Consider the following 57855-nt stretch of genomic DNA (forward strand, 5'->3'; position numbering starts at 1 on the left):
GGACCCAGATTTCCTGTCTCTCACTCTCAGGCTCAATCTGCTACTGTGCAGCAGCCGCCTTATTTATCCTACCTCATGCTTCGTTAGAAGTATGAGTAGATGAATTTCCTCTTCAGGGTGTTAATATGCTGCAGCCTTCTCGCATGTTTCCTCTTGCTGTTTCAGGCAAATATATATGCTTGCCACTGAATATTTAAGAAACATCATGAGGAGGTCACATGAAAGTTGTATCTAATCCTCTCTTCTGCACTGACAGTGCTTGGCAGTGGAGGGCTAAAGGAGGACAATAGAGCCCAGAATATTGAAGAAGTCCCCAGAAGTACCAAGAGCTGCTCAGCCTGACCTGTTAGAGTGAGGTGAGCTCAGTCATCGGCCACTCTGCCACACAGACCAGGCCAAAACTGGTGTCTAGTGTGAGGAGATGTGCCACCTTCCTCTTTAAGTCTGTCTTCTTTAGTCTTTCCCTCATGCAGTGTCTTGGTCAGCGGTACATGGTTAGCTGGCTATAGGCTATCTAAAACAGGAGAGAACAGGAGAGGATAATTTCCAAGAGTGTGGACAATCTCTTTGGACAGGCTTTGTAGCCTGCGTCCTGTACAGCAGAACTGCAGTGCTTGTGAAGAATTGGCAGCCTGAGTATCCCCTTGGGAAGCAGAGTTCAGCCCTGGTGATTTGTTTCTAGGTTTACACAGACGGCTTTCCTTGTACCCATCACCTGGGTGTGGACATGTATCAGCAGATGAATGCAGTTTTGAGCAGTGCATCCCTGGATAAATCGAAAGCTACCTACTTTGTCTGTTCTTTTGGGGGAGGCTGGGAGTTGCAGTAGGTTTTCCAAATAGAATTGCTGTGTTACTTGTCCATGTGCTAGAGGAGGTTTAGTGAACTGCCATCGGTATCAAATGTCACTTGTCATTCTGACTCTGAGAAGTCAAGCAGTTAAGTTGTTTGTGTTTTGTTGGGTTTTTTTTTAATTTGGAAGGTATAAAAATAAAGATCCTGAACAGCTAATTCCTCTGGATAAGCGCTGATTATCCTACACCACAGCACAGAGGATATTCTAGAAGAATTTGTGCGATGGCAGGGCATCAAGCAAAACCTAAGCACATATGCATTTGCTTTACAGCCTTTTCTCAAAGCTGCCTCCCTTCTCTCTTATCACTTTCCAGATTCAATTGCACTGTACCTTCTGCTCTGCCTTATCAATAAAGAACTGTCATCACACATCGCTGTCAAAGCAGAAGAGCAAACTGTTGTCAGCAGATATGCATACAGCAGCCCACTTAGCTAAAATGACATTCCCAGTCAGTCCTTGGTAACCAATCCTTAGAGAAAGTTGCAGGAATCAGTTATGAAACACTTGATAGATAAATAGGAATATATAGGTAAACAATGAATTAATAAAGCACTGTTAAAAAAATTCCTGTAGCTGTTTCAGTATCTCTATTCTGTGGGAGAGAGTGACGAGTAAGCCTTTTATTTTTTAATGAGAATTTATTTTTTCTACTTAACAAACTATAGTTGGTGATTAGATGCAGTGATTACACTGTCTTACATGGAATTTTCCTTTAAGTGGTTGCTCAAAATAACAGACAGCTGCAAGAAACTTCAGGTTTGTACTGGTGAAACTGTCCAATTGCCACAGAACTTCTTTCTCTGTGATCTGTGCAGTTGGATTTATTTTTTTTTTTTTAATCCAAATGACTGAGCTGGATTTTTCTTTTATTGCTGTTTATAGGAAATGTGCTATTTGTCCCATTTTAACATATTCCAATAGCTACCCTGCACATTGAATTCCTGACCACAAATCAACACAGTAGCCATCTAATTACACTTTTTATCTTTCACTATTTAGTAAAATTTTTAAAACCGTCAGCAACTGAAAATTATCCCCTTAAAAATTTCCATTCCTGTCTTTGATTGACACATTCACCTTGAGCTAAACGTGTTTGACTGTAGCCAAATCAATCCATTCATCATGTGGCAGTGTACTGCCCCCAATACTGTTCCCCATTCATCCAATAAGGGAAAATTAAGATGGTGTATATATATACATTTTGAAGCAGCTACAAATACTGATGTTATCTAAGGATTTAGTCTGCTATCATGGAGGTCACTGAGACCTTTGCTACTGCTTGCCGTAACGGCAGGATCAAATCTTAGTCTCAATCCTACAAGCCTATAGAGACCAATTTTTTCCCTTGAGCATGGTCTGCAGGCATTAACTCCTATGAAGATTTTTGTTTATTTGCAATAAAGATCTGTGGCTTATTATGTTCTGAAATGACATAATTCACATACAACATGTATGTGCATGCACATGCATGTATGTGTGTAGTACCTGATGGATGCATAATAGAATAATCTTTCTAATAGATATTGCAGTTTATACTGTATTTGCATTTTTTAAACATAAGAATATTGAAAACCTCTCATCACATTTCAGGAAATGATATTTGGTCCTGTATGCCAACAAGGCTATCCTGTACATTCTGTTGTTAGTAAATAAAATAAAAGCACAGCACTATTTTACAAAAAGAAAGATTAAAGTGCGTAAGTACATAGATAGGTGCAGATCCTGCTGTGAGCTCCTTTGAAGCAGACATACTCTGTCCAAGATCAGGGAGAGCTGGTTTAAACAGCAACAATTCTAGTGCAAATTACCACTTCTGCTGGCAACACTTGGCCTTCCCATATGTACCTGGCCTAATCCCACAGACCTCCATGTACAATGTTGCTCTTAACATTGCACATGGTTTACAACTTTATGAGCCTGCAGAATTAGGCCCAAATTAACCAAGGTACCTTTGGAAGCAAAAATTTTCTTGACTGCCAGCTAATAAATGTATTCAAAACAAAATACATCCATTTTACATGCATCTATTTTCAGAGCTATGTTAAAAATGGACCTTGAGCAGACTTTTCAACAAAGAAACCAAAGGATAGGGAATCCACATTGTAGGGCAAAGTGATGTCACCATAGTGCGATGAGCTGCTAAGCAGGTTCCTTGGATGCATTGTTTGCCATTCTAATGTGCAATAACGATTATCTAGGTTTGTTCTTAATATATTTTTCTTTGTATAGCTGCGTATATAGAGAGAGATATAGCTTGCACGGGATGAAGATTCTTCAGAAATGGCTATTTCATCTAGTTCAGGGCTGTCAGATTAGCCGCAGCTCATTTCAGTCCTTTGAGTTTGAATTTATTTACAATATTTTGTGCTTTTGAACTTTTCCTTTTTGAATAATGTCCGAGAGAATTCCCCTACTGATTTACAGCCATGATCTTTTGGAAAATGTGATCATTTTGAGATGAGTAATAAAAGAGTTCTCTGTTTCCTAATACAATTTAATCAATTTGTGGATATTTTCTATTACGGCTCTAGATTAAAAGCTCTTAACAGAATGTCTAGATCACCCACATTGGCAGCTTGAAATAGTTCTGGCTGGTCCATCATAGACAGAGCAATTCGAAGTGCTGCCCAGATATTGCCTGATAGAGCAGGATGGGGAACCTGTTGTTGATTCCTGCTCTTTCTTTGCAAACTGAGAGCAGTGAGAAAATTGCTGACAGCCTCTCTGTAGGGGAGAAGAAAAAAGAAACAAGCAATATAATTTGCTTCTCAACAAGAGTAAAACTTTCTAAAGTTCTATGTGAGACTCAAGTATATTATTTTACAATGCAGTTCATCAGTCTCTTTGTGTTATTCTTGCTTGATTTTCTTTAAACAAGTGGACGTGGCTTGTAGTAATGCAGAGCCCAGTCTATTCATACATCTGGGGATATTGTCTTCCTTGCTGTGTAGCTCCCCTTCATCTTAACTGTCTTAAGCTGACAGTTGGGACCCTGGAATATCACCCTTGATTCCTGAAGGTTGTACCAAAAGTGTTTTTGATGGCATTAGCTACTTGAAGCAGTTTAACTGAAGTTCCCCTTATAAAGACAGGCTCTTATATTTTCTTTTAGAAAAGCTTTTAAGCACAGGACTAAGTTTAAGTGTGAGAACAATCCCACTGATTATAATAAGAGTACTTGCACTTAGCGCTAAAAAATGCTTAAGCGGCTAGCTGAATGAGCGATTTATTTTCTTTTGATAGACATTCAGCAGTTCTGTTACATAGAATTTGTGGAACAAGAAAAGTATCATTGCTTTTTTAGTACTTTGTAAAAAATAATTACAAAATTTTACAATAGCTGAGATTATTTAGCTATATTCTGATTTTTTTATTATTATTTTTGTAGATAGCTCCAGCTAGAAAACTGAATTTTCACTTGGTAGTTATTATCCCTGACTTTTTTGTTTACACATTTTTGTAACTTACCTGTATGCCCCTAGGTTTATGCAGCTTATCCCTAAATTGTATCTGGACCTAATGAAGCCAGGTTGTATTTCTAAAGCACGTGTGTAGGCCTCGACAGCTTCTTCGCTTCGATCCCCATTTGCTAAGGTTGCTCCAAGACGGTTCCATAATGTATAGTCCTGGTGAGAAAATGAGTTTTCTATTGTAGGTGTCAAAAAGGGACATAATAGCTTATTTTTGCTTGCAAAATAAGGAGGACTGCAGAAAATAACAGTATTGTATCATCTCTTAATTGACATGGAATGTGAGGTTCTGAGTCATGATTATAGGCAACTTTATATAACTAGTCCAATTAATCAGCATACAGCTAGAAATTGGACATGGACAAATCCGCTTCTAAATGGAACTATCTTGTAATTAACATTTCTATTTCAGGTATTAAAACTTTAATGGCTGAAGTGACATCTCATTAATAATAGCCTGATCAAGAGGGGAGAAAGAAAATGGCCTGTAAAGCTAAATTCTTAAAAATGTAAAAGCATAAAATGTACCTCTGGCCGAACAGTTAAAGCAGCACTAAATGCATCTATTGCTCTGTTAAATTCTCCATTCAGGTGGAAAAGAACTCCAAGTCCCGTCTGCAAGTCAGGGTCTATCATATCACCATTCTGGTGAGCGGCCTCCAGGTACAAATCCTTTACTTCTTCAAGTAATGAGCTAGACAAGAGTGAAAAATAACTTAAAGTTTCATCTTATAGTTCTTTACAAATATTGCAATATTGATTGCATAGCTAGAAATTAAAATCCTTGTAATGGATGTATCAGAAGTGATATAGTCCTAAAATTTGAAAATAAGCTTCTTCAACTTCATCATGGCAAAGATTTACTTTCAGGTGCTGTTGTAAACTCGTGTCTGGAATAAAAAAGTTCACCTATATAATGAAGAGAACAAGTCCTAAGAGGAGCAGCTGAGGGAACTGGGGTTGTTTAGCCTGGAGAGAAGGAGGCTGAGGGGAGACCTTATCGCTCTTTACAACTACCTGAAAGGAGGTTGTAGTGAGGTGAGTGCCAGCCTCTCTTCCCAAGTAGCAAGTGATAGGACAAGAGGAAACGGCCTCAAGTTGCACCAGGGGACGTTCAGATTGGACACTAGGAAATATTTCTTCACTGAAAAGCTTATCAAGCACTGGAACAGGCTGCTCAGGGAAGTGGTTGAGTTACTGTCCCTGGAGGTATTTAGAAGACATGTAGATGTGGCACTTAGGGACATGGTTTAGTGGTGGACTTGGTAGTGCTAGGTTAACAGTTGAATTTGATGATCTTAAAGGTCTTTTCCAACATAAACGATTCCATGATTCTTTGAAGTCTATGAACCCAAGTGAGATAACATGAAGGCTTATTAAAACTATTAAAATTGCATGAGTTTCTCAGACATAAAACAGTTCTTTCCTGGCAAAAATAGTAGTTATTCTTAAGAGGAACAGATCAAGTGACTAGCCAAGGCCCCTGAAGAAAGATGCCAAAATTTAAGACTTCTGTACCCACTGTAGGCTTCATAAAAATTTTGCAGTGACAACACCAGATGTCAGCGGGATGAGGCCAGAGTAGAATAACACGCTTAGCAACTAAGCAGAACTTGCATATTTTATTTTTGCTTATACTAAATTATCTTGTCAACCCAGGGCTTGTTAGTGATAAGGGTAAAACATAAGGCCTGGCTTCAAAATGACAAGCAGTGAGATAGCCCTAGAGTTTTAGTTCTATAAATCATGTTTATGCCTTTAATGACTTTATCATGCATCTTGAAATTCAGAGATACTTATTTATCGACCCCATGAAATCATGACAAAGGGCTGTCAACTCATGAATTTTTTTGTTATTTAAAATGGCTGCCAGCTCCCATTACAGTACGCTAGGCTGAAGGCAGATGAAATGACTATGCTGTCTCTGGTTAGAACCAGAACGGCTTTTAAACAAGCAGATGCTACTTCCCAATGTTTTCAGTTAAGTGAAGCTATGTCCCACTGTAAAATGGCTATAATTCATGGATTCGAGTGGCTTAGTTGGGGTATAGGAAATACGACAAATAGTAGGAAGAACAAACACATGTAGAGCCGGATATAGGCCTGGTATGGATTTGGAATGAATTTAAGAATGAGCATGCGGCATGTGGGAATACAGAGGCAGCAGACAGGGTCAGAGAAAAGTGAGGGGAGTTGAGAGGAAGCGTCTCTTTTTAGCTGGTTTGTTTTGGGTTTGTTTATTTTTTTTTACTTCCAGAGATGCCATAAGATATAGCCTTCTGTCGCTAAACCAAATGTCCTGTGTTAGCTTCCCACTCCTGACACTAGAGATATTGAGTCCTCCATCATAGGGAACAGGCTGGACTTCTACAGAGTAAGGGGGCACAGCATGCACCATCATTTCTAGTGATGTCATTAAAATTTCCACCATCAAGATTTACACTGCATTTACCTTTCATCTGATGTCTTGGACATTCTTCTGGTAAGTGCCGGGGACCCTTTTTTGCTTTTTACTATATACTTGTATTTTGGATTTTGCTTTATCCAGTTTCTTAGAGCTTGATAGGCTTCTTGTTGATGGCCAGTGTTAGTATAACTTACAGCCAGCGCCATCAGTGCTTTTAGGTTGTTTGGCTGTAGTTCCAAGCACCTAGGCAGAAAATAAGAATATATTGAGGGTTTTTTTAGCCAAACACAATTCTTGAATTCTTCCAAAAAAATTTTTGTAAAAAAAAAAAAAAAAAAAAATCATTTACACAAGTAAGATCTACCCAACAATACTTTTAAAGAAGGGACTTTGTCTTATTTTTCTGTGATAAGTGCATTATGCATACGTATACACACACATATGCATGCACATTGCTGTGCATACACACTTATGTACATAAACATATGCATAAAAGTTTTGTTTTCATCCTTCTGATTATGAGTAAATGTAGGTAGATTCACTTTTATAATATCTGTCTAGGAAACAAAGAACAGCTTTATGTAAATTCAAGTGAACAGCTCAATCTCGTTTGCAGCTATACAAGAAAGTATTTTGAAGACAAAATTTCTTCCATCCTTATGAATCTTCTCAGTCATTCTGAATTCTCAGGTTTTCTTTGATAACGCTGGAGCCAATGAACTCAAGTAGTCTTCCTATGGTTGTATACCATTAACTGGAAACAGAATCTAGTCTGTTTTATGAACATCACTGTTGCTTGTTTCAAAACTGCAGGGATGAGCAAACCCTAAATCAGGCAACCCCTTGGATTTCTATCCAGGTAAGATAAGAAGTTGCACATAAGTAAGTTAGAGTATCCTTAGGTGAAATGACTTGATGAGAGGGTGCTTGGTTCAAATGGAAACATGAAAACCCACTACAGACAGATAATAATAATGCTGATATTTTGGAACTGACATTTTACATACAAGCATACCGTGATCTTCACATCTCTATCGACCTAAAAATATTGTCAGTTTAGTATTCAGCAGCTGAATAAGAAAACCTCTTCATTAAAGGACAGACTACAGAAAATATGCCAAGTGGCCAGAATATCAACAAGGCACTTTATTTGCATTATGCCTAATTCATGTTTATCAGGCCATGTAACTTTTCTGTTGTGCAACTACTTAAATTACTAGATTAAATATTGCACTATTTAATAAAACAGAAATATTAATCACTAGTCATCCCTCTGAAGTCAGTGCTTTACTTAGTTAAATGAATGCTTCATGTTACAAGATAAGATTGACGTTAAATATACCTAAGCCTGCATTACCCAATACTCATCAGACCCCTCATTTAGCAATTATCTTCATCTACCTTTGGAGGGCGACAATGGCTGCTTGCTCATTTTCATTCTCTGCCTGTGTTATACCCAGGAACTGCCAGGCCTGCAAAAATAATCATCGTTATTTTTGTGTTATTTTGTTATATATACCCAACTGCAAGCAGAGTTACAACTAATATCAAAGTTAAGCAGAGAGGTGAGTGAAAACAGCAGATCTGTCTGGTACTAACTACAGATTTTTCTATGGTGTGCATACCAACAGTACAAATCAATGCAGTTTTGAATATCTTTGGGCCCAATAATATTTGTAATCAATGAATGCAAAGGTATTCTGTCAGTGTATGATCACATGCTGATTTCTTAAATTTGAGTTACTGTACATTTTAAATGTTGCTAGAATTTTATGGAAAATGGCGAAGAATAATTACTAAGTTGTATAGGTTTAAAGGATTCTAGAGGGTCTGGGGATTCTCTTTGCTTTTCGAAATACTGCTGCTTAATTTAATGTAGCAATAGACTCAAAGAGACCTAGATACTTACACTGCAAATATTTTTCATGTTTCACAGAAAACAGGCGTTAAATATATACTAATTGAAAACATCAATATTTCAGAAATTGATATAACTTTTAAAAATTTGTCAACATTCTTGTTAAATCAAAAATGTTCATCTTTTCAATAGCAGTGTTTAAAAGATAGTTTGAAAACATCAGGAAAAGAAGGAAAGGTTTGAAATATTGTCTCTTTTGAATGCTTTTAAATGACAACTTGGAAATACTATAATTTCAAAAGTAGATTCTCATCTTATGAAGAGCTCACCTTTATCTATTTCAATGCATACGCTATCCCAAAACCACTGTTAGCATTCAATCTATTTCAGTCTGTCATGACTAGCAAGGTTTGGGCCCCAAAATCATTCCATCATTGCATGCTAAAGGGAGTCCCCTTTTCCTTTATCAGTAAAAGGCACATGAGTGAATACCTCTGCATCATTGGGTTCTTGTAGAATAGCAGCCTCCAGGTATAAGATTGTAACTGGCAGGTCACCTTCTTTCATTTTTTTCAGTCCTTCCTCAAAAGCACCAGGCCAGTCTTTGAAGGGATTCTCAGTATGGAAATAATAACCCTGGAAAAGAGAGATAATGGACCCAAGATGAAGCACTGTAGCAAGGAATGGCAACTCTATAGAATTAAATGACTCACTATTTTCCAGCTGGAGGTAAACATCCTTTGTTCTGTGAAAATGCTGTGAGAACCCCCATGAAATTTCAATGAGAAAAAGTGTAAAAAGTCAGCGTCATTGGACCTTTATGTTTCTGCTCTCTCTTTTTTTTACTTTGGCTCTGAAGTTGTACTTACTGGTACTCATGTTGGGCTCTCCTGCTCCCATCAAAGATAATGGCAACAACTCACGCTGCCTGCAATAGCAGCAGAACTGAACCTAGCAGGAGCCCAGTACATCCAATTTGATGGTAAAGAGCACACATCAAGCAGCTGACTCCCTGCAGTGCTTGTAACCTGATGTCTCTTCAGTTAATACCCTGAAATCTTCAATTAACCTTCAAGATACAGAACAGCATTGCAAACACCTGAGTTTATTTTAGTATTTGTTTGAATGTTGCCTTTTTCTCTTCTTGCCACTGCAGTGTAAAGGGTGTATGCTAATACCAGTTACATAATATAAATCAAATTAAAACATACAATGGAGGGAATGAAGGAGAGAGACAGAATCTCTATCATTTCTATCCTCAACAGTGTTTAAATGTGCCAGCCCAGATTTTTTTATTTGGTGCTCTTCCTTAAGTGCCCATCTTCAAAAGTGCCCATAATCCAGCAGTTTGTGATCCTTTCAGCTGAATTCAGGCAGTGTGCAAGTCTAGATGTCTTCTCACTATGATAAGGTCTTTTAAATCTACCCTGCTTACAGGTACTTAAAGAGGATGAGCTTTTGGGGGTAAAATTAGCTTCCATGCTCAAAGAGTTTTCTTGGGTTCCCTTGAATAACTGAGGCTCATCTCAAAGTTTCACAGGAAGGATGTATTGTATTAAAAAACTTTGTGTTACCTTCTCAATGGTTGAGATGGTGACTTGCCCTGGTGCTTCCTGGTTCTCTGAAATCCAGTTTCTGCGAGCCATTTCTTCCCATTCTGCTTGCATTTTATCCCAAAACTCTGTGTCTGACTAGAAGAAAAAGAGGGGGAAAGGGGAGAAAATGAACAACAAAACTTTAAAATAAAATGGTAAGCTTTTAATTTCTTTCTAAGAGTGTTCTGCGTCTGGCAATTTTGCTGAGCAGTATTAATTCTAGTAATAATCATACCGACTGAAATACTACAGCTTATATTTGGAATTCCATATAATTAAATTTCATCTCTCATATTGGAATGCATTTCGTCAACAGAAAACTCTTTATCTCAGAGGCAACGTACGTTCTATTTGAAGCAGGATTTGCAGCAGCTTACACTGCATCTTATGGATGCTAACAGCAAATTGTTACATAAAATTTGAAGGAAGTGAATGCTGCTAGTCCCTGGCCAAAAAAAGAAAGAAAGAAAGAAAGAAAAAATCGACTAAGCATACATGCTAAAGAATAACAATAGATAAAACAGTTTAAAAGAGAACAAGGATCCCACTTTGGTATATTCAGCAGCATTTTCAACTATGTAAAAGAGTAATGGCAAAGCTTAGACAGAGGGTGTTTGCACAAGAGAATTAATACAAATGGGGCTTTTTGACATGGTGGAGAAATCTAAATATTGCATCATATACTGTGCTGGTGAGAGGAATCTATAAGAGATTATAAAATTGTACAGTAAGATTGACATTCAGCTCAGAGACAAGACGGGAAAATGCATATACAAGAGAAACAGAAATGATGAAACAAGAATGAGATTTAGGACGTGTAATGACTGGAATGAGGGAACCACTGTGGCTACTAGAAAATGATGCCAAGAAACAGAAATAGCATTAAAAAAAGAAAAAGGGGAGAATCCAAGTTAAGGTGCTATTTTTTCAGCCTCCACACATTAGTCATAAGCCCCGAAAAGCAGTTCCATAGCAGAATATATGCTCAACGAACAAGCCTTTGCAAGTTCTCCAGTTCCTACAAGGTCATGGCCAGAACTTCAGTGAACTGGCACTACTGAGGGCACAGTTTCTTAGCTTATTTATGTCAAAGACAACAGCACAAATAATTCTATTAAGGTTTAGACAGAACTATTTGAGAGTGAGGTGCTAATCAAAATTAACTGAAGATATTATAAACTGATCCAGATAGTTTTCTCTGAATCTTCATTACAAGACTGACTGCTTTGCTGCTGCTCCACAGCCAGGCATGATCTGCAAAAATAGAGCTTAGTCTGTGATTGCGTGACTTGCTACGACCCTCCTTAGGTACTTGGAAAAAGGAAAGCACAGACCATATCTAGAATGAGTCAGCAATGAGAACATTTGAGACTAGGTGTGAAGGATTAGGAGGACTTGCACTGGCTAACATTAGGTGTGGCTGCTGTAAATCATAAGGCTCTTTAAAAATGGCAAGGTGCATTCCCTCTCTAGAAATCTAACAGGCATTTCCCTTTGGCTCTTACTGTAGTATGTGCCTCCTGACATCCAGCCCTTTCTTCCAGGAGACTCAGAATTGTCTGACTTACACAATTACTGGATCTGTGAAGGTATCTGCTACCTTCCTCTGTGAACTAGGAAATGAACATGAATCATTCACTCATGGAGAGGAGATTTCACTCTTTGTAATAGAAGCATCAGAACTTGACAACTCTGTTACACAACAACTTCCAAGGTTTCAAAATTTGCTTTCATTCCAAATTTGAAGGAAATACAGTCTTTTAAATAGTTGTGAGATTGTGCTGAAATGTCCATTTAAGGTTTGAAAAGGCTAGGATAATGAATCAGATCGTACCCTCTTTTATCAGCCATGACCAGAGGCACTTGAATCCCTTAAACTATCCTGTTCAACAGATGTCTCTATCAACTATTTTGCATTCAGTGCAAATCTGCACTGCATTGAAGAAAAAATTACTTGACCATGTTTTTACTAGCAGTAATTTTGAGATTCAGGATGAGGTAAAGGAGTGGCAATTTCCCTTTCCTACAGATTAATATTAATAAAACTACTGAAAATTAATTAGCAATGCCTTTTAAAACAGATTAACTTATATAACTAATTATATAGAGGTACATATATATATATGATGTTTATATTAGAATTTTTGCTTGTATTTTTCCCCACAAAAATCCCTTAGGAATTAATGGTTTGGAAACAAATCACATTTCTGCAGATCGTAAGCAAGCATATAAGTGGGTTTAGGTCTTAAGTTCAAATTCTGCTGCTTAATTACATATTTATAATTCACACAGGAGTTCACTGTGTGCATACTCCACTTCAAAACCTAACAAATTACTATGCATTCAAGTAGCTGTGCTTAATATCTATCTATAGTGAGTCAAAGGTGGAGGAATAAGGCAATGGGGAGAAGACCTGCTTTGCTATATCTTCTTTCAACTCATCGTATGCTACCTGGACACAGGCCAGGACCCAACTGTTATTTTGCAACTATAAGCCAAGATTTGCTTGTTTGGGCCAAATGGGCTTGAGTCCCAGCTACAGCTTTCTAAGTACATGCAGCATGTGGGGTTTCTGAAACTGGTATGGCAAAGCTGCACTGAGCAACTGGATCATGCACAATAATGGCATCTGATAAAATGCTATAATACTGCTGTGACAAATAACAATGTCAGCAGCAGAGCAGTTTACTGTCCTTGAGGAAGAGGACTGTAAATATTACACAGTCTTTGTTAAAGGCCTAAATCTATTTCAGCTGTTGTTAGTAGCAATTTTTTCATTGACTTCAGTGGCAGGAGGGTTAAATTAATATTGAGTGTTTCTGAAAATCTGGCTTTGGATCAAGACTCCTAGAGCTAATTTTAACTCTATTTGCTATGCGACTGGTGCTAAGTACCTCAAAATATGTTTGCTACCTTAATGCTGGCGAATTACTTTGGATGTACCAAAAGTTTTCAGACCAGTTGAACACATTTAGCACGTTTTCAGATCATCTGCAGCAGTTAAGTGGAATGACAACCAGGAAAAATGTTCGTACCATCTGACTACTTCCAAGCAGAATATTCTGCATTTTGTCAAAGAGGCTATTTTTACTCTTAGTATTTAAAAATATGCTGAAGCAGTTAAACAAATAGGAGGCAAAATATTTTCAGGCTCTTTACTTCCTATGATACAGTGAAAGGGGGTGGGGCGGGGGGTGTACTTTCTGAATATTGCTGGCTAATTTCTAAACTTACCTATTTTCATAGCTTTTAGCATAGAATTTTGCCTGTCCTGTACTGCCAAAAATGAATTTGCAGTGTTCCTTCTTGACCAATGCATAACAAAGATAGGTTCTGTGGTTGTTTTCTTTGAATTACGGCATCGACATACTCTTCAATGTGAAGGACACAGTAAGTTAAACTTATGTGCTAACTATGTAAGATTTCCTTAGCTGATATATTCTCAAAACAAAATTTGAAATATGCCTTTTGAGTAAAGTTTAGAGATAAAAAATGTATATCAAGGCAAAGATTCCCATTGTGATTTGAGAGAGTACCAAATAAAATGCATCTGAATGACTCAGGCTCCTAGATCCCAATTTAAAATGTGGTTTAGGCAGCCTTAGGCACATCCTAAAGGGATGTTGAAACAGTGAGACAAAAATATCATAGGTACAGAACTAATACTAACCAGTATTCATGGGAACCACAAAGCTGATGGTTCTGAACTATGTTCTCCTAGGCTTGAATAAATTAATCCCATCTTTTTCCTACTATTGTAACATAATTTAGCTGTAATAGGTTCTGATGCTTCATAACAGTATATTATATGGCAGATGGCTCATGTGACATGGTGGTGTAAATAAAATGATGCTGAGAAGGACAGCTCAAAATTTCTTTTGCGTAAGCTCACAAAACAGCGTGGCATCTGCAGTTTAATCTCTACATCAGAGAAATGTGGAATAAGAAAATACCAAAATCGCTTTTTTCCATCTCTGAAACATTTCTCAGAAGTTTTTGTGTTCTTGGTTTCATTTTTATTTACTCTAACTCATTACCAAGAAGATGGTGGATGATGAAACAATCATTTTAACAGAATATAGGTACAGGATGGATCTGAATCCCCATGCTGGCATTCTTAAAAAAATCAAAAGTACCAATTTTTGGTAAAACACAGCTGATTATTAGAAAGATTACATTAAAACATACTTGGTATGGCACTTGGAAATCATGAAGACTTTAGGCTATTTGTGCTTCCCACACGTGTATAGCAAAGGGCTGAGTCAAAAATCAAGTCCAATTTCCAGAATGACAGAAAAGGTAGCGAAGTCTGCAAGCACCCAATCACTGCAAGTGAACCTGAACCCTCTCTCATGAAAAAGCTAATTTACTTACCTCTTTATTCTTAAAAGATTCCCCAATGGCATAGACATCTTTAAACCTTCTTAAGAAAGAATTACCTTGCAGATCTTCATTAATCTCAAAGTTTGAAATCTCAAAACCATTCCCAAAGCTCTAAAGTGAATACTGGGTGGAGGATAAAGTTTGGTGTCTTCATTTACTGAACTGTTAATTAATTCCTTTCGAACTAGGCCACAAAGAACCTGAGATTTGCTTCCCTTTCTTGATCAGTTTTCTGGCTAATCTTACCACTTGGAGCTTTCCCAGTTGAAGGATATTACAGAAACATCCAAAGCCTAAAAAATGAATGTTTTGAACTGTATCTATTCTCCGCTTAAGAAAGCACTAATCTTTCTGAGATGGGCTGCAATTTATTTCAATCACTCTAGCTTTCTTACCACTTCATTTTAGCTAGGATGAAAATTCAATTCTTTTCATATGCAAATGGAAATAACTGCTCTGTAAGGTCTTGAAGAATCCTTTCCTTTACATTTTAAGTACCTGGTCCAAGGTTCTATTTTAAGCAGAAAGAATAACTTAAGACTGCCAGCTACACAGTTAGGGAAACATTTAATTAGACTCTTTTTAATAGCTGTTTTTGAGACTACATTAAAACATTTTAACAACCTGTCTTTGTTGCCTCAGAATGACCTTTTAATGTGCAGGGGTTTTTTTACAATATATTCTCCTCCTTACTTTACTCTGTAAAGTAATTCAGTAATGTCTTGTAATCTGTTGTTGGCCTCAACTCATTTTTCTTTCTGCTGAATGTCTGGGAACTCCCCATCACACATGGTGTCTGGCAATTGCAAGAGTACTGACGTCATTTGCTTAACCGCTAACTGTAAGGCAGAGATGTTCATCATCAGATTCCCTGTGTCGCAATCACAGATTACAGCACAACATGTCCCACTTTAAGGATCAGTCTGCAGTGCAATTAGGAACATCTAGAGCATTTTAAGCAGTGGCAATTTGAAAGCAAGTCTCATCTTCCCTGCCTGGAGCAAATGTGTATGATATGTGACATCAAAAAGCCTACTGTGCGTCACCAGCAGTTGTTTATAAAGAATCTATTTGATTGGGAAAAAACAATGCACTCAGAAAATACAAGAAAAATGCATTCAGTGTATAGTTTATAAAACAGCTAATTTACTGATTGTGTCCATTTTAGCCTTGTACACTGAGACAAGAATTTTTTTGTGTACAATAAGAGAGAAGAAAGCATGCAGTCTTACCTTAGCATATCAGGAAAAAAACTTACAAATCAAATTAATTTCTTAAATTCTGTTTCTAGCTAGAAGCCAGCATATGATTTAGGCCTAGTTTTGTTTGTAATCAACCAATATTAATCTAGAATAGTTCAACTGCTAACACTGGAATTACAATGGTATAAAACTTGAGTTAGAGGAGTCTTAAAATACAGACAGTAAAATTTAAATCTAAACCCAAATATCCCTGAAGTGTACTAGATGTTTGGAGACTAATGAGACTGCAGTTCCTGCCAAAAATAATCAGTTTTGAGGAATCAGTTTCATAGCTTCATCCTTTCCACTCTAAAAACTCATTTCAGTGGCTGTTACATAATTCAGCCTGAACTTTTGCCCTCGGTGGGATGCAGCTGTCTTGGCTCTTTGTGGTGATGGGATTTTGAAGGGTTACCGACTGAACCCCTGAGAAGATGTGATGCTCAAGATCATTGCTTATATCTAATTTTTTATTGGATTCGGTTAAAAAACCCTGTATGCCACCTTGCCTCTGGACAGGATCAGGACAGGACTAGTGGTATAGGACAACACTCAAGGCATTTTTCATGTTGGAAAAGCAGTAGTTGGTGAAAAAAACAGAAGTGCAATAGGAGAACTATCCAAGTACATGCACCTTTTCAAACTAAAACGATTTGTAAGGAAATGAGAGTACTCCGGTGTTTAACATTCTGCTACTAATTATAAAAATGTATTGGTGCATGGTTACTGGTATACGTGCAGTTATCCATTACAGCAGGTAATCATTCTGTTTAACAATGATTCCGAATTCCAGTTTCACTGTGGAGAACTGGTTTGTGTCTGAGCTTAAATAACTGATTGCACACATTCAGTTGCTGGGGAAAAATGTGTTTCACTCTTATACTTTAAGTTTGGAAGTACTTACATTTATGGGGAATTTTTCTTGACCTGCTTGCTATAGCAATAAAAATTGAGCTTGAAAACTTGGTTCTGTCTAATCTTCATTTATAGCCAAGGTTATTTATTTTTTTTTAAGGGAGAAACTGCTATTTTAAATGAGTAACTCCAGGAAATGTATCTTTACTTTGCTTTAAATAATCCAGTTCCAACTTTCTGCTATACTTGTGCTGCAAGATGAATAAGAAACCTGTAGAACATTAGCTGAAAATGAAAACAGTAAATGAAGTAATACCTCAACAGCTGCCTTTGCTCTTTCAAATTCCTCCTCCAAGGAGTGATTTCTGGAGAGAAGAGGCCCTCCCCAACGCTGCTCCTTAGTTGATCGTGCCTAAAAAATAAAAGAATAAATCAGAAAGGGATGATATACTCTCTGCCACATTTCTGAGTTATTTCCTTAATTGCCTAGAGCCCCAAATGGCCTTTTTCTTGGGCAAAACTTGTTGTGTCCCTGCATGAATTCCTCTGAATTCTCTTACACTGTAGCAGAGACCATTCCTCATGGGAAGCAGAGTAATTTATCTTTTCTAGACTTTTCACTCAAGATGTGTGAAAGATAAAGAGACATCTAAGAAAAGACAATGCAAGAGTTGGGCTACAAAGGGAAGAGCTGACTATTTCGTACAAGACTTCTACCTTAATTGTTCCTTCTCCTGCATTATGACTGTGACAATGCATTCCTCTCACTATGCTCCAGGAAGAAAACATCTCATTTTCCCTGTACATTTTGTGTTTTTCTTTCAGGTTCTGCTTTGGGATCACATTGGAGAGCCAAGTCTGCTATGGATTTCACTGGAAGGACAAATCCTTTTTACAGTCAGCAGCTCTCTCTTCTGTGCCTTACTGTCAGTTCTGTCAGTTGATTCCAGTGGAAGTACATAACAAGTTTCTCCCTGTTCTTTTATTAAAAACATTTTTTTTTCTTTTTTTGCACAAAAGGCACAGTACAAAAACCAAACAGTATTCAATGGTGGCATAGAAAAGCACAAAGTGGCCTAATCTTGCTAAACAGAGCTCTGACTGCTAATCCCTTCCCATGTTTGTCAGAGGTTAAACTCATTAGCCATTTGCCTGACCATGGTCCCAATTGCATTAATTTACGTGATTATATTTCTGATGTCTGTACTTGTAATACTTAATTTCAATGAGCCGCATTGCTAAAAGACTAATTTTGCTCACTTTAGACTCATTGGACTGTATCTGCAAGTGTTGGAATGTGCACTGCTGGGATGAAAATATCCAATACATTCCTGAGTTTCATATAAGTAATATGCAATGCTTGGTCAAACACGTATGTCTGTGTGTGTACACACATGTTGTTTTGCCTAGAACGATGACATTTGTTTGTCAATCTAGCCCTAAGGTTTCTGGTTTGTTCCTGAGTCTTTGGTCTCTCAGGTAGAGATTGATGAGTGAAATGTATATTAGGTTGATGATATATGGTTAGAAAAGAATGATACAGCAAAATTTCTGTGAGAAGCACGTGGTGGTGAGGGGTGCTGTGTGTGTTCTGTGTTGGCTTCTGGACTTTGCTGCAAGTGACAGGAAGCACAGAGTGTGAGGGAAGGTCTACACTGAGGATCTACTGTTTCTGCTTTCACATCTACTACCTCTGGTCCACGTTGTTTGGAAAATACTGTTTTTCTTTGGTGAGGCCAGGAAGAGATTTCAGATTGTCATTGAAAACATACCAAACCCCAATCCTATACACAAAACGGTTGTTTTATTGATTAATAGAATCTAGGGCAGAAGAGGTAACTGGTTCGAGTCATCCATTTGTCTATATATCACATGATGGTATTTGTCACTCAACATCTGCAGGATGAAACTGATGTTCCACAGAGAAGAAATTGAGGTTGTCTGGAATATATGTCTTTGAGGAAGGTGCTTGGATTTAATTTAAAGTTATCAGGAGACCTTAATCTTATCACATTTTTTGCAAATTTATTTAATTGTCCTCCTTGTTTCTCTTGTTAATTTCAGTTTCCAACTATCCCTTCTTATTCTTCTTTTTCTAGTAGTTTAAAGCACTTTTTAGTACATCTTATTTTCTCTGTGGAAAGATGACTGATGACTTTAAACAGGTTTTAATTGTCTTTTAAATTATATAAAGAGATTGAGATCTTAAATTATCTCATTATGAGGCATTCGGATTTCAACCTTTTTTGTGTCTCTTTTACTCTCCCTCTTTATTTTTTTATAGCTTTATTTTTTTATAGCCATACAGACAACCAAAGTGAATCTTATATTCCAGTACCTGTCTTGCCTTTTCTCTGTACAGAAATCAGGTGGTCTCCTATCTCCTGCTAATTATGCCTGCCTCTACATGCTCTTCCTGCCACAGTACTGCACAGGGAGCACTCATGTTGACATCCTTGTACACTCTGAGCCATAGATTCTTTTCAAATTGTCTTCCAGCACAATGTTGTAAGTAGAGCCTGCATTCTTGTTCTGAAATGTATGATTTTTCAAGTGACTGTATTGGAATATGTATTTATACAGATGTCTTGGTCACCAGCTCATTTTTATGACTCCCTTATTTACATTATTTTAATTCCACTGTTGTATCATATGCAAATTTTGTCAGGAATGGCTTGCATATTTATTTTCAGATCAATGATATTGACAATCATCGTTTCTCTTTGGAATCACAGAAGAACACCCATGTGATTACAATTCCTAGCAAATAACTACTGTTCTTGAGATCTTAGGTTAGCCAGTTTTAATCTGTTTAATAGCTGCTTTATTCATATTGTATGGTGCTAATTTTAAAATCAGAATATGGTATGTTAATTCAAACATCTTGCAGAATATCAGACAGCAACATTTATCAACCTGACCTGTAATCTGATCAAAGAATTAAATTTGGTTTTCCTGACACAAAACTCTGTTGATAGACATTAGTTATGTCCTAGCCTTTTCATTATTTACGAGTTGGCTCGCAAAATGTTTGATTCCACTTTTTAATCTTTTGTTTCCAGTGACTGCAATTTCCTTAGGTCAAGGACAATACTGTAAATCATGATGTTCAGACTGAGTAGTACTGCAGAAGGGGAGAGTGAGCTTGTTGGGGTAGTAGAGAGGCAAGAAGGAAGAGGACAAGAAGCACTGAAGTCCTGTCCTCTGCCACACGTCAGAGTATACGTATTGTCCCTGCATAATCCCCCCAGAAATATACTTTCTCCTCCATTAAATGCACAGCCAAAGGGGAAAAAAGTAATTAACAAAACCCACATAAGCTGCATTTGCATATAGACAATACAGACTCATATTCTGAGTTGTGATACCCAGAAATGAAAGACCCCACATATAACAAACATGCTGCCTTTCACTAGTGCAGGAAGAGAGGGGGGCTGAGAATGGAGTGCCAGCACTGGAGAACTTAACATCTCCAGCTAGTGATGGGGTGGGACTCTGCAGCTGTGTCGTGGTTTAACCCCAGTCAGCAACTACACACCGTGCAGCCACCTGCTCGCTATCCCCCACCCAGTGGGATGGGGGAGAGAATCCGGAAAAAAGTAAAACTCGTAGGTTGAGATAAAGACAGTTTAATAGGACAGAAGGGAAGAAAATAATAATAATAACAAGAAGAATACAATAATAATAATAATAATAATAATAATAAAAGAATTGGAATATACAAAACAAGTGATGCACAATGCAATTGCTCACCACTTGCCAACCGATGCCCAGTTAGTTCCCGAGCAGTCATCTGTCACCCCCCAGCCAACTCTCCCCAGTTTATATGCTGGGCATGATGTCACATGGTATGGAATACCCCTTTGGCCAGTTTGGGTCAGCTGCCCTGGCTGTGTCCCCTCCCAGCTTCTTGTGCCCCTCCAGCCTTCTCGCTGGCTGGGCATGAGAAGCTGAAAAATCCTTGACTTCAGACTAACATTACTTAGCAACAACTGAAAACATCAGTGTGTTATCAACATTCTTCTCATACTGAACCCAAGACAGCACTATACCAGCTACTGGAAAGAAAATTAACTCTATCCCAGCTGAAACCAGGACAAACTGCTTCCCTTAAGGGGAGCCCAAGGTGGGATATGGGTCAGGGTGGAATGGGTATGTCTGAGGCATGGACATTCTGCATACACCGTGGTTTGATGTGCTCACCACTCTACAATGGAGGTGCTGTAGCTGACCACCAGCTGCTGTCTTCAGGGACAAAATCCTCCATTCCAATGCATTTGCACACACTTTCCTGCACTTGTAGTCTGCTTATGTGCTGTTGGACCTTAACTGTTAGTGAGAGGCTTAAATAACAGTCTTAACTTTGAGCTGGTCTTCAAATAATGAGCTTAATCTGTTCCTTGTAAATCTTCATTTCATTAGAGTAACCTGCATCTGAGGAGAGCTAGGGCCATTAGTCTTACTGTAGCTATTTGGGAGAAGTGGGAAATAAATTTTGCGTTCTAAATATTGTTGCCCCAAACTGCAGATTTCTAAGGTTTACTGGCTTTGCACTATATCTTTGTCTAAGAGTGCTGACATATTAGAATTAGGTACAGTTTTTTAGCATGTCAGGGTTTTTGTGCATGCATTCTGGGTGAGCAATAAAATATCTGAAATGCTCAGGGAGGCATTTAGAAAGTTAAAACATGAGCAGACTTTATGCATATACAATTGAACATATCTCCCTCTGCAGTCTGTAATTATAAGAGAAAAAAAAAACCTTCAAAAAACACCCAGACACTGTAGGATTTCTTAGTACTAATAAAAGCATAACAAGGAACTTTCCCGAATGGCAGATAAAAGAAAGAACAAATATACTTTGGGCCAATGCAGTTTAAGAGTTAATAATACGTAAAATATGATGTGAGTAGAATACTGAGAAGCAAGACAGCCATTTCCAATGACAGCCACCATGCTATTGCCTGTTCCAGCCTTCAAACACATTTCTTCCTTATTAATTCAAAGCTTACCTTTGTGATTTTGTATTGGCATAAGTGCTGGTAAACACAGGATTTTCTTAAGAAGATTGCGTAATGATGAAAATGAAAACATGACCTAGTTACTTAATATTTCACTTTGAGGAACTAAATCTAACATGTCAAAGATGAGTGATGAAGGTGATTGTCTGAGAAACTGCTGATGAAAAACTGCAGCAAGTTTGACAAGATGAAATCTTTAGGATATGGCAGAATCTGTTGCATATGCAAAGGTTACCCTTAAATGAGATACACAAAATCTATAGAGGACAAAGTATGGAAAACATATGCTTTGATAAAAGCTCTAACGTGATTTCTTTTACAAACAGATTAAGAACACAATCAAGACAGATGAGCCTGTTTGTTGGGAAATGACAACTTTGACAGTCAAAGTATAAGCAGGATGAAGCAGGCAGTGAATGAAAACACTACATTTCTAAGTAAACTACCTAGAATAAGAATGCAATCTCACTTCAGGTCAGTTCTCTGCACTACTAATTACCAGTTAACAACATTTCATGACTTGAATGGATCACGTTTGAAAAAAAGCAGCTTATGATAAAACAAAAGAAAACATGAAATATACCAGAACAACAGATGAGGATTTTATACTCTGCTTCTTTTTCAAGTAGGCTGATTCAACTTCACATTATTTTGTTTTGAAATACCAGTCATTTTACAAAATAGTATGGAGCCTCAACTTATACTGAATTAAAAATGTGGATTTTTTGCTTCTGCAGTTATTCTAGTGGAAGATAAACAGGAAATAGACCATATAAAGTAGAGATGTTATATTCTAAATTTGTAGCTGCTTTTATAGAAAGCCACAGCACTTAAATTCTGTGACTGTCTACTTGATTTCCACACATCTCCGTTGAGCACAAACTTCCTGACATGTAGATCTATTAGGCTGAGGAACAGCCTCCTACAAAGGGGTTAGAGGTACTTAAAGACAAGCTGGACAAAGCATGTGAAAACACACTGTCCACATCAAGTGGATGATATTATGCAATAGATCTTTTCCATTACAAAGATGTATAAATCTATTGTGCAGAAGGGAACGATATCACGCATTACAACTAGTTGTAGGCTTTCTAAAGGGAAAAAAAAAATCTGTTTGTAATGTAGAGATGGCAGGGAACTAAAGGAGACTTTTTTTCCCAACCAAAACACAGGAATGGATCCTGATAACTGGGTTCTATTTCTATTTTCTGAAAAAAACGATGTATAGTCTCAGGAAAGACATTTGGCATTTTAGTGTCTCATTTTTCCATTTTCAAATGAGGCCATTATTTTCTATTAATTTCCAGATATTCCATCTGACAGAAAGCTTTTAAAGACCAGACCTAAAAATAGCTGTGGAAGAGGAGAAAATTATTTTCGACTAAAAGTTAATCCACCAAACAACTCTCTCTTCCCCCTGCCAGTGGCATTGGCTGAACTTGAAACCTGTCAGTTAAAAAATAAGAAACAGGAAAGAAGGTATATAAGCAACCTGATCTATGTGAATGCATATATAAATGTATGTTTCTACATATATATGCATACATACATCTCTAAAACTACACAACTCTAACTAATCATTTCCGCAAGGTCCTGTCCAATATACGATATGACAGTGGAATTGGGCAAATCTACAAACCTTCAGCCCAGAGCCCTCTTTATTAGAGTTTCTTTTCCAGCAGGAAAAAGTCCTTTCACCACACTTCTCTCTCACCTGTGGAGATAAACTGCTAATGAACGTTGGTGTAATGATTCCTTCCTGTATTCCTTAGCCATTTCCCAATTTTGGGTATTCCTGGTTGACCAAGAGGCCTTGAGAATAGATATATTGCAGGGAGAGGGAACCATTAGAAGTTTGCATTTCAGAACCGGAGGAAGGGATGGCGTAAATTGTAGTTTGAAGTCTTTCTCTCTGTACAGGAAGGTCACAATTCATTTTACTATTAAACTCTGAATATTTGAGATGCTGATCTAGGTAAGTCACTTTCATAACACGTTAATTTGGAAGCTGTGTGAAGAACCAGTTTATGAATCTTTTAACTGTTGATCCTGAAAATACCCCTTAAATAGTTCTTCCAGAATGTGAATGGTTAGCCAGTAGGACAATTCCTACTTGCCTTTTTATTGTTAATAAATCTACCAAATCATCTTACCTGTGTTGCAGGTGCAAGTTCTAATTCTGACGTTGAATCAGAGTCCAAGGCACTCTTGACGTTAGTCAGCTCAGACTGTGATCTGTTTTCTGTAGACCTGGAAAGAATGCATTTACATACTCATCACTGCACACTAAAACACGCTGCCTTATGTCTTTCAGGTTCATAAGCATATACTGATTAATTAGGTTATTTCTTTTAACTGAATTGTTTAACTTGCAGTTATCAAAAGTGCCTGGACCCTTCTCTGTGTTTGCACTCTTACGCTTTTCAATCACATGCAGACAATAGTTAATACAACAGAACAGAGTCAGGTCTGATTCACCAGTAGAGCCCTGTGTATATATTGGCACGAAAGTAGTATAATGGAATAAAGACTTTGCCTCTACCACTATGCTTCTGTTTCATAGCTAGGCAAAATGAGGTTAGGCAATGACACAAGACTGTACCTGCAGTCAGTGTCTAAGAATCAACCACCACATCGCAGGACTTCACCTTGGCACATGTGCATTTTTGTGCTACAATATCCTAATATTCTTTCTTCCTAGAAAAAGAAACCCTGTAGACCAAAATCAAATTAACTGAGCAAAACCTGTGTAAAGCTCTAAGTTAATGAAACACCCAGATAAAGGGCAGGTTAAGATACAGGATAAGCACCATTTGGTCAGAAAACTGCTTCTAGTGTATGAAAATGCTAATTATGGTCATGCATAATGTAGTGAATGAGTGTTGCTTACATATCAGGAAGGCAGCAGAATTAATCTATATGAACTGTTCCCAATAGCAAAGTCCAATTCTTCCCCCATTTACATCCCCTGCAATTTTAGTTGAACTGCGTGAAAGAGGTAGTACTTGGCTTGGATATTTTATCTTGCCTTTTCCAGTTATACACAGAAATTCTGCCCTCTTGGTAGCAAAACCAAAATACACTGGATATCCAGGGACTGTCAAATCACTGCCAAGTATCCTTTTTTACTCATTTTACTCACATCTTTGTAGTTGGTTTTGGATCACTGCGTGGCTCTGTAGAATTCTCACCACCATTTATTTAGTAATTGCACCTGCTACTTTTCACAACATTAAAAATTGCTGGCAAAATGTCATTTTATAGTGTACTTGCTTATAACACATTGTCCAAAATGTCTGCTTGAACACATATAATGTAATCATAACAGATTTAATAATATGACTTGTCATCAAGCGAGCATTTCTGTGAATTAAGGAAGCTGGACTGGAAATATTTTTGTAAGGAAAGCAAAGAGTTGTACCATAAAAGCTCTTTTGAAGGAGCTCTGGATGATGATGATGGTCGCTCTGCAGAAGGGTGGACCTTGCTACTCCTGTCTCCATGAAAATTGACATCATCCCATTTCTCTAGCTGTGTCTGAATATCAACTGAAAAATAAGAAAAGAAAACAGGAATCTTTTAAAGAAACTACTGCAGAAAAGTTTACATGCTCCGTTAAATGTAGGTTATAGAGAAAATGGTGCCACCAAAGACTGTATTTTAGTTAAGGTCCAATATACAGAAATGTTGTGCACCTTTCTAGCTAATACTCTGTGAAAATATTTGGTAATTCACAACATTTTTCTAAATCTATTAGCATTCATGGTCAGAATGTCAATGGAACTCTTGGTTTACAATCAGTGATTTGTATGTAATTTAGATCTGTTGATAAAATTATACTAACTATTTGATAGTTTGGGATATTTTTAATTTCCTAATTGTAGCCAAATTGTAAAAATAAAACTTCTTTTAGTGACTACCATTTAAAAATGACTGTGTAGGCAACTGATATTATTCAATCATATGTTGGACTTGCTTTACAAAAATTAGATGATCAGCTCCTGTTTGAAGATAAAGTTCTCTAAAAGAATTTCTGTGTTGATGAATGGAAGATTTGCTACCTTGGTATAAATTACATTTACCTTGCAAATTTCTCAGTTGCAGTGCAAGTAATTTAGTTTGGATGGAACTAAATTAGATTCACCTTTTCCAAAGCTCATCTATAGATCATGCTTGGCAGGATATTGAGTTGTGTTTGGGATTTTTTTTCAATCTGTATAAATATAGCTCTTTTGTCAAGAATGGATTTTTTTTTTCTCTTGTATGCATAGATAAAGCAGTATTTATAAATATAATGTGTTTTTCTGACATCTGCGGTTCTGAAAAGGACATCCAGTATGGGCTTCCTCTGATTTATGTCCTTTACCAATTTCTCATGATACCCCTACAGATTTTTCTACCGTTTTACTCACCCTGACTAAATTCTTTATTGAAAGAATCCTTTCAAAACTTTATTTGCACATTTAGTGACAACTTAATTGGTATAATGGCAAAGGCAAAAATGTGTTCACAGTGTTTCAAGATTAAAGTGTTTCAAGTAGTTTATAATGTGGGACAAAGGTTACACTCCCTGCTAAAATGCAGTGCAACAAAAATTCTGGTGTTGCTCCTTATTTTGTGATAGTAGCAAGGAGAAACTTGTGCTAAGCAAGGCTATGTAGCACTGATAAAATAGCTACACTCTTACCTAAATCTAGTGAAGACTTGTCTGAAACTCTGACAGTCTGGACTTTCTGCTCAGTATCCACACTGATAAGGTCAGAATTGTCTGTCTTCTTTCTGTGGGTTGAAGCTTTTAAGCCTTCACTTCTTGATGGATTCTCTGATTTCTTTGCTTTGTTTGGGGTTTGTAAGACAGGTTCACTAAGATCCAAGAGATCCAGACCTGTTGATAATACTTAGAGACAAAATGTTAGGATTCAATGTTGTTTTAATTCAAATAGCTCACTTCTTAAAATTTGTTCTAATTGGAAAAAAAATTACTGATGTGTTTGCATTTGAGTAGAGTAGATGTATATTTCCTGGCTAAAGATGATGACCAGCATATTCAAATATGACTAGGGATTTCAGGTGCTTAACTGGATGCAGTTTAAAAAAGCTTGATTTGCATAAAAGGCTTTTCCTCTGAAAATCTTAAAGACATCTTAGGTCTTAAGGATGTGGCCTTACTCTACAGATTTTATGTTGTAAGCGTTCCCTGTACAATTGAGCTTTTAGATAAGATTTGGTTTACTGTTATGGTTTATCAAGTACTGGTAACAGCTGCTTAGGGCACTACTGTTATGCCACAGGCCATTACAGAAAAAGCTGAAGAGTAGACAGCTTCTTGGGTGGACTTCTTGGGTCATAAAGGAATAATGGTGTGTTTAGTAATGGTTTCTGCTGTTGTCGCTGTTTGTCTTTCAAGGGAAAAATATTGAATATAATTATAAATTCTACTGTTATTTCTATTAAGGACTATAACAGTGTGTTCAGTCTCAGTTCTTCATTTAAAAGTTGCTTGAAGAGTAACACTTAAAATTCTTTAGCACATAAAAGATAGAAAAACTCCCTTTTTATCATCGTTTTATAGGGCAGGTGTTTGTGATAGATAAATTTGTATTATTGCTTGCAGTGCTTTATCTATGTTCTTGGTAAATACTGAATGTCATCAGTCTTCATGGAATAAGAAATTTTTGTTATTAAATCAGTCTAGCCCCCCCCCCCAGTCTGATAGATATTCAAGGCAGATATACGATCTACAGATACTTACTTTTTTACAACAAACACCACTCTTAAACAACCTGAAATATTTCTATTCATCCCTGTAATATCTTTAGCTATATATAAAAAGAAAAAATATTATTTACAATTGTTATTTAATTCAGTGTTCCAGTTTTTGTTATTAGAACTTGCATATTGCTTTAGACACATATTAATTAGATGTGATGATAATCACCCAGCTGTCAATTATTCATTCAATAATTTGCATGTATATAGATTTTAATTAAATGGCTTCTAACAAGCCAAGTCATTTTATGAGATAGCAATAGAACATAGTAGTGCTATGCCGATTTTATTGTATCTCAGCTGATCTGCTCAACCACTTTGATTACCTTTGCACAAATACAGAATAGAGGAGGCCAGTTTCTAAAAACACTTCCAAAGGACAATATACTTCAAATATAATTCAATATAATTCAAAAGGCTTTCAGGATTCACCCTTGCTTTTTATTATCTGCTCTACTATCTCATCACAACACAAAGGAGCTAAGAAATGTGTTAGATTAATAAAGTGACCAAACAGCCTGGATAAACTGTTTTGACATCTCTTCCCTTTTGTCTGACATCCCATCCAAGTTTTTACTGAAGAAAATCTTTCTAAAGTAAGGAATGGGTTTGGTTAAAACCACACTAAATGTGGCTTTCCCATAGGTTAAAATTCTGCAAAAAGAAAAAAGATTGGGAATTGGTCAAACTGATACGTACTTCCTGTTGAACTTAAGTTCACTTTAATTCAACTCCAGAGATCTGCTAGAATACATGTGGTTTGGATCACATCAGATTTGCCCTCAAATGTAGTGAACAAGGTTTTTTCTATTAATAGATCAGGCAATTATAATTTAATACTAGCTTGTAATTTTGTACAAATAGTAACAAATCAAGAAATCACTTCACAAAAATGTACTGTAATTAAGATAAAACTAAAATTATTCCTCTCTAGTGAGGGATGGTAAAGAATTTTGTTTACCTGCAGTGTTTGATGTTACAGGCCTTGCAACAGCTTCTGGTTTAGTTTCACAGAGAAAGTCATCAATGGAGGGGCTCAGAAGGGGTCTGCTTTCTTGTTGCTCGTTCACCAGCTAGCAACAAAAAAAACCAGGGTCACAGACTGTTGTTGCGATGCAGAATTTTAAAAAACATATTATCACAATATCATGCGCTTTATTTTTGATTGTGAGAGAGTAAGATATTGCAATTAGAAGATGTACAAATAGCTCTGGGTTAAAATAAAAAACTTTAGTCACTCTTTTGGGGCAAAATTATATTCCAATTTTATAAATTGCACAAAAATAAAGCAGCAAGGTGATTTTTCCATAGCAATTATTGCATACTATTGCTTATAGGGCTAAAGTATACAAGGCCTGATGTAACTCCCTTCAAATCAATGGGTGAAGTTGGCCTTCTCTATCACCAGGAGACTAAGCAGGGCTTTTTTAGTATTTGGAAATGGTCTTTTTTTCACAAGTAACATGCCTCCCCACAGAACTTCCACGATACCATTTCATCTACGAAATATGCATTAGCCCATTAAACAATAACCTGCTGAGACAGAAAACACTTCTCTGCAATACAAAGACATATGAATGACAGTGGATGGAGCCTGGTGAATGTATGAGCTTCCTGCATGAGTTTTGACTGTGTGAAGACTGATAATACAGTTTTTATTTATGAGCAGTTTTCCCTGTTTATTGTAATGGCATGAATGCATTGGTTTTCTGCTACCTAAAGGAAATCTCTGTATTACAGGCTATTTCATGTATTAGGGATTAAAAAGGCAAAACACAAAACAGTCTCAGAAATAAAAGTCTCCTCTCTGCAACCTGTCTCTGACTGGAGGATCAAGACCTATGCTGAGCTGGATGGATGTCTGATGGTGTGCCCTGTATTTACTTTATCTTTAATAATGTGAAAACATGTTTTCCCTCTGTCTGTTGCTTTCATCTGGAGCTATTTCAGCTTTACTTTTATCCTCTCTGCTCTCCCTCTCTCCATTCTGTTCTCACTCTTTTTCCATTGTTGAATTTTCAAAATTTTCTCTCAGATATATTTGAACTTTTAAATTTAGGATGCTGATATGGACTAGAACTGGCAAAAAAAAAAAAAAGGTATTTACTCATCCTTATTTTATATTTGTTAATTACTGGCATTTAGCTATTCCAGTAGCAGGATTGCCTCTGAAGTTATTACAGCAAAACAGCTTAGAATCACTGTTGCTCAGTACTTGATTTCTGTATTACAAAGTTGCAAGAAAATACCAGAGCTATTGAAATAAAAAGCCCATTACTTTGATGGATCAAACATTTAAGCTGGTACCTAATGCTGACTGACTGTATAATATGTGCACTTATTCATTTGCCCAGGACCTTACAGTTTTTCACTGAAATACCAATTTACATGAGTAATGTGGAAGACAGATGAGTGATTGCCTGCCCAACTGTGTGTAGCAGAACGTGCAAATGTGGGCACTTAATTTAGAAATCTGGCAATGATAACTGTCCCAAACTCTAGTTCTGCACATGCCAAACCCAGACTGCAGACACGCCTTACAGGTGACTTAATCATGTGCTTTTTTTAACTCTCCAAATTCATTGTCCAGGTTGCTGTCTCATTCAAAGCACAGAAGTTACTTGCTTAATTAAATCTCAACACTTGATTAGAAATTGCATTTATACCTACTGCACACCTTTGATTTCCATTAAAGGTGTCTCTACAGTACCCACATTATCTCTAGGTCTATACTTTTACCTAATAACTGATATTTAAGAAGACTTCATTTTTCTGTTTATGATTTGATGACAGTCCTGACTCATTTCTATTGGTGAAAAAATGAAGGTGGATGCCTAGTTGATTCTTGTCCAAATTACTTTTAATATTTTAAAAGTTTTTTTACGATCAAATCCAGATAGCAGCAAAAATTGCTTGAATACTTTTTCCTTTTTGCATTTACACACCCCATTCTAGGAACTAGCATTAGTAACAGCTGCTGCACTTCTGCAGGAAGTTGCGTATTCGGGTGAACATAGTATCTAGCAGAAAGACTGACAAAGCTTCTGGATCAGCTGGATCTTCAATGATCTATTCTGCGATACACTAACACCATAAAGAAAAGTCCTACACCATTTGGAGGAGGAAAGGAGGGAAGAAAGGAGAGGTTCTATAGGAGTCACTGTAGATGTAAAAACTTCATAGGAAATATTCTTATCTATAAGAGTGTATCAATAGGGTACATTATCACATAAGATTTGGATGCTTATCAAGTTTCCCATTACATTCCATGGAAATTTTCTTTGATAGGAAAGAACAGGGGAAGGAGGGAATGAAGAAGGATTGAGAACCAAGGCAGCCAAGATCACTCACTGGAGACAGTGAAGAATAGAAAATCTGAAGACCAATTGGAAAGGCGATTTATTGCCCAAACGTGTTGCGGGGGTAAGAGGATAAACTCTGGAAAGACCAGCAATAATGCTAAGAATCAGAGTTGTGGAAGGGAAGGAGACTAGAATCAACAAAGATCTGAATTTCTCCAAAGTTCAACTGAATTGTGAAGTAGCAGATGTCTGGCAGGTATTTTTTCTTTTCAAAGCTGCTTATTGCATCCCTGGACATTTCTTTATTATGTTGTTTATAGAAAGAAGACCTGCTCAGCAATAGGCCTTCATTATTTTGATACCAGCAGTGTATTGTTCAAAGTCCCTTGATAAAATTCTACCATCAAACTGAAAGAAGATTGATGGTAATTTCTACTTCATCAGTTTTGCCAGCAAACACCAAGATTTAATTTTTACTAAGTTGTGCCTTCTTTCTGCTGCATTTGCAGCATTTTTGTTTAATTAGAAAACAAATAGGTTCCTCTCCTCTGACACTCCTACTTTGTGAACATACGCACTAAATTCATCAGAGATGGGCCACCCAAATGAGCAGAGGAATAAAGAACACATTTTACAGGGAGACTAAAAGAGTTTGACTTCCTTAGGCTAACAAAATGAAGATTGAGTAGGAATATAATTATTCTTCATGTATACATAAAGGGAGAGTGGTTAGATGACATTAGAGGAGGAAAGTTGTTTCAGCTATAGAGAAAAGTTGGCACGACAAAAAAGAGATCTAAACTGGCCATGAATAGATCTGGTCTGGGAATTAAAATAATATTTCTAACTATCACAGCAGTGAAGTGTATGAACAGTATTTTTTTTTAGAGTAGGTGGACAAAAAGCTGACCTATTTAAAATGGCTTTTGTCAAGTTTTCTACATGGCTGTTTATTATGTGATTGCTTTTGAGAAGTGAACTGCGACCCAGAGGATCCTTCCTAGTCCTGTGTCCTATGCTCCCATAACTAAGGACTGGAAGCTGTAGGAGTGTCTTATTAAAAGGATTGTTGCTGTGAAAAATAATCTCCTTTCAACTGAAATATTTGGGTCAAAACAGGTAGCAAATACATGACCAAGCCTACTAATTCTCAATAAATACAAACTACATACGTATAGCAATAGAACATATTAGAAAAATATGATTTTGATGTGAAGCAGACATTTAATGATTAATCAAACCTTAACAGGTTAAAGAGTGCCGTGAGTTGATATTTTTGCTGTAGAAAAGCGGGCAGTGGGGTAGGTTTCTGACATTACTGTGTATGCAATGCCACTTGGTAAGCCCTAGGTCTCACACTTTGAATTTCATTTTGCTGCCTCATGTATTGTACCAAATTTATCTCTAGTTTAACTCTGCTCAAGTTATTAGAATTATATCAGGCACGAATTTGGAGTAGTGCTATAAAACATTCATGAGATGAAAACTATTATCTATATTAAAGTCATAATTTATGGTTCTCAAGCACCTTTCAGGGTGAATATCACAGAATGCTTTAAAACATTCATGAATCAAGCCTGGCACCACTGCAGAACTGAGAAGTATTATCTCTATGTTGCAGACGAGAGAAGCAAAGTGAAATTAAGCAAGCTACCCAACATCACCCGGCACTGGAGGAAGCGGCACTGGGAGCAGGAGCCAGGCGGCTGGCGCTGCACTGCCGCACAGTATTTATGCCTGCAATATTTGCACACACGCCAAGCGGTATAGACTCAGCCTGTGAAACTGTTGATTTCTGAGTACTAATTTAGCCAGTGAGTGCCATAAATTCTCATAATATCTCTAAGAACTTAATTTTTCTTTATAAAATTCATTTTAATTAAAGAAAAAGCCCACACACTTCTTTAACTGAAGGATATTTAAAATCTATGGAGGGTGATATTCCCTACTACCAATACATCTGAAGAGACTCATCCATAGTATAAAAAACTCCTTCTAAATTCAAATGAATTTTCTGCGACTGACTTCTGCTGTTCGACAGCACAACGGAAAAAGGTGCTTTTTCCTCACCCCAGTACTGCTATTGGATTTTTTTCTTCCAAAAAGCGTATATGTGGGGGGTTTTGGTGCTTTGGGAGAGATACTGGGAGAGTCAAAAGTGTCACCTGATGGCTGATATCAGCCCCACTGCTTGAATACACTCAAAGCAAGAATTATTTAGCAGAGATCTGAGACAAGGCACAGAGGCAGGATCAGTTGCTGTGCTGGAGGCCACGTCTGCCATATTTCCCCTCAGCACAGGCTGGGCGGCCCTGCAGACCAGGGCACTGAGGGGAATCACCTGGTCGCCATTTTCTGTGCCCTGTCACCTGCCCCATCCCCAGCTGTATCCATTTATTCAGCTGATTTAGTTTATTACCTGCAGCTGCCTTTGCTGTGGAATTTTCCTTTCCCCAGTGCTCTGGTTTAGCTAGTGGTGTCTGTGCTGCCCTTAGGGCTGCTGTGAGAGGAGGAGGCAACAGCAGCTTATGGTGATTCCCTCTCTGGATGATCCTCAGGCCTGAAGGGTAGGTGGGTGCCCGATGAATGGTGGTGGTTTGGGGTCAAAAATATTAAAGGCTGGGTGTGGGTGTGCTGGGGCAGGAGGGGAGACATTGCTGTGAGAGAGGCATGGCGCTGGCCCCCTGAAAGGGAGAGGTGGCCATGAGAGGGATTTCTTCCTTCTAGCCGATATCCTGCCTGGTCTTAGCTTCCCTCAGATGCTCAGCTGGCACCTCTTCCTCTGCCCTGCAGTCACCCCTAAATCCTCCCAGGCCTTATTTTCTCCTCTTGCCCCCACAGAAGCTCCCTGCCTGGTAAAACACCTTCCTGGAGCCTCGGGCCCAGGGCCTCTCCTCATGCCCGGCACTGCCCTAGGGAGTCTGCTCGGGGCACAGCAAGCACCCAGCTGCCACCATGGTGGCAGCTCTACTGTCCCAGAAAAATTTGTTTTCTGCTCACCTTCAGGGCCTTTGGCTTATGGTTTTAATGCAGGTGCCTCTTGCGATGCTGGTGTCAGGGGTGGTGTGTTTTACTTATGTGAGAGACCATGTGAGATTATGTATGTATACAGCAACTGCTATGGCTTTGATTTTGCTTTACTCCCAGCCTACATCTTACATTGTAGTAAGAGAGTTATGAAATACCTAGGGAGTAGCCTGATTTAAAATAAAAAAAAAGGGGGGGGGAGGGGTGGTAGTTCACAGGGCTCTGTTGTGAAAAGTTTCCACAGAGCAGCTTCGTTTGGCCTTAAGGCAGAGGGAGCTGGAGCACACCTGGTGCTCAGGGGAATGGCTAAGAGGACCAACTTCTTACCTAGTGTTACATTTACAGTTGATAATGTTCACCTGCACAACCTTCCCTGCTCGTGGCTACAAGTGCTTTGTTTTCTCTTCCTAGAGTGCTGGGCTTATGCTGTGGGAGTGCTGGAGTGCACTGAGGCTGCCAGTAAGGTATGATCCTGACATCCCGTTTCGTACACTCTCTTACTGCATTTCCGATCTTGATCTGTTTGCAGTGTGCAATGCATGCAGTTTTCTTCTTTTTTTTAATGTTAGTAGGGCATAACATTATGCTAGTCTTTAAGATAAATTATTTGGAATTTAAATTGGGGGGTTCCAGTCAGGCATAGGCAGCTAATTAGCACCTATGTTTTGAGCACATAGTGAACTAGTTCTCTTAAATTAAGTGCCTAAATTCCCTCCATGTTCAATAGGGAGAGATAACGCCTAGAAAAGCAACTCCAGAAGGAGATCCTGCCTGCCTAATTTAGGCTGTCCCTCAGGAGGCTCTCAAAGGCACCTAGCTTTCTCACTGGATATATACGGGACTTATTTTAGAAGGAATGGTATAAGAGGCACCTAAAATTTAGATGTAATTAGCTACCCAAGTTAGTTGGATTGGATTTTACCCATTTTGTCACTGGAGGCTGATTGAATTACTCAAGGCACTAATTTAGGAAGCCCCAAACTACTAATGGGTAATCCCCTGTGCAGTTCAGCAGCAAAGCTGCTCCTGGGCGCTTTACACCTTTTGCTGTACTGCCCACTCAGTGTGCTGGTGAGGGTGTGGTTGGGCTGCTGACTGCATCAGTGAAATGATCTGACCTAGAAGGCTCAGGCTGTGGTAATGAACACATGGTAATGAGCATGGGATAAAGCAGGAACCTTTTAACTCAGATTTTCTATTGGGGAAATTGTATTTTTGAACTTTACTCTGAGCAACTTGTCTGCTGCTTGGGTGAGACTGGACAAATAGGTGAGTTGATTAGATTAATTTGAGTAGTTTGTAAATGTTATACTGTTTTAACTTAACCAGAAGCATCTACGAAGGCATCAACCAACTTCAATCGCTAATTATTTGTATGATACATAACAATGGTTTCTTGATAGACAGACTCTGCGCACATCTGGCACATCGTGATCTTTGGTGGCGCTCACTAGGACAGGAGGAAAAAAGTGAATTAATTTCCACTAACTAGTTATTTCTAAAAACTGATAAATGGGAACCACAACTAGAAATTGAGGTTATTGGTCTCTAGAGCATAACTGGAAGTACTGGCCTGACAGTAGTGTCTGTGGATCATTATCTTGGCAGGGTGAGAACTGGAAGACCTCCTTTTCTGCTTGCTGAGGGAGGTTTGGAAAGGAAAATCCTGACAAAATCACTAGTCTCATGCTAAAAGTTCAAATTGCCTGAGTTATGTTTTTCTTCACCCACTTTTCTAGCATGTTTATAAATATTTCACAATCAAAATTACCACCTCACACACTTTCTTTACTATTGTATAGTAAGTGTGATCACTACTTCACTTTTTGTATCATCCTGTTCCTGGGTGATACTAATTTTTTCACTGTCACTCTAGTGTGAATTTATGTCCCAACAAAAACTGACATGCCAGCCAAATCTTTGGTTTTCACAAGAATAGAGAATCCATTCACAGGGCACGCAGTATAACTAACTTCCACTTAACATGAATTGCGGGAAGCTCTAAAACTGAGACAAACTCATCCCACCCTCCTGCAAAGAGCACTTTGGTGTTGCTGCCTCTCTGAAGACTAGTCTTGCTCAGCAGGTGATAACTGGTACTCTGTTGCTAAGTAGTAGGAAGTGTGCGGAGTGGCCTGTGAATCAGAGGTGACTGTCTTACCTGAAATCACACAAACTAAGTTATCCCTTGGGGCTTAATGCAAACAACTGACAGAGAGCTTGTGTGAAGTCAGAGAAGCTGTGGGAGGATTACTGTAGATGCTGTAGATGCTGTATTGGATATTTACATTCACATGCTAGCTGTGCTGTTTAAAACCTATGCTTGATGTCTAAATCTGTAAACAATAACATGCTTATGTTGTGTCTTCATAAACAGCAGTTGCATTGCTCGGTGATAACTTGCTGCGATCGCTGTGTCACTAGCATCCTGTGTTTGTAAGGGCTGACCTATACAAGTTATGGTGTATTTTTGCAAGGTAGAACTAAATATCTCACAGTTCACCATCTCCTTCCCTCTGTTCCTCTTGGTCTGGCTAAAGGAAACTAAATATGGGAATTGTAGTTGTATCTGGCTCCTGCATTTTGGCCTTGTTCCAGCAAAGCACTTAAGTGTGTCCTGCAAAACTCAAGGTTAAGCATGTGCTTAACAGTCTTGCTAGATCAGAGCTGTGGGGGAAGGGGAGGAAAGTTGCTCTTGTCATATTTCCATTGTGACTGACACTTTGGCCTCTACTGCTCATATAAATGTAATTTACTGTAAAGCTGTCTGTTGCATTCATATCTGCATGCTCTATGCACTTTTTTAAGTAAAGGAAGCTGTTTACTAAAATGGAGTGACTCCCTTTCCTGGGTGTCAGAAGATTTTATTTATTTTTTTCCCCTCACTTGGCTATGCGTTGTCTTTGTGGTGTGACACTGCAATTTGTGTTTTAGCCTCTCCCCTTCCCCGTATCGCTATCTGAACTGGAGAACTGCTCTACAACAGTGATCAAAGACAAAAGTCATCATAGATGCTTAGAGATCCTTGAAGTAATATAGTCACTAAGAAATTACAAAATGTTCCTTTAAAGAAATGATTTCTGTAATGTTAGTTTATGGAAGTACCTAGCCTGTACTCCTCAAATGGCCTGCTAGTTAATTGAGGGATTAACAAATTTGACATGTAAGCTGAGTCAATGTAGGTTGGGAAAGTCTTGTAGAACAGGGAGGCTACAGAATCCAGCTATCTGTTGAGAAAGCCCTGAAGAAACCTATACTGTGGGAGGAGGCACAAGTGTCATGACAGTACCTACAGGGAACTACATGGTGCTAGATTCTAGTTTCTGTATCATTCATTGGTTTGTGTGGCAACTCCAGCTGAAGAGGAGGTCTGACTTTGAGAACCACAGTTCTCAAATGCTTTTAAATAAGGTGCAGAGGACAGAAACTACAGGACTCCTGCTTCACTCGTTTTGCAGGGATTACATTTGTACTCTTGCAGCATCTCTGGGGGCAACTATGATGATTGCTTACAAAGTATTGGGAAATTATTTAATGTTTTTATTAGCTGAAAGTAAAGATGACTGCCAGCACAGGGAACTAAGCTACATATGCAAATTATTTGTGAACCACCAGCGATCCACAGGTAAGTTCAAGAGTTTCGGCAGTGTTGGATTGTACAGAGCCTCATGCACTACTCTGAGTATGGTACATAATCAAATGTTAATTTAGATGAAAGATGCACAACTGCTGCTTTTTTAAGACCAAATCTTCATGCTGTAGCAGCATGAAGACTGTAAAAATGAAGATGAGAGAATAAACAATATCAAATATATCATCTCCTATCACAGAATTTAATTTTTGTAAAGCTTATGTAAAGATCATTCCTAATGATCTTCAGCTGTGTGGAAAATGCTGTTTGTTCATTTCCCATGCCACAAAATTCATCTTTCACTGTATTCTTGCTGTATCTTTGCATATAGGATGTAATTACTTTGAAATCACACAGATTTTTCATGTCCTGTCTGTGGATTTTTCTTTTAAAACAGTTCTGTAGCATATCTAGAATAAGGCTGTAGTTTTGGATATATTACTGTGGGCAGTCATAGTAACCAAGTCATAATTTCTTGTTAAGTCACACAGTCTTTCTCCGTAGGGATCTGTCATGGTGTGTGTGTGTTTGCTTTGAAATGTATTTGCAGATTGAAAAGCTTGAAACTCAAAAGCTGTTTGTGAATTTTTCTGGACTTGCAATTCAGCAGAACAGTTTCACTGTACAACCAGCAATTGAATATAGAACAACTGTAGCACATGGCTTGCAACTCTAGCAGGATAGTATATTTTTACTTAAGAGTATTCATGAATGAAGAACCAACAAATTTCTGAAAATTAATTTCTATTCATAAATAATTAATATTTAAAAAAGTCCAGGGTTAAACTGGCATAATATATTACTTGCAAAAAAAGGTTTGTCCAAATCTTTCTGTGCTAATGGAATGGTAAGGCATTTTAAAATGTATGAAACAGTATAGTTAATTTTTTATTTTATTAAAAAAATTACACCATCAATTCCCATGGTAATTTCAAATTAAAACTGTTATTTCATGGAAAAATGTATTTAATTTATGTGACAGAGAAATCTGCATAACTTCAGGCAAGCAGCCAATTTATGACTTTTAAACATATTGTCAGGGCAACTTTATTATACTCATGAGACTATTTCTGCTGAAATTATGCATAGTGCCCTAAAAGCAATAATAGTGTTAAGCAATATTTAATTTAGAGGTAAAGAACCAATTAATATTTGTACTGCTAAGCATGCATTTATGCATTTTGTGTTTTCTTTTTTACTCTTCTTGTATTTACCCTGTGTTTATAGCAGATGAAAAAGAGTTATCAGTAGGACTTAAGAAGTAACCCCTGTTAAACTACTCAAAACTTTTATAATAAATCAAATGAGACAGATTTGAGATGTATGGAAAATAATGCTAATGAATTTATTGTGAATCCTTTAAAAAGAATATAAAAATCTGGTCTTGGGTCTAGTCCTCCTGGTTAGTGAGGATATTGCCACTGTTCTCAGAGGGCTGATTGGAATGTACAGTGAATTATTGTAGTCCAAACTTAATTATTGTCATTATCTAAAACTGGCATGATTCTTGCCTTTTTTTACATGAATGTATATCAATTAGTTAAAATGGAGTTAATTCTGGTTTAGATTGGTATAAAAGAGAACAGAATCTAATTACATTCACTTTAACGTTCCACCATTATGTTATAATGTTATTTAATAAATGTTTATGGACTGGGCTGTAAATCAATGCAAGTTTAATGCTAAGAAACTTAGAATTGAGAACATGATTGAGTCAAATGGGACTATTAACCTTTATAAGGAAAACTGTGATTATGCAATCAAATTTATGTAGTGAGTCCTTGATAGACACATCAGAAAATCTACTAACATTGGGAGCTGAATATTAGCTATCTTTACTCTGTTTCCTTTATAAAATTGAACAGAAGCATTTGAAAGATCCCCTAACAGAGTTTAAAACCAACCCCCCAAAACAAAACAAAAACCCCAACCAACCAAGCAAAAAACCCCAAAACAACAACAAAAAAACCAAACACCAAACCAGTGGAACTTAGGCACTGGAAATGTTTGAGTATTTTACTCATAAGCCCTTGAGCAAGTATAAATGTGCTTGGACCAACCAACGGCATGCAAAAAACTAACACAGAGAGACTACATATAAAAAAAAAAAAGTCTTAACCATCTGGTGGAGTTAATTGGGGTGTAGTCATGAAAGGTTTGGGGTTTTTGGGGGTTGGTTTTTTTGTGGTTTTTTTGGTTTTTTTTTTTTTTTTTACAACTTGTGTGCAGTAGCCTGCATTTTGCATGGGATAGGATGAGTTTTAGTACATTTCTTATAATGTAATTTCAACTTTTAAAATTTCTTCTTTCCATTTCAAATTCTAAAACTAAGTGTTCTGTAGGTTAACTTTTTAAATTACAAGCAGTCAATAACAAAATTGTACTGTGAGCAATGTCTGTGTAGTTCCTGTAAATTCTAAGTAGACAGCTCCCATATTCTTGAGTTACAAACAGAAGCGGGGATAGCTTTCAATATATACTTTGTGTTTCTTTTTCCTATTGGTGAATTTTTCATGGACTCCCATTTCTGTTCCATATAATACCAGAGTATATTTGTCACAGGATCATCTTGGACATGAATCACCTCTTCCAGGTCTTATTTCTTTCTATTATCTTTATAGGGATCCTACCATCACTAGCTTTCCAATTTATGTACTCTAATGAAGAATCTAAATTATGTGTGATGAATCTGGGACAGATAACTCCTGTGACGCTGTGAGATTTGTTTGTTTAAAATCAGGCTGACAAGGCATTTAAGCATGCACTTTTTTTACTGCTCAATAAAGCAGTTAATCATATTTTAAAGTATAAGTGTGGATCGAAGTACTTTATTGAATCAGATCCTTTGAAGTTCACTGACCTGTAGTAAATTGGGAATTTCATAGCTGACTGTACAATTAAACTTTGACTCCAGGGGATATTTAGGTTTAAATTTCTCATTGGAAAGTAGTTTTGAAGTGAGCTTTTTTTCCTCCTGACAAATGCAAAGAAGCTGTGAAGAGGTTAAACAAAAATTTTATTCTGGAATTCAAATTGAACTTGTACGCACTATTTTTCTCATTTATTTCTCTGCTTCAGTTAGAAGTATATTGGTTCATAGCGGAACTTACAGTTAATCTTTGAACCTTCAGCGAACTTTCTTTCACTTCTAGGTTCTATTCATATAAAAAAATACTTTGTTTCATTTGTTCCAGTCTCTTCTGAATTATCTTTAAAAAGATAAAGGGAGACAGCAACATCGTATAGAGATATGTTCTACAAAATCCCATTAGTACTGAAAGCTCACTCTGTTGATGCCTGAAGTATTAAATTTGGCAACTATGGAATGCTTTCTCACACCAATAAAGTGACTTTCATTGAAAGTAACTGAGACAGAATCACAAAAAATAGATACTGAAAGGCCTATTCAATTACCAAGAATACCCCTCTGCTTATTGTACTATACTCATTACTGCTGGAATGATGGTCAAGATTCCCAGTTGCCATATACTGGCACAGCCCCACTGGAGTCGCAGTGCTTTTTTGCTTCATGTTATTTGAAGATTTGCCTCCAAATCTGATGATATAAAATAATCTGTGAATTGGAAACTTCCTTAAAATTTAATTCACAGTATTATGTCAACAAATAAGTGTCATATTTTACAAGCAGGGCTTTGCTAGGAGCATAATAATAAAATGTGGGTATTTAACCGACTTGTTCTGTGTTGGATGTGTTTTTAACACTTTCCAGAGGAAGAAAGCAAAGAGGCATCTCTTAATATATAAATTCAGGGGCCTCCATACATTATCACTAACTAGTTCTCCCAAAATGACGATTTAGAGTCTCTTCTTTGTGTATCAGATTCCACTTATGCTTCCTGTGGAGTCTGCTTCCACAGTCAGATGTGATTAATCCTCCATTCATCAAAGATTTTTGGAAATGGGAGATTTCACTTCTTTTCTTTTGCTTTTCTAAAAGCCAGTACTCCTCTATCTGGGCTTGACCCTTGCATTTTACTTGCAGGTTTCTTGCTTAGTTAGTTGTAGGAATGGAGCAACATAGATACCTAATGTAAATAATTACTTCCTAAGATATATACAAGCTCGTACTGGGTTCAGTGGTGGTGATAACTTTGGAAAGACCAAGCCTTATTCTCATGACCCAATTTAATCTGGCTTGGGAAATTTGCAGCTAATTTGGAATTTGTGTATTTCACCCTGTGAGCAGCAACCACATCCATCTGTTTCATCATGTAAAGGGTGGAGACAGACACTTTGATGGTGATGGCTAAATGTATATAGTGGTGCGTTATTCTGAATGAATGGTCTGAACGAGAGGTCTACACGGACACACTAAAGAGACAGCATCTCAAAACAACATTACAGCCAGACAGTTGGGATACAAATGATCTATGCAATATGGTCATACAACTGCACATCACACATACATGATGCAGAGATGGCTATGGAAAATACTCACTTTTTCACTTGATTCTGCTTCCTTTTGGCTTCTGCACCCCTTTGGTGCATAGCAGGGAAGTAGGTATTTGTATTTAGTGGAAGAAATTACACCAACTAACAGACACAAGCATTTTACTCATAAATTTATCATAGACTATTGCTGAGTAGACTGACAGACAAGCACTACAAATGGTGCATTAAACATTTAATGAACCCAGGCTGAACTCCTGCTCCTACTGAAGCCAATGGAAGTTATGCACTTTTTTCTTGTGGGGTGGGGTGGGTACAGGGGGCAGCATTTTATGTTGGTTTCTAATTGTTTGTTAATCACTTAGTAGAAAATTAGAAATGATGCCTTGAAGGGAGCATCCTTTTCCTTTGTGCAATTACTTCATAGACATTAGAGTTCGCCACAAGGAAAATACGGTGTTTGACAGAGGCTGAGGAGGAGATTGCCAGCCCTGGTTTCCAAAGTAGATCACGATATTTCTATAATGTGTATTAGTGCAGTGCATCTGCAATGCTTTGTAAGAGAAGTATGTGCTGGCCTTGTGTGCATCTTAAATACTTTCAAAAACTACAGCAGCTGTTACCATAAAACAGGATTGTGGATTTTGTTGAAGGCTCTCGCATAAGAACAACTATGTGCTAAGATTACTTCCATTAAACCTCCTGATAAGTAGGAGCAGCTTGTGTGCACTAAATATTAACAGTAAACTAAATGCACTTGCTTGGGGAACAACTTCATGTACGTGAGTGACAGGAGGGAATAAAATCCACTCTAGTAGTGGGATGGAAGTGCTGTGTTTCATGGTAGTGTTCAGTTCCTGTCTTCAAAAAATTAACGAAACCACCTAAGGTTCGATGGCTACTCCAAGGTGTAAGGTTTAGTGTGATGACATCACATCCTTCCTGCAGCTGAAGTTGTAGAAATGAAAGCAATGAGGTGTGCAAAATAACGTATTCTGACCTGGGCCAGGAGTAGAATCCCGGCGAGAGCTTATAGGGGTGCGATCTGAGATATTGAAAATGATACTACTGTGCAGTGGTTGTTTCTTATCTTATATATGCATTGCAAATGAACGCTTGTGGCGTGAACATCGATGGCATGAATTATAACAGAAACTTTAAGTTGGTTTTAAGTAGCTTTCTGGTAGCTGGCATATACCGTACTTCCCACAGATCCCTTTAGCTGGGGGGAAAATGCATTTTCGTTCAAACGTTCACGTCAACGCATCTAAGCCCCCAAGCGATGACATTATTTCCCCCGTGCCCGCGAGGACACCGGTGCCGTTGGCGCGAGGTCCTCCAGCAGACGGGCTCGGCCAGCACGGCTGGAGCCGAGGGGGCAGGAGGGGAAGCTAAGGAGCGGGGAGGGTCCCCGCAGGCCGTGCGCGCCCTCCGCGCCTCCCCTGCGGCCGCCGACTCGCGCCCTGTCCGCGGCCTCCTCAGAGCCCCGCGCTCCGCCCACCTGTGATGTCATAGTAAGGAGGGGCTTTTCTTCTGCAGACTCCTCCCTCGGAATCTCCTTCATCACCATGGCAACAGCCTTATCTGCCGCCCTAGAGCCTTTCCCCTACAACAGCGAAATCAACAATGGCGCGAGTCAGCAGCGGGCCTGGCAACAACCGCTTCCCAAAAACACACCCCAGAACCATCCAGTCATTCAACTGACGGCGTTTACGGCTGGAAGCGAAGCTTGGCTGGAAGTAGAATACACAAACACGCTTTAAAAATAATAATAATAATAATAAGTTATCTGTGAACCTGTTAGTTAACAATGCGGTTGGGGTCTAGCCGTAGTCTTGCGACTCGTTAGAGCTGCCCCAGTGAAGTCAACGGGAATACGGCACTGCCTGGCCGGGGCAGGACTGGCTGGAAATACTCCAGTGCAAACGGAGGGATTCGGACCTTCTGCGGGGTAAGATCTCCATAAGAGTAGGGTCTGGAGAGTCAGCCCCTTGATTCAATTTTGCTTACGCAAAAGTTTATATCTGAAATGCCTGGGTTTTGCTTACAAAAGCTGATTTTGCAAATAAAGCACGGTTCCTTGTAGTTCACTGAGGCAAACTCTTCCTGAAATGTGAACGTATAACCCGCAGGGCTGGGCCTGCAATGTTTATAGCTCTAGTAACACTTTAAAAAGCAATTTACATCATATAAACAGTCTGGGTTTTTGCTAACAGAATATACGGAGCCAAATTCTGCCATCATAGGCATTGCTACAGTTCTCCCCAAAATGGCCACTGTTGTTGAACTTACTGTGAGGATTTTCATTTTTAAACCTCACTTTTCTTAAAGTTCGCTTAATAAATGGTAACTATTCAAGACAAAGTTAAAAGGGTATTTATCTTCTTGAATTCACATGGATTTCTGTATTTTGATCTCTTATACGCTTGCAAGTAACAGAGAACGTACTGAGCGTACACGTAAGGCATAGCAGCAGAACTGTATTATGCTAGTGTCCCTGGGCATGTCCTTACTATTATACTTTAAAAGTTCCCATTGATTTCTGTAGAAGTTTTAGCTGTGCGAAGACTGCAGGATCTGGCTCCATAAAAGCAGTATTTTACACTAGACTTTAAATATAGTTAATCCTTAAAAGCCTATTAACGGAAAGGATTCTTTACTGCAACGTCATATGCTAGAATTATTCACTAGCACTGTATTCTGTGTCCAATAAAAAAACCACTATTGCTTATACTGAACTACAGGTTGTTTCAGAAACATTTCATCAATTGCAGGTAAAAACATGATGTACTATTGCGGGTTTTAAACAGATTTTATTAATCATCACTTCAATCTTAGGTTAGCTTGCTTGTGCAACACATCACAGTTACCCTACAGAGAGTTCTTTGCATGCTGCAAGAAATTCTCAGAGCAGAAGTGTCATAAACGATAAGCATGCTGGATTTGTGATGCCTTTGATATCCAAAGAACTGCAAAGTCATTGTAAATTTAAATATATTTAATTCAATGAGAATTACTTCTAATTGGTAAGCATATCAAAGGTTCTTGGCCAATTACGTATTTACGCTGTTCATGATTCGCATGACATGTTCCAGGTCTATGAAGCTTGTTTCTAGTATGACGCATGGAGCTATCATTAGCTAGCACTAGTAACATGCTATTTGATCTTTATAAAATGTAGTCCTTTTGTGCCGAGTGCTAGAACAAAATAGTTTATCAGCTAGAAAGGATGCATTGGAAAGCATGCAGTGCTTTTATTTCTTGCAGAGTAAAAACCCACCAAAGCAAAGGTCAGGTCACTTTTTTGAAGACAGAGCCACTTTTTCTTCAAGGTTTCACCTACTGCCTGAAAAGAGTCATGATACTCATATTAGTACCTGCTGTTAACCTTTCATAAACATAACTCTGCAAAACCCTGGGAGTGGTTGATACCATATATAAAATCTGTCTCATCAGTTTAAAGTGGCTATAGTACAATGTAGAATAGTAACGTGATGAATAACTCTGCTATTTTTTTACGAGCAGACGTCGTATATTTGCTAGTCAAAGCAAGTGGTTTGATACTACTTTTTTATTAGATATTTCTTTTAGCTTTCCTAAAAGACTACATGTAAGTCAGGTTGATTTATTTCTGGCTACTCAGCCTATGGTATGAAAAACATTATTCTGAAACTAGAAGTTCGTAGGCAATTTCCTGGATACCAGAGAGAAAGGCACTGCAGTGAAATAGCTTAAATTCTCGGATTCTGGTCGAGAGAAACACAGGTAACCAATTAATTGGAAAAGCCAGGTTTTTATTCTGGTGACTAGAAATGGATTTTGTTGTCCAATGTAAGGTATGTAAGCTTGAAAATTTTGGTCTCTGTTTGCTGTAGTGAATACTATATATTAAATCCTTGCCTATGAAGTGATTAGGCAGAAGAATTGGAGAGGAATAAAAACGGTTTTTCTAAGACCAGGACAACCTTATTACTGTTGTGAACTGCAGCTGACATGATAATCTCTAGTGCATTTATTACAATAACCGTTGAAGGATTTTTCTTTTCCAAAAAAAAAAAAAAAGATGCTATTTACTTGGCCTCCTTCAATATTGTGTTGTTTCTTAGCGTTTTGGCTTGTATGTATTTATCTGTTACAGTAGCTTATTGCTCAAACCCTGTAATTCTTCAACAGCTAATCTTACACTTGCCAGGTCTTTAAAATGAACAGTTTGTTGATAGTGCAGATTTGCAAGCTAAGTTATTTTCTCATATAAACAACAGTTTAATAATTTAGTAAATTAATTTCATCATTGCCTATTTGCAATATATAGATGGAAACAACTGTGATGCAGAGCATGACAACCTACGTACAAATCAAGACAAACACAAATTGATGAAGGAAAAATATATTATTTGTTTTCATGGAACATACTGCTTAAGAAAAACTGAGAAACATGCCAGTATTTTGTTATTTGATACACTTAAAAGGGAACAGTTCCTTTAGATGATGTCTCCAGAGCAAAATGAGTGGAGTTCAGAGTATTCCCATGATGCTAAATATTGATAATAGAGTTGGGTTAAAAACTTAATAACAGTTTCTCTAGGTTTATCCCTTGGGGTCACATAAGGGGTAGTAATAGACATTTCCAAAGAAGTATGCCGATTTGGCAGGATTTTGTAAGAAAATACTCTTATTTTTTTTGCAGCTGGTATTTCTGAATAGTTCAAAATTAAATTTTGTATAAGTCACACTATTTAGATGTAGTATTTAGTAGTAAGCTACTGTAAGAGCATATTAACATAAATTTCTAGGACAGCACACAGTTTTGTTTTGGTTTTTTTTAGATCAGTGATGCATATAGCTTTGTAACTGTGCTTATGTACGATAAAGCTTTTCTTCTTTAAATAATGGGACTAATAGATCGCCTCCAAGTCATGATGGACAGATTAGTTAGAATGAATACATGGTCATACTTGAAATGTTACTGTTTGGTGAAATACTATATAATTCTGTAATTCTTTTCTTCATTACAGTTGTTTGCAAATTTGTTCTTGTATATGAAAAGCCAATGGCCAGTGCCTTGTAAATATTTAACATTTTGACAACAGTATTTAAATTATAATGATTAATTACAGAAATTCTTTATCATCTTCTATGCAATAAAAGGATTTTATCTAAATCCATAATATAATTAGAAGTTTGCTTTTGACAAATATTTAAGGTACTTGAGTACCAAATTCACGTTTCAGGAATATTTATACCACTTATTCTTGTGAGAAAGTGAACAGAAGAAATTGAGTGAGTGGATTTTTAATTTTTTTAAAATATGTATACATGGAGAAAGACATTCTGCCTTTATGTAAACCTGTGCTGTTCCATTTATTTTCCAAAGGTCCTTCCAAGCTGTTTCAGCTTTACTTGACACACTACAATGCATCGCTATTCACTGAGCTATTGGAAATCATCTCAACATGGGCATGTTTAAATTTAAGCTTATGTCAATTTGAAGTTTTAACACAGCTCCCCTTGTAAAGAAATTTGATAGAAAAAACTGATATGCAGACAGTGCTAGTACTTGTATGATATGATTACTGATTTCATGTGGCATCTCTTCTTTCTAGTTGAGGAGACACAGAATAATAACTTGCTATATTTATGAATATAATGCTAAAAAAGTGACCAGCTAACCTGAACTTTTTACATTGGGCTATTGAATTGAAGTGTGCTTAAAAACAAAACAAGAAAAAAACCACCAGGTACTTTCAGTCCAGAGTATCTTGAAGTGCTGATCTGCTCTTCTAATAGCTTTAATAGGTTGGGAAGGGGTTTTATAAAGCAAACTTTATGAAAGATGCATTAGTGGTAACTTTTAAGTTATAGTAGCTGTAGTCCTATGTCAGGAGAAAGAACAGATAGAACTGCTGTATGTGTTGAACTTGGAAAGCTTGGCTGCTGTCCAGATCTCCAGGCAGCTGATATATTAGACTTACAGTACCAATTAAGCAGCCTATTCAAAATGGCTTTATGCACCACAAATCTTTGTGTTTTGTACAATTTAAAAATAAAAATGAAGTGACAAACTTGGCTTTGCCATTTAAAATTGTGCAGTGCTAACATTTTTACCTCTCAAAATGAGCACACGCAGCTAAGCAATGGTACTGTGAGCGTTCTAGTGTCCACAATACAACTGTGAGCTCTCGATTTCATATAGGATCTGTGTTTATTGGTTTGTATTTTTCCCTTCTCAGGCTCTTCTGTTCATGTTTTCTCCGTATGTCTGTCTTTTCATCATCTATGCTTTTCTACTATTTTCTAGTGGTGTTATATCTTGCATCTTATATATCATTAAAAATAATGAGAAAACATATGGTGAGGCAGTTTTATGAACCAATACACGAAGGCTATTTAAACAGAAAATTCTGGTTTTCATCAAAGCTGTTGGTCGTTTTTTATTATGAGCTTAACAAAGTGAGGTAAATATCTAAGGTAAATGGGAACATAATTCCTTTAGGCAGTGCTCAGTTGACTGTGGTGTGGAGACACGTGAACAAGCTATATGTCCTGAACTGGAAGCAGTATTGTCAAGGTAGACCAGCTTTCAGGACTTGAGCTAGTATTTCCATATTGTACTTGCATCCTTTGGAACCTCTTATCAAGTTTTTTGTTAGTGATGGTCCAACCTCTCTTGACTCGTGCCCTTTAGTAGTTCATTCTTATGAGATTATGTTGAAATACAGATAGTGTTGGCTACAGAGAAGGAATTGGGTTTAGGAAGGCTTGCCTAAGAAGTAATTTACAGTAAAGCAGCTAAATCCATATTGGCTGAGTTCAAAGCATACTACTCATCTTTCATTCCTTTCTTTTTTCATTCTTGCATTGATGGAATAACAGATATCAATATTAATATGGGAAGACTTTTCTTGCGTATGAGAAAACTGGCAAAGAAAGAGATAATAGCTGATAAAAGGTAATCAGCACAAACATTCACATTTACTTTCGTTGGGCTGTGTCTTATGTCCATTTAAATGTCAGTATTGTGGTTAAATTGCATTCCAGTTTGAGAAGCTTTTGCATTGAAATGGCATCGTTAGGTTTTCCGTTTATTGATCATCAGTAACTGTTGCATTACGTGTGCTCCCTTTAGAAGTTGTCTTATTCTGATGCCTGTAGATTAATTCTGAAAGCCAAGTGGGACTGCTTCCAAAGAGTGTCCGGTGAAAGCTCTGCAAGACCCATTCTGCTCTCAAGAACTTATGCAAAGTTACTGTACTTAATGCATCTGAACACATTTTATGACTAGAAATTAATAAACAATTCAGTCAGGCTAATAGGATGAAAATGCAGTGAAACTAGGTTGCTTTTTTACTCTTAAGTCAAAAAGTTTTATTTGGAATATACATAGGGAGCATATCTTTTGAGCAAGGTAACACTTTCTGATTTTGGAACAATAATGTTGACTGAACTGTAAATAGTAAATCCAGCCTGGAATATAGAGTAAGGTTGGTAAGAAGAGCAAGGTCTGGCACAGAACTAACTACTTAAAGGTTTTTTAAGGTTCTGGTCCTTTTATGAACAAGTTATGTAATATAGCTGCCTGTGATAGGCTTGGATGAGACATTTTGCAGTCCTTCCTTTCTATGGAAGCGTCATCTTTTAATAAGGCCATTGTGAATATGCAGAAACTATTTTTTTAGCACTTATTTGATTTACTTGAGAATTTGGAACTGCATTATCAAAGGGGCAAGTTGTTTGACTGCATAAGGTATTTGACTTCAAAAATTTCGGGGAACAGCTGTAGAATTTCATCTTTGCTTAGTCTGTGTCAAGGAACATTGTGAAGTCATTGGATTTAGCAACTGGTAATTTCAAATTTGTTTGGTAGTCTTCTGCAGAAAATTAATACTAAAGTATTGTCTCTCAGTTGGGGTTCGTTTTGTGTTGACTTCAGTATCATGAGCCCCAATCATAACATCCATGTAATAACAACACAATTAGTTTATTACTATGATAATGCATGTACTGAATTAGAATAAGGCATTCCTGTAGTACTAGTTCAAGTGAAATTCAAGGAGCTCAGATCACTTTCAAAACAAATGGATTGGTGACTAATGTACTGTCCATTGTTTAAATGTGTGTTTACTGCACACGTGATGTGTAAACTGTGTATTTTGCTCACTTCGTCCCACCAAGTAATGCATGTTCTTTAAAGTGGTCAGGGTTCCACATCTCTGAAAGCTGCTACACAGTTTTTAATGGCTTTTTGTTCCTGAAATGTTCAGAGAACTCAGACTAACAGTCTGCGGCAAACATAGTAAGATTAAAGGCTATACAGTAAGTCTGACTTGCTACTTTGATACACGTAATATTACTGATGAAACAAGTTCTCCTGATATGACTTCCAGTTTTGTGTACTTCTTTGCATGTTATCTTTAGTGGAGTTTCCCAGGATGCAGTTCATGTTGAATGAAGGGCTACAGCAGCAGCAGACACTAATGATAAAGTTAGGAGCACAGGCAGCTCCTGGAACAGATGTCTGGCAGACAGGATCTGCCATCATGTGTGTGTGTGTAATGTAGAGCTTGCTTTCATGGCCCAGGAGTGAAGATAATATAATTCCAATGACATTTATTCACATAGAGGAACAGTTGGCCATTACATTTTACCTGTTGTTTTCAAATGATAATTTAAATTCCACTTCCTAATAAGGAAACAGTACCGCCTGAGTTATGTGCATGTGCTGGAACTGTGGTAGTTTGTCAAAAATTCACATCAGTGAGAAAGTAGTGAAATCCATGCCTTAAAACATTTGGTACACATATATTCTGTTTAATAATTAGCAATGTTTCAGCCTATAAGAAACTGGGCAGGAGATAATTTTGAATAAGCTTCCATGGGCTTGTCTTCAGGTGGGAGATGGGAACATGCTCTAGCAAATTTTCTTTATATTCCTCTGCTAGTTCACAAACCCAGACATTTCAGCTGACACAGGCTGGTCAGTGGACCATAAATACTGAATGGAAGAATTTTTGATAAATCCATGAGATTTTTTGTCAGCATACAGAAGTATGCCCTCTTCCACATTCTGTTCTTAATATGCCTTAAGAATTAGTTAAAGATGTATGCAGACATGAAGCATTGGCCTGTCATTTGCACACACACACACCCCCCCCCGCCTTTAGGTAACTTTAGTTCATTTCCCGAGTAATTTGAGGGCTAGACGTTTGATTGTTGAGAATTTTGAGTTAAAACAGACAGTAAAGATTTTAGCATTTGATTTAAAAACTGTATCTAAGAATTATTTAATTATTAAATGTTCTCTCTTTAAAAATCTAGAATTTTTTGTTATTTTTGAGGGTAGAAGTTGAAATTATATTTCAATTCTTGTACACCCTCCCCCCAGACAGAGAATGTTAATCCAGAATGTTGAGTAAACCATTTAATACAGCTGAAATCAATTTGGATTATAAGCAATCTGTGGATGTGTAGAACTTTTGTATTAGTGCTAATGCTGTTCAAGATGTAGTGTCACAGCTGGACTAAACATGGAATTGATGGTAAGTTGAGTGAACAGGATGGTTAGAAAATATATATGTAGCTTGTGCTTTTTTAAAAAAGAATTGTTTAGGAAAAACAATGAAAAACTGAGAGGTGGGGGTTTTATGTGGAAAAATCAGAGGCTTATCAAAGAGCAAGAATAGAGAATAGTCTTCTTAGGAAATTCAGAACATAGAACGTTATTCTGTGCTAACTGATGATTAAAAGACAACTGTTTCTGAGCCTGTCTTATATAAAATGTTTCATAGGTGTAGTGGTAGGGTAACCTTCGGTGAAATTAATAGCTCTTACTTAACCTCAGAAAACAGCTTGAGCTACAAAGCTTGAGACGAGGATTTAACTTTTTGCATGCTTGTCACAAATGTTTATAGATGTTGGGAATTTTGATTTTGACGGGTTTACTTGGATCTGCTTTTGCATTATCTTTGCCTCTATGTTGCTGTCAGAGGTTTCTGTACTCTTGCCTGTGGTGTCCTGAGAGCTGAAACATTAATTTATTGATATATTAATATAGCAAAGGCAGTGTTGACCAGAGCAAAGTGTGGAGTGAGTCATGGCATGGCTTAAACTGTTATGCATTAACTGTTATGTCTTGGTATCGCTAATGTTTCTCAAAAAAAAAAAAAAAAAATGCACTTAGCTGTGGCAACATGGAAGTATTTTGGCCTTACATAAAAGGTGATGTCCAAGTACCTAGTAGCAGTCTGTCTTCAGTCTCAGACTCCAGCTTTCGCAGAGAAAAAAAGTGGATGATCTCTGTGGAGAGATCAGTCTGTGTTTTGGTTCCCTCTTTTATTACTTCTTCACCTGGGACCAATGAGACTGTGAAAAGTGTATGACAATACTTTTAACTATGCATAAAAGACAACTAGAAGTATAACTCTGCCTGGAATATGATGCAAGTTCTTTTAAAAAAGAAAGTGATGCAGGTTCTGATGTTAAAATGGTATAATCTGTGCTCTCCCTGTCTGGAACATAGAAGAAATGTGTATTTTTTCCAGTGCTTGAAAGCTTAAGTACTTTGTTCTTCTTGTTCCAGATATCATTATAAAATCATTCACTTCACAGTCATACGCCTGTGTAGCCAAAAAAGGAGTTAGATCCCATTAGCCCAATCTTCTTGTTTGTGGATACTTTCTCTAGATTGTGCAAAGACTCATCAGCCATTTAGAATGAGAAAAAGAGTCAAAGAAACAAACATAATTGAAAAGAAAAAAAAAATCTCATAGAGCTAAAAGAATGCTCTGCTTACATACTAATCAGATCGTATCCTATAGTTACCATTCTGTGAGAGCCTTAAGATCATTTAAGCCCTGAAACTGTGGTTTTCTGCACAGAAAATAACTGGCACACCTGTAGAGAATATAACAGAATTTTTTATCAAAACTGCTGCATGGACATAGCGGTTGTCTGTTGTTTCCTCTGGCTTTTACATTACCAGATTAAGAGTCTTGCTTATTGTCACTGTAGGGATGGTTTTACTCTTGTTTTGAAAGCCTTTAAGGAAGGTGGTATTATTTAGGAAAGGTGGAATTATGTTGAATAAGGTCAACTGTTCAGATGCCCTCTTACTTCAGAGTCAGATAAAATTCTGCATACTGTTTTGAATAATAAGATATGTATTCAAATAAATGAATTGTTATATGTCTCTTGCTAGATGCCTAATTGCAGAACCATTTTCAACTTGTATTACTTCCTAAAATGACTGTTATTCTGATTGTTCTGATTTTGTTTATGATGGAAGACAGCTTGGACACAGAAGACAGTTTGTAATGTATTCTCGTCAGTATTAACTTATTGAAGATTAGGATGAAAATCTCAGGATTTGAGTTCTATAAATCTGGGGTAAACATTATGTGATCAAAATCCATGCCTTCAGTTTAATTCTTTCATATAGATTCTTTCACGATTTGTGTATAATAATTACAGGAAAAGATTTAATTCTGTTTAGGATTTTTGTTTTTCTTTGGCTCTTTTATTAAACGCCTTGCTCAAATGCTGTGCAAAAAGAATGGAAATTTTTCTTAACATGAAATGCTAAAATATAGTTAATCCTGACATAACAATATATGTGATTCTACTACGTAAAAAGGTAGAAAGATGGTGAGGCAGAGAATGAACGGAACAAAAAAAGTAAAAAGAGGTAGATGGAGGATTATGATCTGGATTTGTTTTGAAGCAGATTGTTGTTACTTTCTCATCAGGCCTGTGATTAGAGCTGTACGTGTTAAATAATGAAAACATATCATACTAGATGGTAGGTTTGAAAGCAATAGAACAAGATAGTTTATGATTGAAAAATAATTTTAGGACTTACTTTCTTGACCTATTTAAGTTCTCTCCAGCCACCATTCAGAATGCTGCTAGGATAGATTTAGCACTTTTCACAATACAAACATTTGATTCCCAGCATAATATAAACATTTGATACCCTTGAATTTATGATGTCATTTTTCTGCTACAACCTTAAGATGCGAGTCCTTTCTACAGTGAATGGAGACTAAAGTAGAACTGTTACAGCACTTTGGTAATAAAGGGGCTTTATGCTGTATCCTTGACCCAAAAATCATCCTGTGTCTCTTGGGCTGTGTGTTCTTGGTAACAAAGGTTTCTGAATCTTAGTGTACTTACTTGCTAGAATAAAACTCTATTTTTAATACAGTATAGTAGAATAAGTTTACCCCCTTATTTTTATTCCTAAAAATAGCAGGTTGCCATTTATCAGACAATAGCAATAGTAGATGAGGCAGTGGAATAACAGTGTGACTGCAAAATAACTTCATGTCCCTGACCTGGAGATGGCCTCTGCACACAGTTTCAGCTTTGGAATGATCTCATCTGAAGTACTGAAGTACGTTAATGCCGCAAAAGCAGTATTAACAGCATCGTATAAGCCCATTTAGAGACGATTATGCTACTGTCTCTTCACTTAGCCCCTCATTTATCACACAGTTTGGAAACCTTCAGGAAGCAAGTTCTTAAAATTGAGTTATTATGAGTGTGCTCTTAAAAGATATTCCTAATTCCTTGATGTGTACTATTAGTATGGAGAATGGACTTTTCTACTCTAATATTGCAAAGATGTTGTAATTACAAAAATGAAAAAAATGTAGATACACTACTAGATAATTATTTCTAGACCTCATCAGAAGTTCAGCTGTCTTGGACAATTAAAAGCTCATTCTTCTACCTTTTAAGATAATTTTTTTAGCATAACGGGCCACATCAGTTACATTTGTATAAATCTGCTCTTTTGTATACGTTTTCAAGTATTCTGTATTCTTTTTGGCTTTAGTGGATTTAATTTCATTTTACATCAGTGACAGTGATTAGCATTTGACCAGTTCTACAAGGAGCTGAATGCAATATCTCTATTTCTAATAGCCAGCACATCACTGATATCAGATATGCTCTGTATTGGTCTGTTTAAACAAGCATTCACCCTCTCCTATATTGTTACTGTAATGCAAAAGCACTGTTTTTCATAAATTTATTGTTTACATCCTTTACTTATTTTTGCATGCTTATAAAGTAACAAGCATCTATTAAAGAAAAAGATGTATTTATTCACTCAGTTTACACAGACTTTTAAAATGTATGCTTTAACATTGTATTATAATAATAATGTTTATAAAGTAAGTTTTGCAGTCCACGCGTGCTTAGGTTGTCGGGTTCCTCATTAGAGAAGTAAGGTCTATTTTTTTTTCTGTAATTCAACAGTATTTCAAAATTCAGATATTTACTATCAGTTTGGGGATGTCTGCAGTATAACTAAAAAGGTGGTGAGTCCACACTTGTTATAGCAACTATTTAAACCAGCTTAGTTTGGCTGGTAGGGTAGTAATTTTGCTTAATAAAAACTCTCTGAGTACCTGCAGCATATATCTGTGACCAGGTAGTAAAAAGAAGCTGGTAAGCGTAAATGCCTCTTACAGAGAGGTTCTTGATTCTCAAGCCATCTTACTTGAGATTTTATATGCAAAGAATTGGTAAATCATCAATTATGCTTGCTGTGAAGCTGCTTTAGCACTTAATTTCTTGGGATGTAAATGATACTGCTTGTATTTCAAAATTGGCTTTTGGTACATAGAAAATCCCTTGAATGTACTGTCGCACAAATTAGTGGATTCTGCCTCTTCAGCTGGGATGTCAAATCTAGGGCCAATCTGTCCTATGGAGTTAAAGCTAAACTAAATCTTCCCCATAGTTCAGGGCATAGTAACCTAACGCTGTGGAAGTTAAGTTGCCTGACAATAGCATGACAGCTATTGTCAGAAATATTTCTCCTCAGAGGTTCTATAAAAAAAAAAATCTGTATTAATCTTGTAGTCCAGTGCTATGCTCTGCTTGTGTCCCCTTCCACAAGAACATGTTCATTTAGCACAGACTGTTCTTGAACATCAAAATAAATCTTGATCAAGTGAAAGAGCAGGGATGAGTTAACCACTTTCTGAATTGCTTGCAGACAGCCTCAGTAAATGTGCTTATTGTCAGAGAGTTAACAAGCTGGTATGTGAGGGAAAGAGGTGCAGCAGCTTGCTTGTGTTTGCCATTCGTACTGAGTAATGGACTGGGATGTAGCTGACAAACACGTGGAGGGAAGTATGGGTATTTCTGGCAACCCAGCGTGGGTGAGATAGGTGTCAGGCCTGGGAGCAGAGGATAAGCGGTAGAGTTTCAAATTTATGTATCTATATGTATCTTGTCTTTGCTTTCTACTAACTGAGGAGAACAACTAAGCCACCACGTGAAAAGAAATATTAAGTTGCTGTTGGTATAGTCCAGCAGTAATTCACTATATTGTCTCCTGATGGGTTTAGGAAGAGAGTAGAGTGGCCTTAGATAGATTTTCTTGTGACAATGCTCTGACTGTCTGAAATAAGTCTATCAGGCAGCACTCTGAATTTTTTATTCACGGAAACACAGTGCTGCTCCATTTCACTCTGAAAAACTTGTAAATAAGGAAGTCTTGATCCAAACTTGCCTATTTCCCGTTAAGCTTCAGTCATTTCACGTTAATGAAACCCCAGTGAAATGATGTGAAAGATGGCATTGTCAACTCAGCTCGATAAAAATTATGTGAATAAATAGGTAGGCATATGCTTAGACTGGCAAGGACTGGAAGATTTTTTTCAGCCCAGATAGCATGAGCATAATTGAGGAAAAAAGAAGCTGTTGCAGATGGTGATAGCAGTGAGAGGCCCAGTGACATGTGCTTCAACCCAAAGTTTGCTACAGGGGAGGTACTGAGGTAGGATAACACACCAGAACAAGTGCCAAAATCTCAGGCTCTAAGAAACATGCTTATTAACTAATTAAACTTTCATATTTGTAAAGAGAGTGAATCAAATCATTCCTTCCTATGGAGAGATGTTCATGAATAGAAAAATGAACTGAGAAATGTGTGTGTTGGTCCTGAGGGATCAGTGCCAGAGAGCATCCGGCAGAGATGAGGAAATGAGGATTTCCAGGGTGAGGCAGCCTGTGGTATTGGCATGGTGTAGCTACTGCATGGTCAGGGTAAGGGAGAATTACCTATAATTATGTAAGATGCCTGGTAGAATTGGAAAATACTGGTGCTTTCCTGTAAGGGAGGGTGTTAACCTGGGCCACATACGAGCTGCCTTGTTTGAAACCCTGCCAAGCTGTGGTTGATCTATAAAGGCTGATCTAAGAGTGTACACAGCATGGCCAGGATTTTCTTTTTCCCTCTCCTGTTCACACCTATAACATAAAGTGCCCTTGGAGTCATTAGCAGCCAATAAAAAATTCAAGTGGTTGATTCCTGGTCAGTGAAGTGGAAAGAATAACTTGGAGCTATTTTCACACACTCCTTTCTGAATTGCACTGTCCTCTTATTAACTATGCTTGAGTTTTTCACACATTTTGTCTCATTTCATTAATAGAATAAGTTTCTTTGGTCAGTAACAGTGCCAATGGTTGAAGACAGTTTCGCTAAGGTAGACTGAGAACTTGTTCTTATTTCCTAGTACATGAAAGACGATCTCCTTTCAAATGTTACTGTGTTATCCTGAAAGTGTTGAAAAAAAACCCCTATTTCTTTCATGCCCCTGTGCTCTCACAAGTAGAGGAATAACTCCTTCTGTGCCTGCTGAGGCCGTTGCTATTTTCTCCAAAGGGGTTTTTTTGGTGTTGGCATTTATGTCAAATGCTGACCTTTTCTTTCTTTATTGCCTGTGACAAGATAGTTTAAATTCTACTCTTCAAGAGTGAGAATTCAACAACATTATTAACCGTGTATTATTTCTGCATACGGGCTTTTTTATTTATTTTTGCACTCTGTAAGCATCCTGGCAGCATCAGAGGCTGTAAGTGAGGTTTTAGAAACTCTCTTCAAGATCTGCTTGCAAATGTAAAAATATGCATGTTAGTTTCCACACATATAGATAGCTGGAAATCAATTGTTAATAAAAATGAGATATTGTCTTCTGTGCAAAAGTGAGCTTTTTGAGATTAAATGTAGATAAGAGAC

At 37.4% G+C, this 57855-nt stretch overlaps 1 protein-coding gene across 2 annotated transcripts; it reads right to left on the reverse strand.

The window, feature by feature from the left end:
• Positions 1-3375: 3375 nt before the first annotated feature.
• On the reverse strand, positions 3376-45168 carry PEX5L (peroxisomal biogenesis factor 5-like). 2 transcript variants are annotated; one of them, XM_010572928.1, is made up of 14 exons: positions 45106-45168; positions 43327-43431; positions 28417-28528; positions 26374-26583; positions 25108-25234; positions 23840-23936; positions 16982-17077; positions 10166-10282; positions 9084-9227; positions 8135-8205; positions 6779-6976; positions 4855-5020; positions 4325-4482; positions 3376-3580 (listed from the first exon to the last, which is right to left on the reverse strand). In XM_010572928.1, exons 2-14 carry the CDS (start codon positions 43393-43395, stop codon positions 3376-3378), a joined length of 1770 nt encoding a protein of 589 aa, XP_010571230.1. In that variant the 5' UTR covers positions 43396-43431; positions 45106-45168. The 2 variants fall into 2 exon arrangements, with proteins under 2 accessions (XP_010571230.1, XP_010571231.1); XM_010572929.1 differs by lacking the exon at positions 26374-26583.
• Positions 45169-57855: the final 12687 nt, after the last annotated feature.

Source organism: Haliaeetus leucocephalus, unplaced genomic scaffold, assembly GCF_000737465.1.
Source record: "Haliaeetus leucocephalus isolate CR32 unplaced genomic scaffold, Haliaeetus_leucocephalus-4.0 Scaffold362, whole genome shotgun sequence".
In the NCBI taxonomy this organism is placed as follows: Eukaryota; Metazoa; Chordata; class Aves; order Accipitriformes; family Accipitridae; genus Haliaeetus; species Haliaeetus leucocephalus.

Coding starts and splice junctions, on each gene's coding strand:
- PEX5L (XM_010572928.1), bottom strand. CDS start 43,395: ATGGTGATGAAGGAGATTCCGAGGGAGGAGTCTGCAGAAGAAAAGCCC. Junction 23,937..25,107: donor CCTTCAAAAGAGCTTTTATG/GTACAACTCTTT, acceptor CATTCTTTCCAG/GTCTACAGAAAACAGATCAC. Junction 4,483..4,854: donor CTTTAACTGTTCGGCCAGAG/GTACATTTTATG, acceptor TTTTCTCACCAG/GACTATACATTATGGAACCG.